The 68021-nt window shown below is 39.9% G+C and overlaps 2 protein-coding genes across 2 annotated transcripts in view; one reads left to right on the forward strand and one right to left on the reverse strand.

The window, feature by feature from the left end:
* Nucleotides 1-2279, reverse strand: part of LOC115226678 (anaphase-promoting complex subunit 7) — a 57308-nt gene extending 55029 nt beyond the window's left edge. The window contains exon 1 of the mRNA XM_029797694.2: nucleotides 1791-2279. The gene's annotated coding sequence lies outside the window, so the exon portion shown is untranslated. The remainder of the gene's footprint in view (nucleotides 1-1790) is intronic.
* Nucleotides 2280-12239: 9960 nt separating this feature from the next.
* LOC115226658 (peptidyl-tRNA hydrolase 2, mitochondrial) lies at nucleotides 12240-54792 on the forward strand. The gene is made up of 6 exons (XM_029797670.2): nucleotides 12240-12461; nucleotides 18633-18787; nucleotides 23168-23257; nucleotides 37694-37815; nucleotides 45066-45178; nucleotides 54603-54792. Exons 2-6 carry the CDS (start codon nucleotides 18659-18661, stop codon nucleotides 54650-54652), a joined length of 504 nt encoding a protein of 167 aa, XP_029653530.1. The 5' UTR covers nucleotides 12240-12461; nucleotides 18633-18658; the 3' UTR covers nucleotides 54653-54792.
* Nucleotides 54793-68021: the final 13229 nt, after the last annotated feature.

The following is a 68021-nucleotide window of genomic DNA, read 5'->3' on the forward strand; positions in this document are numbered from 1 at the left end:
GCCTAAAAGTTCAACTGCAACTAAAAGCAAAGATATTACAGCTGCATAATCAAGACTGGCTCCGAGCAGTTTATCAATTGAGTAGGTACAAGCATAAATAAGTAAAACAACTGGTTTCAGGTGAGGCTATGACATTTATATCTTTAACCCTTTGGCATTTAAAATGGTCATATCTGGTCCAATTTATGAAGAACTGGCACTCTGTGAAGGTGCAGCGCTTAGAGCATTGGACTCATAAATTACGAGCTAATGAGTTTGGGTTGTGTTATTGAACAAAACACTTTATTTCATGTTGCTCCGGTTTACTCAGCTGTGGAAATGAGTCAAGATGTGACTGAGCCAAGCTTTATAGGCCTAAGAGGGGGGGGGGCATAGGGGACTGCTGGTCTTCATTAAACAACCTCACCTGGACTTGTGCCTCGGAGGGAAATTTTCTAGGTGCAATCCCATGGTCATTCATGACTGAAGGGAGTCCTTTCTTTCTCTGTGTGTGTGTGTGTATATATATATATATATATACACACACACACACACATATATATAGTATTCTACCACAGTATAACTATGCTTATTTCCATGTTACAGAAGAGAATACATTGTGACTATCCTAGTCCCAGTGTACAAAACACAGGAAGTACTTTACAGAATTGTTGATTCTAAACCAAAATTGCAACAAGCTGAAAATAGCTGTGGAATTTCTCCAAGTACCGCTAGTGATATAAGTGTACACAATGTAAACTAGGGGTAGGCAAGAGATACGGTGGAATTAAGGACAGTATAACAGGAAGGAGGGTTTTGAATGCAGCAGATGCAGAGGAACGGTTATCAGGAAGAGCAGCCGTGAAAGAAGGCCCAGAAAGATCCATCGTGGTGGATAGCTTCCTTTACTGAGGTGAGCTAAGCAGCTGCAAAGATGGGTATCCTGGAAACGATAAGAACAGGGTATTATTATCACCTTTTCTGAGAAGTAAAGGATTCTCTCAGAGTAGAGGGAAGAGCATAACATGTTTATGTATGAAATGTGAAATTACACGGTAACGAAACCCGAGTAGTGAATATGCAGGATATAGAAAAGGGCTGGAAAGAAATGTGGTTAGTTCTGTGGAAAGCAAAACGAATGAACTGAGAGGAATCCAGACATGAAATGCATTTGGAGAACAACGATTGGGAAAAGATGTGCTAAACGATAACAAGCGGAGGAGAATGGCCAAGAAGAACGGGCCAAGAGACGGAAACTGGTCTCAAGAGGCTGAACCATTCAAAGGAGATCATTTTTTTGAAATCAAAAGTGGCTAGAGACGGTGTTGGAGAGGCCTCATGCAAAACCATGCAAAACCCGATGTAAAATGATGAAAGTTACAAAGGTGGTAGAAGTGGATGGAGAAAGGTTAGAATATTTGCGCTTTAAGCCCAAAACCCACCCAAGTGAATGACTTTGGCTTCTATCCAAGAAGAAACAGTGATTCGTAAAGCAGGTTCCATGCCAGCATCCGTTGAATCGATTCCACATGTGCACGTGTGGTTGTGGAGCAGTCATTATACTGTTGCCATACGTTTGTGACCGTTAGGCCATTCTATGTATATTTAGCATCGGTTACAGGCAATTACAATAGCTTCTGAGACCCGAGTGCGATCCTGGGTCCATGCAGGCCATAAAGATTTGTGACCCTCGGTTAATAAAGGAAACCGTTGTGACATCATTTAAGTGGAGTTGCCCGTCTAGGTGTTTGTGTGTGCGTATATAAATACAAATAGCTGTGTGTATAATCAAAAGTAGACAATTTTCTCACCTCAACAGCTTTCTTGGAACCTTCTTCCGTTCGTCTCCACTTGAAATCGATCCTTAAACCACACCACTATCAGATATATACACACACGTATTATGTGCGTGTGGAAATATGTATATACAAGTATAAAGAGGATTAATTACAACAATATATATATAATCTGTCTATATACAAGTCGGTATGTTTATATATGACTCACTAATATCTGTAGAAATCTAAATTTACAAGAATAATTACAACGGTCTTCAAAGTCGACGACGACGACCATAGACACATGTATATTTTATATATATATATATATATATATATACACACATATGAATGTATGTGCGTGTGTGTGTGTATATATATATATATGTGTGTGTGTGTATGTATATATATATATATATATGTATATATATAGATATAAACACACACACAATCCTAAATTCAAATCGGGTTCTTCTCACTGCGTTGTAATTTGCGCCACCGAATGAGAGCGGCGCTTTTCCCTCAATCACCGATGGGTGATGTTAAAACACGAAACGGAAACATGTCCAAGTAATTCGATCCGCCAAGGGACGAAACTTCAGGTATGGCGATTTCTCCATATATATATATATACAATAAAAGCAATTAAGATTCAAGTCAATTCTAATGAATTCACTTGAATGCGGTACTTAACTTAGATGCACCAGAAAACTATATGGTGTTAACCAATACAGTAGTGTGGGGTGATTATAAACGTATATATATATATATACTTTATTTAAAAGCAGCCGAAAATTCAACAAAACCTGTTACTCTGAGTTTCACGTACCCGTTCGTCGGACAGTTTTTGCTAGAATCTGTCCGACGAACGGGAACGTGAAACTCAGAGTAACAGGTTTTGTTGAATTTTCTGCTTAAATAAAGCATATTACTCTACCGCTGGTATTTTAGTACTCTTTTTCCCACCTTGTTTCACATTTATGTGTTTACTCCGGTATATATATATATATATATGAATAAAAAAATGGAGTTAACGCAGGTTTAATCAAATATTTTTACTTTCGACACATGTTTCGAAAATTCCACTGATACTATTCAAAAGAATAAATGGAAAAAAACGAAATTCGTCAATAAGACATTTTAGCAAAATATATATATATAACCGTTATAGGCAACATGTGGCTCGCAAGACTTCCTGATTTTTTGTTTAGCTTGTGATGATCCATGTATCATGTGGTCCATTTCTAGGGAAAAGATTACCCTTGCCTGGACATATAGGGTCGAGTGGTATTCCTGCAGATGTGTCCCCCGCCCGAATTTGTTGCCACATACCTTTCCAAAAATGGATATGTTTAGGTGAAATTTTCTACAAATATGCTTCAGATGGTACAGATTCTGATCAGATCGGAAGTTGTGGGGAAAAAAATTTCCGAGGGTGGGGTGAGGAGTTTCGGAAAATTCACATGAGTCGGCTTTCTTTACCCATAACTTTTAGAAAAACAGGTAATTTTTTAATGAAATTTTGTATAACTTTCAGAATGTGTAGATTATATCGGTATTTAATTTGGAAAAGAAAATTTGGTGGGCTCTTACACGTACATACTGACCTATGTCACATATCTAGAAAGTGAAATTTGACATTTCGAAAGAAATTGTGATGTGTGTCAGTATGTATGTGTGTGTGTGCTCACTGTGGTGGAAGGGTAATTGGCCGGAAGGCAGAGACAGAGATGATGCAAGATTGAAAGGGTCAAGATGACGTCATGTTGGCGAGCGACAAAGAAAGTCTCCCTCTCTTTTGGTTGTTAGTGGTAGAGTTCAGCCGAGGCAACACATGATAACATCTGAATGCTCTGCCCGCGCTACTTCATTGCAAGTCGAGATAAGACCAACTCTATTTTCGTGCCCTTAAACCACAAGCTATTTCGGCACGTTGTTACCAGCCGTAAGGATACGTCCAAGAAGTAGATTTAAAAAGTTTTTTCTGTTGTTCTTATTCTTCCTCAATTTTTTGCAATGACTACAAAAATCAGAATCGGTAGTGATGTGTTGAGACCATTCACTGGGGAAGGCGATGTGGTGACCAGATAAGACTCATGGCTAAGCTGCAGGGAACAGAAGACGTGGATAGCCTTATGCTGTTGTACCTAAAAGGCAGTGTGCTGAATCTCTCCTTGAAGACGAATGAAGCGGACCAAGAGAAAGTGGGAAAAATTGAAGAGTGGCTAAAGGATGCTGACACAGAGGGATCTTTTAAAGCCTACAGCATGGGTGCATCTTATGCAGCACCGACACAGTAGTGCTTTTTATGTGGCACCAACACAGACGTTTTTATGCAACACTGGTCCAGGTGCTCCCCATGTGACACTGGCATGAATGCTTTTTATGTGGCACTGAAATGGGGGCTTTTTACATGGCACTAGCATCTGCAAGCTCGCAAGACAAGGACCTTCTGGATGAGAGAGGGAATGGAAGAATAGGTGTAAAGGACATACATGGATGACCACAATTTTACTTAGCTTGACATGTCCAAATTGCCAGAAGTCTTGGTCCCTTGTAATCTCCTCAGCATGGCCCAACATCTGGAAATCTCTCTCACAACTTTGTTCCATGTTTTCCTGAGTCTACTCCTTCAACTAGTTCCTTCCACAATTAGACATTGGAACTTTTTTATGCAGCTGTCCTCATTCATTACACATTTGCGTGTATGCGTATGTATATATACATATGTATGTATATCTATTATATAAATCCCGTTCTGTCTCTGTGTGTAAAAGATTATAATGGCTGTATTTTTCAACTGATTTTCTCCAAACTGGGAACATACATTAATTATGTTCCAGGGATGGTTTTAGACTCTTAACATTTTTCACATAATGAGTAACGGGCCCCCTGGGGGCAGAAAACACCTGTTCCTGGGTTATGTGGAGAACGGAGGTAACTCTTTGTGAAATAACTTTCAGAAATTGATTGTCTCCCTTTTGGCCCATTGTATTAAGAAATATAATTTCTGTTACTCAGTTATTTTCATTGTTTATTATCTTCTACACCCGTGTATTTCTGTATACTTATGTAACCATGCCTAGAAGGAAAGAAATTTGTCTGCAATGTCAAGGTCAGCCAAAAGAATGTCTCTGTGCAGGGAAAGAGAGACAGCTGCAGAAAGGGAAGCATACCAAGAAACGAACAGACCGTGCACTACAAAAGCCAGAGCATCTCAAAGTGATGAACAGAGGTATGCATGGCTGACAAGGAATAGGATCTCCACTGCAGAACGAAGAGCAGTTGCAACAGCTCAGAGAAGCAACTTCTCTGAAGCAGCTTTCAATTATGATCCAGCAGTTCATTGTGCAGGTGACACTAGAGTTTGCATTGGTGCAATGACAGCTGAGTGCATCCACTGCAGAGCAAGGAAGTAGCCTGGAGAGACACCTGCACTGTGCTGCAGTGGTGGAAAGGTTCAACTCCCTGCAATCCCCCAACCTCCAGAGCCAATGAAGAAACTGTTGTCATCAACTGACCAAGATTCCAAGCAATTCCAAAACAAAATTAGACAATACAAAGCTGCATTACAGATGACATCATTTGGAACCACAAGAGATTTATCTGATCCGGGATTCAAGCAAACTTTCAAGATCCAAGCTCAGATTTATCGTCGGATTGGCTCTCTACAACCTCTGTCAAATAAATCACCAAAATCAGCCTTTCAGTGTTTATAATCTGTAACCTGTTTTTTGGTTACGAAATAAGCTACACAAAACGTGTTTTTGAATTACATGTATTTATATACATATATGGATTGAAAATTTTCTTTTCACATTTCACTTAACGTCTATGTTCCATGCTGGCATGGGTTAGAGAGTTGTTAATCTAGAAAGCTGGTATCTCAGATACTAGCAGCTGAAACCTGCTTAATCTAGACGGCATTTTAAAATTTCATTATTCTCTTTAACAATGCCAGGTATTTCTGCTAGTACACACACACACACACATACATACACACACACACATACATACATACACACATACATACATACATACATACATACATACACACATACATACATACATATGTACATACATACATACATATGTACATATATACATACATCATACATACATACATACATATGTACATATATACATACATCATACATACATACATACATACATACATATGTAAATACATACGTACGTACATACATACATATATACATACATACATACACACATAATACATACATACATACATACATACACACACATACATACATACATACATACATACACACACATACATACATACATACATACATACATACATACATACACACATAATAAAGACCCCCTTCGGTCATGAATGACCATGGGATTGCACCTAGAAAGTTACCCTCCTAGACACATAATACATACATACATACACACATAATACACACATACATACATACATACATACATACATACATACATACATACATAATACACACATACATACATATGTACATACATACATACATACATACATACATTTGTAAGTACGTATGTATAATGGAATGGAAGGTTAAAGATACCTGTGGAGTATCTCCTCCCATTATTATTATTTTTTTTTTCAGTTTTAAGGAGCTGGAACGGGTCACCAATCTGTAATGTACATGTGAAGTGAGGTGATGAGAATGGCTCCTTAGTACATCACACGGTCGATACAATGAATATAAATAGAATAATGCATATATGTGCCAGAGGGAAATAAGAGACACGACCGGGCAGAATGTTTAAGAGAAGGTTTATCGATATGTTAACATGTGCGCATCATATATACAGAATTGTAGGCAGGCCGTCCTAAAAATAAGATGTATGCATGTGTATGTGGGCATAGATGTATGTGTGCTAAGAACATATAAGGATGGCAATGAAGAAGAGACAGCAAAAGAGTCTGTAGCCATCGAAGTGAGAAGTTCATAGACACAAGAATGACGAATACCAGTTTGTAGTCAATTGTACACGATAGTTGAAATACTGTATCAAGATGTTGTGGCTGTGATGCAGAGCCAGTTGCAGCACATGTCAAATGTGAAGTTGTGGCTGTGATGCTGCTGCCTGGGTGACTTGGTACAGGAGTTCTTGAAGTTTGTATATTCTCTGTTGATCCATGGTGAAGGAATTCATGAACAGTGCAGTGTTGTAACCAGGGCGAGTTGCTTGTTGAGGTGTGTATGTAGAGAGATGTTGGCATTAGGACGATGGTAGCAACGGAGATGGAGGTCATCAAATGCTGTTGGACGAAGCTGGTGAATCTCCCTGTGGCTGCTGTTGTGTTGTCACTGGAACTGGCGGTGTCTTGTGTGGTCAGTGGCTAGACCTTAAGGGTCTGGAACCAAAAGACATTGAGACAAGGAGAAGCTAGAGTTTTATAAGAAATCGTAGGCTCAAAGCTGGTTAGAAAACAGGGTGTCACACATGACCTTATTAGAAGGCTGCGATTGGTTGGGTTGCATATTGACGCGTGCTAGAGTAAGAGACAAATTGCGCCAATACCAACCAATCAAAGTAGTGGATACAATGGGGTCCAAAATGCAGCCAAAGGCTAGATGTTATCTACTACATTCGTATGTATGTATATATAATAGAAAGGAAAGGAATTTCACTTGAGTCTATGTATCATATGTATCAGGCTGAGTAAAAAGTAAGCAACGTTTTGAAACATGGAATTCATCAGAATATATTTCAACAATGCAGAAATTTTATCCATCAAGGTAAGTACCATTACAATCAACAGATTTTTGCCAATGAGTTACAAGTTACAAGTTTGTTTACTCTGGTAACATAAAAATCTGGTGTCCTGGAGCTGATGAACTCTTTGAACACACATTCAGCATCACTTTGATTTTTGAACTCCTTCTCTCGCATGAAACCATCAAGGTACCTGAAAAATTGGTAGTCAGTAGGAGAAAGGTCTGAGAAATAAGTTGGGTGGGGAAGAACTTCGTAGCCAAGTTCCTTCAACTTTTGGAGTGTCATTAGTGAAACATGTGGCCGAGCATTGTCATGAAGAATTATTGGCCCCCTTCTGTTGACCAGTCTGGGATGGAGGAGTAGCAGTTTTTCATTCATTTTGGCAATTTCACGATAATGTGTTTCTGCAATAATGGTTTTTCTGGGTTTTAAGAAGTTCTAGTGGATGCGCCCGGGAAGGTTTTCAGTGCTTCATTTTGGTCCAACCACTGCAAAGAATGTTTTTCGATATTGTACAGATTCCACTTTTCATTGCAAGTTACAATACGGTCGAGAAATGGATCTTTTTTGATTTTCCAATCGCATGTAAATGGTTACAAGCAGTTTTCTGGTTAACTTGAAATTCTTTTGCCAGTTCTCAAGTGGTTTTATGCGGATTTTTCTCAATGATGGTCTTTAATTGACCGTCATCAATGACAGGTATGGTGTCCACTATGCTCGCAATCTTCAAGGTTCAGGTCTCCACTGAGAAATCATTTAAACCATTTTTGAGCTGACCATTCACTGGTCATTTCCTCACCAAATGTTTCGTTGATATCGTGAACAGCTTCAGCTGCTTCACATCCCTTCTTGAAGTTGAATAGCAAAACTGCTCGAATATTGCACTTTGACATTTCCATTTCAGATGATTGTAACAATGGTGTAAAAAACATCAATGTTAATTTATTGATACATTTGGGCAAGTCTATGTCTGTATTATCAGATAATTGCAAAAAAATGTTTAGAAAAAATTCAAAACTCAGCAAAAATCCAATACAAATTCTTTGTGGTTCAAAATGTTGCTTACTTTTTGCTTGACATGATATGGGTGTGTTAGTGTCTGTCCCCATTACACTGCTTCACAACCAGTGTTGGTTTGTTTACATCCTTTTAATTTAGTAGTTCAGCAAAAGAGATAGAATAATTACCAGATTTAAAGCTAAGTGCTGGGGTCAATTTGATCAAATGAATGCTTCAAGGCAGTTCCCCAGCATGGCCGCAATCCAATGACTGAAACAAGTAAAAAGATAAAAGTTATCAAGAAGAACTTTATCCTACCACAAAGCATTGCTCTGTGACCTCAGCCATGGATTGTAATAGATACTGATTATTATAAAGACAGACAATATGTTGAGTGTTGCTTTTGAACTTTGAACTACATTTGTCAGTTGTAGCACCAGGCCCTCACTCTCAGATTTTTGGCTATTAAAGGTCCTCCTCAAAAGCTATGGTCCTCAAACTGATGAGTATCAGTCCCCTAATCCCAGTATTTGTGAAATACCCCTGCCCACGGCTTATTAATATAAAAGCAAAATAGGCTTTCCACTGGTACAGCATATTTACTCATGTAGAATCTGTACCCTAATTTATATACACTTACAGCTTTTGTTAAGCTATATATAAAAATAACCACAAACAAGAAGTGTTGTTTATTCTGCGTTAATCATCTACAATGTGTGAGAGAGAGAGAGAGAGAGAGAGAGAGAGCTGAGAGAGAGAGGGGAGAGAGGAGAGAGAGAGCATGAGCTGCCCTTTAATCTTGAGTCTTGTTTGCCACCAAACCAGAAGTCCCTTTTTTGCTACTTATTCAATAACTAGTCTGCAGTAAGAGTCCTCGTCTTCAGTTTGTCTCTTACGAGTTCACCAGCAATGCCATCCTCCTCACAATTTACTTTAGCTGGACTGGGGGCCTCATCTTGATTGTTGCTTTCACTGCATTTCAGTTGGTCTATTCTCCAGCCTTCTTCAGGTGTCTTGTGTCAAACTCAGTTGTTGTATCAGAATTTCAAACTTAACTCTTTATTTGATCTACAGGGAGGGGGGGGGCACTATTTTCATTCACGGAGGTTTGTGGCTTAGTGGTTAGGGTGTCAGCATCATGATCATAAGATTGTGGTTTTGATTCCTGGACTGGGCGATACATTGTGTTCTTGAGCAAAACACTTCATTTCACATTGCTCCAGTCCACTCAGCTGGCAAAAATGAGTAATTCTGTGATGGACTGGCGTCCCTTCCAGGTGGGGAATTTATCTGCCATGGAAACCGAGAAACTGACCTTTATGAGTCAGCTTGACTCGAGAAGGTAACTTTACTGTTCTCATTCCATTGAATAAAAAAATGTCATGCCTCAAAATGCAGAGATCGAATGAATGTGGACCAAATAAAGGGTTAGGTTTGAAATTCCAATACAACAACCGATTTCAACACAAGACTCCTAAAGAAGATTGGAGAGTACAGCAGCCAAAACATGGTGAAAGCATCAGTCAAGATGAGGGCACAAGTCCAACTAATGTAAATAGTGTCCATCATATAAGTTGCTCATCTCAGAAATATAAAATTGTATTAGACTATAGTTTATATTTAAATCTTGGGACAGAATTCTTTGCCTTCAGATAAAGTTTTGCTCCTTCTATAAGTCACATTCCAGTTTTTCAGTTAAAAATCAAGTATAAATCTTTTTTTACTGCTTTTGCAGATTCCCATGACTCTTTCTTTCCCTCCAATTCCATTATTATGAATTGGAATTGGGAACTTGAGTCATATTGAATCTTTCATTAGTTGATTCCACAACCATGGATGCCACCCCTGTGGATGTATTGCACTTACTCTCTTGATAGAGCTTGGTGATCCTGTCCGTTGATGCTTCTAGGATTGCTTCACTCAGCATCAATGTAAGAAGCACCGTTGGCTCAGTTGAGCTCTTCTGCTACTTTTTCCCAATCTGCCTTGTCGCAGTCTCCTGACTTCACTGTATCCCTGGAAAGGTGGCTGAACAGGTGCTATGCCTTGCCAAAGAGCAGCCTGTAACTCTGCAAGACACAGTCATCACCCATACACAAGTAAATATGATAATCATCTTCATCATGGTGTTGAATACTTTAACTCTTTAGCTTACAGGTTACTCTGTCAAGTCTATTGCTTATTGTCCACATTATTTTGAATTAACCCTGTGTTATTTTGTAGCTTCAAGTTTTCTATGATGTGTTTGTTTAGTTTTGGAGGTGAGAGGCCAGATCTGACCAGTTTCAGCACATGACAGGTAGAATATTTGGGCTGGGCATGGCTGGCTTAAATGCTAAAGAGTTAAGGTTATCTAATATTATTCAACATGGTTGTGTTCTTAAGAAGTTCACTTCCTAACCACATAATTTCTGCTTCAATCCCACTGAATAGTACCCCTGTAACTTAGCAGTTCAAAAGAGACCAATAGAATAAGTACTAGACTTACAAAGAATAAGTCCTGGGGTCGATTTGTTTTACTAAGAGCAGTGCTCCAGTATGGCTGCAGTCAAATGATTGAAACAAGTAAAAGAATAAAAAAAATATATATTCACCATCATTTTTCCATGATGTCCAATTTTGTAATTAATAAATAATCATTGATTTAATTTTCTTATATATGCGTGTGTGTGTGTGTGTGTGTTTGTTTGTTCCTCACTACTGCTTGACAGCTGGTGTTGGTGTGTTTATGTTCCTTTAACTTAGCTGTTTGACAAAAGAGACTGATAGAATAAGTACCAGGTTTAAGAATAAAAAAAAAGTCATTCAACTAAAAATTCAAGGCAGTACTGTAGCATGGCCACAGTCTAATTATTGAAAAGAAAATGCACCATTCGAGTGCTGGGTCTAATGGAGGCAGTGATAGATGAACAAGACCTTTGGTGATTTCATTTGCTTGTATTGACCTTTCAAGCCCAGTGTCAGATCAATGCCACCCGTGATGGTGGCATGTAAAATGCACCCACTACACTCTTGGAGTAGTCGACATTAGGAAGGGTATCCAGCCATAGAAACCTTGCCAGATCAGATCGGAACCTGGTGCAGCCTCCTGGCTTACCAGTTTTTAGTCAAACTATCCAACCCATGCTAGCAAGGAAAGTGGACGTTCAATGATGAGGATAATATCTCTATATATAAACGGCAAAATGTCTGTCTGCGTGTGTGTCCTTTATACAAATTCACAATTTTTCAGTTAGAGAGCTTGCACTTTCTATGGTCATTCAAAACTGTCCAAGGGTGGTCGTGCACATCTTTACATTTCCCAGTCACCCCGCAAAGCCATAAAAAAATCAATAGAAGTGATTTTTTGTGAATTTTCTATCCAAAACCGAATCAAAAGGCCCGAAACTTGATACGCCAATTGAATGCCAGCTAGCTGTATGTGATTGGTCGGAAACTTGGACAGTACTCGCGTGTATGTGCGCACGCACGCAGCTGTATATGCATGCACTAGCACTATGAACCGGCAACGCCGGGTCATAGTGCTAATAAAAGATAAAGGACAAGCCCACATTGCTCAATATATTGTAACTGATATTGAAATAGTTGGGAAATCTCTGATAATATCGTCTGCTGAATTAGGACTGTTCAGAGAAGTTAAAATAGTATTTCTCTAAAGTTCTTGTTTCCGTGCAATTACAAAACGTCCCAGATTCAAAGTTCCAACATTGACACACTGAGTTCACTCCCTTTAACTTCCGGTGCTTTTTTTTTCTTCTTCTTTCATTGATGACAGAAAGTTGAGCATCAAAAGTTGTGTGACTGCATCTCTCCGTCTCCAGCATCACTTACTACATTGCACCGCACCGCACTGCATATTGCTGCACTGTCAGCCCATTGCCTGTTGCCTCTTTCTTTCATTTCACCCTTCACTCTTCTTCGATGATTTGAAGATCGCTAAAACATCATTCTGGCTCCAGTATTTTGTATTATGTATGTATGAAATTTAAATCTCCTGCTTTAGCCATTATGAACACATCGATATATATATATATATATCTATCTCCCTCTCTCTCTCTCTCTCTCTTTCTATATATATATATATATAATATATATATATATATATACACACATACACACACACACATATATATATATATAGGATGTTTCATAAGGATGCGGAAACACAGCAAGCAAAACGTGTCCCATCTTTATAAGATATCCCAAGTATGTTGTGTATGTATTTATGTATATCGGCGTGTTGTGTGTGTATCTTTTACTTGTTTCAGTACTTTGACTACGGCTTTGGTATTCAATGCATTAATATGGGCAATAAATGACGCTGGATGTCATTTATTGCACATTAATTATCGAATACCATTCTTCCTCCCTTTGAGCAAACTCGAAACTTTGCTAATCACTTTTTAATTGCTAATAATTACAGTTAAAAACAGAAGTGGAATTTAGCAAAATCCTTTGATCGTTAAAGCGTCGAACAAAATGCCTTTGGGTTCTGTGTTGAAATCCCGCCAAGATTGATAGAGTGTTTCGTCCTTCAGAGGCCAATAAAACAAGGTTCCAATTACAACGCCGAAATAACTACCAAATCCAGTTAATTTGTGGTCAAAGGTTCATCAGTCGCGACCATTGTGTCTTTGAATTGATGAAATTGCGCATAAATATAAGTAAAACAAGAGGTCTTAATTATTATACCCATCTACAGTGTCCAATATATCATTTCCTTGTTCCCAAGACGGTAGGGCTTGATTTGAGGGAAATCTGGCTGTTATTTCCAACAGCTCTTGTTACCACGTAGATGTCTTTCTTATTGGCTCATGCATACATAAGTCAGGAGGGTGTGATTCGAGAGAGCTTTCTGTGCTTTCTATGAAGTCTAGCTACCGTATAGAAGCCTCTCCCATTAGCTCAAAGGTGCATATATGCATATTACAGTATGTGTCATGTGAAAGAGATTTGGCTGTTGTTTCTAACAGCTCTTGCTACAGTCCAGACATCTCTCATCGGCGTATACATACATATATACATCCGTAAGTCAAGTAGGGCGTGCATTCAGTGAAATTTCGTTACTGTTTCCACCCGGTTTGGCTGTCATGTAAAAGTCTTTGTTGGTTCATACATAGCGAGTTTTGGCTGCTATTTCTCGCAGATTGAGTAAGAAGAGATTATTGTCGGCTTATTCATACATATTACATACTTTCGCAAAAGTGTTAGGCACCCATACTAATCTTCCAATTTCATTTAATTATGTGACCAGAAGGTTAATAAATTATGACAAATATCCTATTATATATTTTTAACGTGATTTTATACGTTGTCGCTCCACTTTTTTCCTCTAATTGCAGCGGTATATACCTTGGCATAAAATGTACCAAATTTTCTCAAATTTTTGGAGTTATTTTCTTCCATTTAGGTTGCAGGTTTTGAGACGTTCCTTGTTTAGTTTCTGTATTAGATCTCCATAAGGCTTTCTTTTGCACTTGCTACAGTTATTCCATAGCAGTCGTTCTCAACGGGGGTGCATATGACCCCTGCAGGTCCGTCTAAGCTTTTTGAGGGTCCACACAAGCAAAGTAGAAAATTTGAGATCATGTTGGTATTTTAAGGGTCCCTGAAAAGCTTCAGATGTATTTATTTTATGTTTAACATGTTTCTGGCCTTTGGGTGTGCTTTTGCAATCCTGCACAAGTGAATGTGTGAAAAACAAAATAGTGTATTATAAAAGAGGGAATAAAGTTCTAGTTAAAGCAATCATCTGTAGCAAATAGAAGAACTCATCTGATAAATATAATTTAAAAGGATTCTACTATAGAAAATAAATAAAGGATCCATAATTAATTCTAATGTGGAATAATGTCCATTGATTGCGTGACTGATTTAAAGCAAGATGCACATTTTCCTTATTAACTTTTGGTGTGCTTTCACTGTGAGGTGGACTTTTGGTGGTCAGTTGACCAGAAGGTGTGAAGTTAGGCAATGAAGAACTAAAGTCTGTGAAGTCATGACGAAGAACTACATTACACAAGACATCCAGCCACTAGTGTAGCTAGAGTGAGTACCGTCTGAGGCTTGCCACCCCCCAAACACATTGCTTACAGCAGACCCGAAGGTGCTGCCTGGGGTGGACTGTTTCTACCACTCCCCCCCCCCCATGACTACTTCTTCTCTGGGCTGGGCTGGTCTGTGCTTTCCCACCTGCTGACCTGGCTGTTGGAGCTCTGAGCTATCAACCACCTGCTTTAGAACTCCCATTCTGGCTGCTCATATTCTTGGTTGTGATCTGTCATTTGTTACTCAACATTCATGACCGTTGGTGAGGAAAGGCATAAAAACTAAGTTGAAGATAGTAATTTTAGCTCTTTTTTATCCTTTTCTCTTCTGAGGATCAGATGCTAGCACTGGTTCATTATGGTGACAGGACCTGCAATTCTAGACCCTGGCAGTGCTGGTGCCATGTAAAACGCATCCAGTCCACACTGTAAAGAGGTTGGCATTTGGAAGGGTATGCCAAAACTGACTTCACCTGTGCTGTTGCCATGTAATAAGCACTCAGTTCACTCTGTGGGGTGATTGGTGTTAGGAAGGGTATCCAGCTGTAAAAAACTATGCCAAAGTAGACACTGAGGTCTGGTGCAATCCCGTGCCTGGATGGCTCCTGTCAAACCATCCAAGCCATGCTAACATAGAAGGCAGACGTTAAATGATGATGATGATGATTTATCACAGTTGATCAGCCCATCAGGAGGAGGAAAAGACCTATTTCTTTTATTTTTCGTACTTGTTTCACTCATTTGACTGTGGCCATGCTGGGGAACCACTTTGAAAAATTTTATGCAAATGAATCAACCCCACTATTTGTTATTTTTTAAAGCCTGGTACTTATTCTATTGGTCTCTTTTGCCAAACTGCCTAATTTACGGGAATATAAACACACCAACACTGGTTGACAAGTGGTGATATATATATACACACACACACAATGAGCTTCTTTCAGTGTCTGTCTACCAAATCCACTCACAAGGCCTTTGTCAACCTGAGGCTATAGGAGAAAACACCCAAGGTGCCACACATTTGGTTGGGAAGCAAGCTACTCACTACCCAGCCAGGCCTGCGGATTCTTATTCTTTTACTTTACAGCTGTAACAATTACAATAGACTCTTCCATAGTCACTAAAATAAAATAGATGGAACAGTCTCAGTTATTACTGAATTGCTGCTGTATTCTCCCTCAACTCTTTTTCTCTTTGCTGTATCAGGCATGTGCATAATTGTGTGTTTGAGAAGTTTGTTTCCCACCTACATGGTTCCAGGTTTAGTCCTACCACATGGAACTTTGGGCAATTGTCTTCCACTAAAGTCCTTGGCAGACTTGTGAGTGGATTTGGTAGACGGAAATTGAATAAAGTTTGTCATATATTCTTTTACATGTTTCAGCACCACCAGTGCAATCACCTTTTCCATTGCCATTCTTATGCGATTGGCTTTTAGTGAAGGAGGGAGAGCGACACTGCTGCCCTCTGTTGAGTTTCTTGCCATATATTGGTTCATCTGGAACCTTGGACAGAAAGAGGTGAAGTTGTTTCTCGAAACATCTACCCTTACTCCATGAAGATCTCTCAGATGTTTTGGCAAGGCTTTGAATAGCTGTGGGCCCCTGAATCCCAAGCTACTGTAGTATATGGTCCTCATTTTAGACGGGATAGCTGGGGTCTTTGGAATAATGCAGTGATGTCCATTTCAGGAGCTGGTATAGCCCTTTATGCCAAAACTTGGTGCCAACCTCCACCTCCAAATGTCGTGGTACCACCATGATATTGTAACAGATGGTTTAGATACACGGTACCTGTGTAGTAACAGTAAACAAGATAACAATGCAGCCATAATAACAACGTAACGATTCAAAGGAACACTAACCAACCGACACCTTCCAACTTCACCCTGAACTCAACTCGAACTAACACACAAAATTCACTCTGACTATTTATAATCCCTGATCCAGTCTGTTTCTCGCAAGGGGGCATTGCGACTCTCATCACAACACAACCCCTCCAAAATCCTTCATAAGTATACCACTGCATATATATATGTAAATATATCTATTTCTTTACTACCCACAAGGGGCTAAACACAGAGAGGACAAACAAGGACAGACAAACGGATTAAGTTGATTACATCGACCCCAATGCGTAACTGGTACTTATTTAATCGACCCTGAAAGGATGAAAGGCAAAGTCGACCTCAGCAGATTTGGAACTCAGAACGTAATGGCAGATGAAATACCACTGAGCATTTCGCCCGGCGTGCTCACGTTTCTATCTATATATCTACCGACCGACTGACCGATAAGTGTGTGTATGTTTGTTTCTCCTTGTCTTGACATTGCACAATAGTTGTAAATCAGTGTCACCATTATAAAAGCAGTTTCATTCATTTTCCATCCGTCCCTGTATGTGTGTATGTGGTGGTGCACCAGAAGACTGGACCAGGTTCCATAGTCTGTTTTGGCCTGGCTTCTACAGCAGGATGCTCTTCCTAATGCCAACCACTTTACAGAGCAAACTGGGTTGGCTGCTTTTTACACGTACCATTACCAGTGCTTTTTAAGTGACACCTTGGTTTTAAGATCACACACACACACAGTATTTTGTTTTCTTGCATTGCAGAACATACAAGAGTATGTTGAAGCAGACTTTTCGGGGTCTTCATCTCCTTCCTGTCACCAACTCCAGCGTGTTTCCAAGTAATTATCTCTTAGTCTGATGAACAGCGAAAAGCATGAAAATGTTTAATGCAGGGAACTGGAAAGAAAGGAGCCCTTTTTGTGTGCAAAGATTGCATTCCAAGATTTGTCAGGAAGCTATTGTTTACAAGGCAATGAATGCCACGTTGATACACAAACACATGGACACGTACATACATACATACATACACATACACATAAATACATACATACATACACATACATACATACATACATACATACATACATACATACATACATACATACATACATACATACATACATACATACATACATACATACATACATACATACATACATACATACATACATACATACATACATACATACATACATACATACATACATACATACATACATACATACACATACATACATACACACATATACAGTCAGTCAGTAAACAAGATAACAAATACATGCATATATATATTCTTTTACTCTTTTACTTGTTTCAGTCATTTGACCCTGGCCATGCTGGAGCACTGCCTTTAGTCAAACAAATCAACCCCAGGACTTATTCTTTGCAAGCCTAGTACTTATTCTATTGGCCTCTTTTGCTGAACTGTTAAGTTACAGGGATGTAAACACACCAACATCAGTATCAAGCAATGGTAGGGGTACAAACACAGGTACACAAAGACATACACACACACACACACACACACACACACACACACACAGAGTTTCTGTCTAGCAAATCCACTCACAAGGCTTTGGTCAACCCAAAGCTATAGTAGAAGAGACTTGCCCAAGGTGCCACCTGTGGGACTGAACCCGGAACCATGTGGTTGGGAAGCAAGCTTCTTACCACACAACCACTCATACTTTTTAAACTAGAAACAGCTGTAAGCCAACGAAGGTCAGAGGATAATCATCCTTTGTCATCTCGGTTTCTTATTACTCTTTGTTCTGAAGCAGATGTGACCAGGTTATTCGTCTGGCAATGCCTAAGTGAAATATGTATGTATGTGTGTGTGTATATATATATATATATACTGTTGTGTCTGGGGAGAGTCATTTTCTTTTTGTGCCTTATAATTTAACACACCCACCCTTAAAATTTCCACTTATTTTTATTTTCCTAAAATTTTCACTGCATCTTGCAACCTTTTCAATAGTCTTGGATGAAATATATATATAGTCTCATTCTATGTCATGCTGAATACCCCTAAGAACTGCATTAAGGGTATGCATGTCTGTGGAGTGCTCAGCTACTTGCATGTTAATTTCACGTTCAGGCTGTTCCATTGATTGGATCAACTGGAACCCTGTTCATTGTAACTGACAGAATGTTGGTGTGGCCTCTTTTCTGAGGTCAAGCAACAAAGTTTAGGTTCATGTCTAACCTTATCTTTTCCTTTTTTTCTTTTCCTTCCCATCAGTCTTAGCATTAACCTGATGCAACAACATGAAGTTGAATGACAATGAAATGAATTTGGCATTAGCCTTGTCAGCAGGATTAGGAATAGGGATAACGTTGACTTTGTTATTCCAGAGGAAACTCTTTGCACGTACTCCAAAGTTCATGACAGATGAGGTAAGTTTATGAAGAATCCCATATAATTTTTGTCTCCTCCTCATTGTCAGTTTATGCCAGATCCAACGTGAGATTATCACAAGTTACTCTTTCATAATCATCATCGTCATCACCATTGTTTCACGTCTGTCTTTCCATGCTGGCATGGGTTGGATGGCTTGATAGGAGCTGGGAAGATCTGCACCAGGCTTCAGTCATCTGTTTGGGTATTGCTTCTACAGCTGATGCCCTTCCTAACGCCAACCATTTTACAGAGTGAACTGCCTGCTTTTTTACGTGGCTCTGACATGGGTACTTTCTTACCTGGCGTTGGCACATGTACTTTTTTATGTGACACCAGTACGGATGTTGTCCCATGTGGTGCTGGCACCAGCATGGGTGCATTTTTACAGAACACCAGCACCTGTGGGATGACCAGAGGGGATACTTGGCTTCTCCATTAGGACAAAGAAGTGGTGGGAAGATGTGATTGCTGCTGCAAAGGACATTCCTGTCTGTGTGGGTGACCCTGATTTTGCTTAGCCTGATGTGTCTTCTCAAGCAGAGCAAACTACCAGAGGTCATCTCACAGAGGTGATGCTCAACCTCATAAAGTTTTATTAAACTTATTGTGTATGACTCTTATATAGGTGCAAGCATGGCTGCGGGGTTAAAAAGGTCGCTTCCAAGCCGTATGGTTTCTGGTTCAATCCCACTCTGTGGTGCCTTGGACAAGTATCTTCTGCTACAGCCATAGGCTGACTAAAGCCTTCTGAGTAAATTTGGTGAATGGAAACTGAAAGAAACTCATTGTGCATATATGTATAGTTCTTTCTCTCTCACTCTCTTTTTCTATCTTTCTATGATGGATTCAAGTGACTGTTCAATAAAATAAAGCAGTAGTCATGTTCAATGGACACAAACGTGTCTCTTGAGGTCTGCTGGTGTCTTGCAAACCATTTGGCAAAGGGAACAAGTTGAGGACTCAGTTTGCTCACGTGCTTGTGAATCATTTACTATGTATTTTGTTGAGTGGACAGCAAGACCTGCTTTGCTTCATGCCACAAAACCAAAGTCACAGGTAAGGTTTCCATTTAGAGCAGCGGCATTTTGCCAGAATGTGTTCATGCTTGCATGACGTTGGTCCCAACATTGGAGTTGACTTTGCTTAAATTTCTCCCCCCCCCACTCTATCTATCCATGTATATGTATATATATACATACAGATATGTTTTTTGTTATTGTGCATATACGTGTATGTGTGTGTTTGTGTCTTCTTATCTTGATATTGTGTGATGATAGGAGTGGCTGTGTGGTAAGTAGCTTGTTTACCAACCACATAATTCCGGGTTCAGTCTCACTGCGTGGCACCTTGGGCAAGTGTCTTCTACTATAACCTCGGGCTGACCAAAGCCTTGTCTGTGGATTTAGTAGACGGAAACTGCAAGAGGCCTGTTGTATATATGTATGTGTGTTTGTGTGTCTGTGTTTGTCTCCCCAACATCGCTTGAGAACCGATGCTGGTGTGTTTATGACCCCGTAACTTAGTGGTTCGGCAAAAGAGACTGCTAGAATAAGTACCAGGCTTACAAAGAATAAGTCCTGGGGTCGATTTGCTCAACTAAAGGTGGTGCTCCAGCATGGCTGCAGTCAAATGACTGAAACAAGTAAAAGAGAGTGTCACTGTCATCCAATTTTCTATGAAAAAAACGTGTTCTGCCATTGGCAAATAATACTCCCTCTTTTGATAACCACTTTCTTCACCTAGACCTCCTTCCACCAAGTAGAAGGGGATATAGCTTCACATGGGGTAGAAGACAACTGGAGGACTATGATAAATAGGAATTTATCATAGTCCTCCAGGCAATAACGGAAGAATTCAAGACAGAATGCCCCTGGGAGCTCCTCTATGCTGATGACCTTGCTCTAATTGCTGAGTCACTATCAGAACTGGAGGAGAAGTTCCAGGTGTGGAAGGAGGGTTTAGAATCGAGGGGCCTAGCTCGAGGGGCCTAGTCAACCTAGCTAAAACCAAAGTACTAATAAGTAGGAAGGAAGACAATCCACAAATGTCTTCAGGAAGATGGCCCTGCTCGATCTGTAGAAAAGGTGTAGGTAGAAACTCTATAAGATGCACCAAGTGTAAGCTATGGACACATAAGAGGTGCAGCAATATCAAAGGAAGGCTAACTGGGAGGATAGTTTTCGTATGTGGCAGATGCTTGGACGCTATAAATAACACTGAAAATGTCCAGAGAACAACTTCCGCCACATTCCAGGGAGAAAAACTAGAAGTAGTTGATAGCTTCCGTTACCTAGGTGACCAAGTTAGTAGCGGAGGAGGGTGCACTGAAAGTGTAGCTGCTAGAATAAGAATAGCCTGGGCTAAGTTCAGAGAGCTCTTACCTCTGCTGGTGACAAAGGGCCTCTCGCTCAGAGTAAAAGGCAGATTGTATGACGCATGTGTACGAACAGCTATGCTAAATGGCAGTGAAACATGGGCTGTGACTGCTGAGGATATGCGTAAGCTCGCAAGGAATGAAGCCAGTATGCTCTGATGGATGTGTAATGTCAGTGTGCATACTCAACAGAGTGTAAGTATCTTGAGAGAAAAGTTGGACCTAAGAAGCATCAGATGTGGTGTGCAAGAGAGACAACTGCGCTGGTATGGTCATGTGGTGAGAATGGATGAAGATAGTTGTGTGAAAAAGTGCCACACCCGAGCAGTTGAGGGAACCTGTGGCAGAGGTAGACCCAGGAAGACCTGGGATGAGGTGGTGAAGCATGACCTTCAAATATTGGGCCTCACCGAGGCAATGACTAGTGACCGGGACCTCTGGAAATATGCTGTGCTTGAGAAGACTCGGCAAGCGCAAGTGTGACCATAACCTTGTGGCCTATGCTAGGGGTGTAACCAGTCCACTTATGTGTGCCTTTTCTTCATTGGACACTAAACTCTGCTTGCGAAGACCAGTTGAGGCAAGTGAAATCGAAGTCGAAATCAATTTCAGTGACTGGCATCCATTGCTAGTGGAGCGCTAAGAGTACCATATGAGTGAGATCGTTGCCAGAGCAACAAGCTCGCCTCTGTGCCAATGGCACGTTAAGCACACCATTCAAGTGTGATTGTTACCGCGTCGCCTTACTAGCACTTGAGCTGGTGGCATGTGAAATATTCGAGCGAGGTCGGCGCCAGTGCCGCTGGACTGGCTCTTGTGCAGGTGGCACGTAAAAAGCACCATTTGGGTGTGGCCATTGCCAGTATCACCAAACTGGCCCTCGTACCAGTGGTACGTAAAAGCACCCACTACACTCTTGGAGTGGTTGGCGTTAGGAAGGGCATCCAGCTGTAGAAACTCTGCCAGATCAGACTGGAGTCTGGTTCGCCAGACCTCAGTCAAATCGTCCAACCCATGCTAGCATGGAAAGCGTATGTTAAATGACAATGATATATATATATATGTATGTATTTGTGTGTCTGTGTTTATCCCCCTCTACACCATCACTTGACAACCGATGTTGGTGTCTTTACATACTTGTAACTTAGTGGTCTGGCAAAAGAGACTGATAGAATAAGTACTAGGCTTACAAAGAATAAGTCCTGGGGTTGATTTGTTCGACTAAAGGCAATGCTCCAGCATGGCTGCAGTCAAGTGACTGAAACAAGTGAAAGAATAAAAGAACAGTCAAGATTTACGGTCCCTTTTTCGATACTGGCATGGGTTGGACAAATTGGTGAGAAGAGATGATCCAGCGGGCCCTGCCAGATTCTATGTCTGTCTTGGCATGGTTTTCCCTGGCTGGGATCCCCTTCTTAATGTCAACCACTCAACAGAGTGCACTAGTTGTATTGTATGTGGCACCTGCACCAGTGAGGTTGCCAAGTAGCTGCACGATAAGACCCCATCAACTGAGTGGGGTATAGATTGGAGGAATAAGAAACTATGATGGAAGGAGAGAGGCAAGTGTCTTGCTGAAGAGGTAATACATGGCTTGCCCAGCTGGAAAGTGAGAGAAACAAAGAGATGTGGGGTCGAGGTACTCCGTGAATTTGAGACAATAGGAAGTGCCCTGAGTGAAAGAGGATTAGAGATAATGGTGACAGCAATTAGGATTGGCAATGATCATGATGAAGATGGTAATAATTATGACGAATGTTGATGATGGTAATTAAGATTGAGATGATGATGGTGATGTTGATGATATTGATGATGATGGTAATGATGATGTCAATTATGATGGCAGTGGTAATAATGAGGATGGTGACGATTTTGATGATTATGATGATGATGTTGATGATGATAATTACAAAGGAGATGATGATGTTGATGATTTCGCTGATGATGATGTTTGTGTTGGTGATGATGGTAATATTGATGTGTTTTCCTTTGTATGTTTCAGATTGGTGGATTGGCCAATAATGGAGAAATGAAGTTTGTTGTTGTCGTTCGATCGGATCTGAAGATGGGGAAGGGTAAAATCGCAGCCCAGGTCAGTGCCATCATCTGCCCTCCTCTTCTCAGGAATATTTGTCTTTCACTTACATTCAGTTCTGTGTGTGTATAAGTATGTTTGTGTGAAAGTATGTGTAGGTGCGTGTGTCTTTGTGCAAAAGTATGTATAGGTGCAAGCATGGCCTTGTGGTAAGAAACTTGCTTCCCAACCATATGGTTCCAAGTTCAGTCCTACTACATGGCACCTTGGGTAGGTGTTTTCTACTATGGTGTTGGGCTGACCAAAGCCTTGAGAGTAGATTTGGGAGACAGAAACTGAAGGAAGCTTGTTCTATATATATATATATATCTATATCTTTATAGATATAAAACTGAGAATGTGTGTCTCTGTCTTACTTAGGGTCCATGTAGTTTCATGGGCAAAAAAAATGTTCAACTTCTTGCCTAGAGCGAGCCCATAGCCATATCATATCTTCTCCACTATTTCAGTATTACGTGTTAAAAGTGAAACAAAAACATTTCTCTATTTTATGTCAGATACTTTCACTTTAACAATAAAAATAATAATAACAATTGAATTATTTGTAGTAAGTAATAATTAAAATCAAACTAAAGTATAATATAATTGTAACATAACAAAAGTAAAAATAGCAATTGGTATAAAATTGCATCAATGACTTGAACTTGAATAAGTGGTTTCACAGGAATGGGAATAAAATAAAATTAATGCGCAGAAATGGAATAGTCCATTAAATTAAAGAAAAGACTATTGTCTATAAAGTATACAATGTAGAGAAAAAAAAAGATTTGAACACCTGGAGGAAAGCACCATCAAAAAGTGTCTTGGTGCGACTATGAAAGATATCTAACTAGAGGCGGTAAATTCGCCACAATAGAAGCAAGGTTCGAGTCAACGGAGCGTGCAAGGGAGTACTCGACTCGAACCTTGCAAAGTGGAAATATTTTATTTTTACCTTTATATCTGGGACGTAGGACATCCCGGAAAAAAAATTTTAAATGTCCCCCCCCCCCCCAGAAGTAGAGGTAGGCTGAATTATAGCCACACTTCTATACAAGAGGGAGGACAAGATACAATTGATCGAAATTACAAGAGACGGGCTAACAATTCCAGTCTGTTATATATTTTGAGTATTGTTATCACTAGCGATATCAAGATATAACTTTGTATTTTGTATTTTATGTGTAGATGTATATATATATAATAGAAATATTAAAATTACTAAGTCTCTATAAAAGAGATTGCGGCAGCGTTTACTGGAAATTAATTGTTATCGCCATATTAATATGGCATTCTTATAGATATAAGAATAATCGCTGCCATCAAGATAGCTATTTATAGAGACTTAGTAATTTTAATATTTCTATTATTGAAAACAAGTGGATGTATTCCACTGAAACTAGGTAAATAGAAACCTTCGAACAGAGACGTCAGTGACGACACCTGCGGTCTGACTGCGCTACATTGACAAGGGGCAATACCCCGAAACGCATCTGTAGCTGTTGGACTGGCATTGTGAAGCGGCTGACCTCCCTTGTTCGAAGGTTATAATGGATACAGATCGTGTATCAATAGCTATCTTGATGGCAGTGGCCTCATGGAGCTGACCAGCGGCAGCGATTATTCTTATATCTATAAGAATGCCATATTAATATGGCGATAACAATTAATTAATGTATATATATAGATGTACATGTAATATGTACACATATATATACACATATACACATGCACTAGCACTATGACCCGGCAACGACGGGTCTTTAATGCTAGTATATATATATATACACACATATATATGTATATATATATAGATGCATGTGTATGAACAGCCATGCTACATGGCAGTGAAACATGGGCCGTGACTGCTGAGGACATGCGTAAGCTCGTGAGTAATGAAGCCAGTATGCTCCGATGGATGTGTAATGTCAGTGTACATACTCGACAGAGCATTAGTACCTTGAGAGAAATGTTGTACCTAAGAAGCATCAGTTGTGGTGTGCAAGAGAGACGATTGCGCTGGTATGGTCATGTGGCGAGAATGGATGAAGATAGGTGTGTGAGAAAGTGCCAATCCCTAACAGTTGAGGGAGCCCGTGGAAGAGGTAGACCCAGGAAAACCTGGGACGAGGTGGTGAAGCACGACCTTCGAACTTTAGGCCTCACTGAGGAAATGACCAGCGACCGAGACCTCTGGAAATATGCTGTACGTGAGAAGACCAGGCAGGACAAGTGAGCCCAGCCCACTTATGAATGCCTTTCCTCCCTTGGACACAAAGACCTGTTGAGGCAAGTGAAGTCGATATAGAACCTCATCCGACGACAGGCACCCATGCCAACCCCCTTTGCTTGCGAAGACATGTTGGGGCAAGTGAAAGCGAAATCGAAATCGAATTGAACCAGCCAGGATCCCTGGTCTGGTGGTACGTAAAAAGCACTATCCGACTCGTGGCCGATGCCAGCGCCGCCTCGACTGGCTTCCGTGCCGGTGGCACATAAAATACACCAATCCGACCGTGGCCGTTGCCAGCCTCGCCTGGCACCTGTGCAGGTGGCACGTAAAAAGCACCCACTACACTCACGGAGTGGTTGGCGTTAGGAAGGGCATCCAGCTGTAGAAACATTGCCAGATAAGACGAAGGCGGGTGGAGTACAAACAAACAATTGTATTAGTATGGCGCTCAGGAATATAAATAAAACAATGTATATATATATCATCATCAGAACGGACGTTAAACGATGATGATGATGATATATATATACATTGTTTTATTTCTATTCCTGAGCGCCATACTAATACAATTGTTTGTTTGTACTCCACCCGCCTTCGTCTTTTGTTTATTTTCATAAAGCTTCTTGTTATATATATATATATATATATATATATATATATATATATATATATATATACATTGTTTTATTTCTATTCCTGAGCGCCATACTAATACAATTGTTTGTTTGTACTCCACCCGCCTTCGTCTTTTGTTTATTTTCATAAAGCTTCTTGTTATATATATATATATATATATATATATATATATATATATATAATATATATATATATATATATATATATATATATTATACATATATATATATCAATAATATTAATACACTAACCTTTTGTTTTGCATGTACCTGTGGTGTGTGTCACATTTCAAAGTAGCAAAGCGGTAGAGAAGAGGGACAGAAAGGAAGTGAAAGAGAGAGAGTGAGAGAGACAGTAGATACTTACACACAGCAAATATTGGATGTCAATTTCAGTTTTGAAGACAACTAAAACAATTCCAGTCAGTGACAAAGCAACAGGCAGAGAGAGAGAGAGAGAGAGAGAGAGAGAGAGAGAGAGAGAGAGAGAGAGAGAGAGAGCTGAAAACTTCATTGTGGACTATCTGACACTTACTGTCTGTCTGTCTGTCTCTCTCTCTCTAGGTATGTGTATGTATGTATGTGTCTGTATGTATATGATTGTGCAGTGGATCTCTCTCGACAGACCAGCAAACCACAAAATCGCCCCAGCCAGCATCACTACCACTTTGAAGCCCATCATGTGTGTCCCCACACCACCACCATTACTTCACACCGATGTTGGTGCATTCTGCCTCTCTGTAACTTAGCTGTTCAGCAGAAGAGACTGATAGAATAAGCACCAGGCTTACAGGGAATAAGTCCAGAGATTAATTTCTTTCACTAAATGATTGAAAGAAGTAAAAGACTACAAGAATACTTGCAAAACGTTCCGTACAACTCAACCAAGAAGGTTCTTTGAGTTCGTACGACATATTCTAAGGTTGAATAGTAATTCCGTTTATGTTTGTGCAACTGAGATATTTTGGTTGGATTAGATAGTCATTGGTGTTACATTACTTTCTATATTCTATAATTGTGACTATACACTTTTCTAGGCCTGAAATGTTTGTTGGGAGGGGGAGCAGTTGATTAGATCGACCCCAGTACACAACTGGTATTTAATTTATCGAGCCCCAAAGGATGAAAGGCAAAGTCGACCTTGGCAGAATTTGAACTCAGAACGGTCATAATATACAAACATTTCTCATGGCACCAGTACAACGTTTACAGATGCTTACATTTTTAATGTTTTTCGTGAATTTTTCATGGGTCCAATTAGTATATATGAGTGTGTGTCTTTGTGTCTGCATTTGTCTCCCACCACTATTTGATAACTAGTGTTGGTTTATTTACATTCCTGTTACTTAGCAGTTCGGCAAAATAGACCAGTCTAATGACCGAAAGAAGTAAAAAACAAAAGGTAAAAGATGGGCAAAAGGAAGGAAGATCTCTTGGAAGTCCAAAGAGAGGATCCTTCAAGGTGCAGGGGTGGGTGTGTGGGGTAAGAAGCTTGCTTCCCAGCCACATGGTTCCAGGTTCAGTCCCACTGTGTGGCACCTTGGGCAATTGTCTTCTGCTGTAATCTTGGGCTGACCAAAGCCTTGTGAATGGATTTGGTAGACAGAAACTGTGTATATATATATATATATGTATATACACACACACACACAAAGTATGGGGGTTTAGTTCACAGGTGATCTAAACGATTAGGTACGCCAGGTAAGTGCTGTTATGGATTACTCCAAGGTTATAACTGAGACGATAGTTATGGGAGCCATTGCAGATTTCCGATGCGGCAGATATATAATTGTTAAAGAGGACAACAAGCGTTAAGGCAAGGCAAACATCTCTTTAACAATTATATATATGTATGTGTGTGTGTGTCTTTGTGTTTGCCCCCCCCCCCCTGATAACTGGTGTTGGTGTGTTTACTTCCCCATAGCTTAGCATTTTGCAAAAAAGAGGCCGATAGAGTAAGTACTAGACTTAAAAAAATAAGTGTTGCAGTTGATTTGTTTGACTAAAAAGCTTCAAGGCAGTGCTCCAGCATGGCCACAGTCAAATGACTGAAGCAAGTAAAATAAATGAAGGAAATAGTTGTTCAGGGTACTTCTCTATGACTCTTCATCATGGATACTGACTGAACAAGAGACTTGAGAAAATGCTTGAAGGGTCATCCACAAAAAGGCTTTGGCCAGTTGCCAGTCTTTCCTTCAAAGCAGTCGCTGTCTGCCAGTTTTCCGACCATCACTTTCCCAAATCTGGATAACAAAATAAAAAATTTTTTTTTCGTTTTTGGTCAGTAAGTGTTATTTTCTATTTGCTTCTGTCCAGAAATCAAAAGAAATGTCTGCTGTGACTTTGTTTTTGTCACCTGGACATCAATGTTTTCCAATGCAAGCATGGAAAAGTGTACATGATGATGATGGTGATTATTATTATTATTATTATTGTTATTATTATTATTATTATTATTATTATTATTATTGTTATTGTTATTGTTGTTGTTGTTGTTGTTGTTGGAACATAAATTAATTGCAATTTTCGAGAAGGACTTGGATCCTTTTAACTTCTTAGTATTCCGATTATTCTGTTAAATGTAATCTTTGTTTTTATTCTTTTACTTGTGTCAGGCATTTGACTGTGGCCATACTGGAGCATTACCTTCAAGTGTTTTAGTTGGAGAAATCGACCCGAGGACTTAGTTTTTTAAAGCCTAGAACTTATTCTATTAGTCTCTTTTGTCAAACCGCTAAGTTACGGGGACATAAAGACACCAATGTAGGTTGTCAAGCAGTAATGTGGTGGAGGAAAATCACAGACACAAGGATACACACATAGGTGTGTGTATATATATATATATATATATATACACAATTTAAAAATAGGATAATATCTTTATTAGAATTTATCAATTAGCGTGAAAAACCTCGTAAGGGAAAAATTAATTATTCCTTTTAAATATATTTATTTATATTAAGGGCTTTACTATACATAAATGCCACACGCTACGAGGGACTCTTAAAGTAAAAACTACCATACTAAACACATTTTGCCGAACGCAAGGGAATGCAACTCTCAAAGCAAGCTCCTTAAAAACCGATTCAGCTGCAGATCATATGATTTCATAATTAGTGCACAAAATGCACTTTTTAACCATCAGTGCAAGCATAATCAAGACACATAAAAAACGAACCAAAAAGTCAACATAGCAGACAAGCACCAAACGTATCCCGCATAGAACACAGAGTTGTTCTCTCATTCTGTATCTATGGAAGAGGCAGGCTTTTTTGAATTGCATCTCGGCACACATGTTTATCAGAATAAATTCATCACTGAATATATTCCGGTTAAATTTACAATTTAAAAATAGGATAAAATTTTTATAAGAATTTATAAGTAGTTAGCATGAAAAACCTCATAAGGGAAAAATTATTAATTATTCCCTTTAAATATATTTATTTATATTAAGGGCTTTGCTATACATAAATGCCTCACGCTAAGAGGGGCTTTTAACGATGGGCTTCTTTCAGTTTTTGTCTACCAAATCCACTCACAAGGCTTTGGTCATCCTGAGGCTAAAGTAGAAGAGACTTGCCCAAGATGCTTTCTTTGTCAGCAAACAACCTCACTTATATGACTGATGCTTGTTTGCAACCATCATATGATGTCTAGACAAGGGAGACGGGGACACACAAACTCTCTCTGTCTGGATGAGCAAGCCATGTATTCACCTCTACAGCAAGACACTTGTTCCTTTCCCACTATTTTCTTGTTGAGGGTCCTTGCTTTGGCCCTGTCTGCAGGATGAGCCCTGGAATGTGACCACACCGACTTTTGTGGCGGCAATGGCCCATGCACTGGAGAATCCAGTGTACCAAAGAGGACATGAGCAAAACAAGCTTGACAACCAGTGTTGGTGTGATTATGTCCCCGTAACTTAGCAGGTTGGCAAAAGGTAAACAATAAAATGTGAAAGATCTGAATTTGTATAGTAAGAAAATGTAAGTCACTTGTTAGGCTTGTCTCAACAGGTTTTCCATAGAAAGAATGGCCAGCACTGATTTTGTATCCAAGACATCAGATGTAGACAAACAATGAGGTTGAAGATGGAAAATGGGTAATGGGCTTACATGACAAATTTCAAGGGTTTCCGCTCCTTCATCAGCACCCATCCAACCCATTAAACATTAATCAATGGCCCTACAAGCCATTGATATGAAAATGTAATTTGATAGAATGTGTGTGTATGAGAGAGAGAGAGAGAGAGAGAGAGAGAGAGAGAGAGAGAGAGAGAGAGAGAGAGAAAGGAAGTGAAACATATGAGCTGACTTGAGCTTTCTGACATATACCTGTCTTGCAGGTGAGGTTGTGAAACTCTAAATGTAAGAGCTGTAAACTCTTCATTAACCCTTTTGATGCCACCCTGCCTAATACCACCCTTGGTTCTATCATACAAATTCCCTGTTTTACAATCATCTTAACTGGAACCTTCCATCAAAATTTCAGAGTCATTCATGTTCTTAACACCAGCAAAATAACGACAAGCTTATTTTTAAAAATTCTGTATTATTTTCAAAATTAAATGAAACAAAAACTATATTTCAACAGAAATATGGTAACAGGCGTGGCTGTGTGGTAAGAAGCTTGCTTCCCAGCCACATGGTTCCAGGTTCAGTCCCACTGTATGGCACCTTGGGCAAGTGTCTTCTACTGTAGTCTCGGGTCAACCAAAGCCTTGTGAGAGGATTTAGTAGATGGAAACTGAAAGAAGCCTGTTATATACATATATATATGTATATGTATATATGTGTGTGTATCTTTGTGTCCTTGTTTGTCCCCCCACCATCGTTTGACAACCGATGTTGGTGTGTTTATATCCCAGTAATTTAGCGGTTTGGTAAAAGAGACTGATAGAATAAAACCCTTTTAGGTAGTGCTCCAGCATGGCTGCAGTCAAATGACTGAAACAAGTAAAAGAGCAAAAGAATTAAAGTAGGTTGTGGTGTGTTTACATTTTTAGCATAATTGATTGACCAGTATAAGCTATCAATTTCAACCGATTCGCTTTCCTGTTCGTATCATATAACCATTTGAGTCTTGTCTCCACCTTCCAGAGGCATTCAGCCATATTTACTAAAGACATAAAAATCTAGTAAATATTCTTCACCTATTTTAATGCCTCAAGTTCTACCCCTGAGCTTTCATTGTCAAGCAATACGATGCATGTGTAGCTGGTTAAAGCAATGACTCATGGGTACGAAAGCCCACTACAATTATAGCGATGAAACCACTGACATGGTTTCTACAGCTTGGATGTCCTTCCTAACATGAACCACTTTACAGTGTGTATTGGGTGTTTTTTTTTCTGTGGCACCAGCACTGGTGAGGTTGCCAAGTACTCACACGACACAACTTGCTTGACTGAATGGGGTGTAAGATTGAGGGATATAAAAATAGGTTTGAATAAATTGAGTGGAAGACTGTTTTGTGTGTGCGCATGCACATATGTATGTATGTGTATGTGTGTGTACGTGCACGCATATGAGTGTGTGTGTGAGTATTTCAGGGAACACAAAATCTTTTATGTATCTCTAGATATCTTTTATCTTTTACTTGTTTCAGTCATTAGACTGCGGCCATGCTGGGGCACCACCTTGAAGAATTGTTAGTTGAATGAATCGACCCCAGTACTTTCTTTTAAGCTTGGCTCTTATTCTATCAATCACTTTTGCCAAACTGCTAAGTTATAGAGGCATAAACACACCAACACCAGGTATCAAGCAGTGGTGGAAGACAAACATAGACACAAAGATACACACACACACACATATATATATACACACACACACAATGAGCTCTTTCAGTTTCCATCTACCAAACTCACTCACAAGGTTTTGGTTGGCCCAACGCTATCGTAGAAGACACTTGTCCAAGGCACACTTGCATTCACATGTACACATGCGCACACACACACATACACAAAACAGCTTTCCACACAAGTGTCTGCCAGCCAAATCCACTCGCACACCTTTGGTTGCTTAGGGTTATAGTAAAAGACAGATATTTGCCCAAGTGCCATGCAGTGGAACTGAACCCAAAACCTTATGGTTGCAAAACAAGCTTTTTAACTACACAACCATGCCTGTTGATATAAAAAAGAAAGGTGTATATTTCCTTAGTTAAAGGTGCTTTTTTTTAATAACTCCTTAAAATTCTAATAAAAAATACCCTTCCCAACAAGTCAAGGCCCAGCAAATAATTAAAAGGATTGACCCATTAGACACTCATTTCCCAGCAGTTTTCTGATGACACTGTGTTGTGATGACACTGTGTTGTGATGACACTGTGTTGTGATGACACTGTGTTGTGATGACACTGTGTTGTGATGACACTGTGTTACACGATTTTTGTCCTTTGGGAGCAGCAATTGTTATTCCCTGTTTGCTGATCCCTACAAAGTATGAACATTTTCTCCAAACTTTGCTTTTGTTATGATATTTATTCAAACCCCAAAGAATCCCTCTCAACACGTGGCTGTGATGCTCCCCAATGACACCTGCTCATCATCAAAGATACACACATTGTCAGCCATTAAGGGACATGCTCAAGGGGTTAGGGTTTTAGCAGTTGACAAGCAAATGGGTTGCATTGAGCAGAATATTTGCTTAATGATATTTCTGCTTCAGCAACTCAGTGCTGAACTTGTCTGAGATGAAATGCAAAATAGGTCAATTTTGAAACATAGATGTCCAGGTGGCAAACGCTACGTTTGAAGGGAACAGTCATTTCCTTTAATTTCTAGAGAGAAACGAATAAGAAATAGCACTTACTGACCAACCACATAAAAAATAAAAATAAAACTTTTGTTACCTAGTGTTATCGGTCAGAAATACTGTTGACTTAATCAGATAGTTGCTTGCTACTAACAACCGCTTTATTTCTCTTTTTCTTTTAGAGCAGTGCATTCAATGACTGAGGTGGCAGACGACACATTAAAAGTTACCAATTTATTTATTATATTTTTTATATGATCATTCTAGGCTGTGGCTGTGTGGTAAGAAGCTTGCTTCCACCCATAGGGGTCCTGGTTCAGTCCCACTGTGTGGCACCTTGGGCAAGTGTCTTCAACTATTGTCTTGGGCCGACCAAAGCCTTGTGAGTGGATTTGGTAGACGGGAACTGGATGAATCTTGTACACACACATATATATATACACATTTATACATATATATATGTGTGTATATATATATATATATATATATACATATATACATATATATATATGTGTGTATACATACATATATATATGTGTGTGTATATATATCATCATCATCATCATCATCATTTAGCGTCCGCTTTCCATGCTAGCATGGGTTGGACGGTTCAACTGGGGTCTGGGGAGCCCGAAGGCTGCACCAGGCCAGTCAGATCTGGCAGTGTTTCTACAGCTGGATGCCCTTCCTAACGCCAACCACTCCGAGAGTGTAGTGGGTGATTTTATGTGCCACCGACACAGGTGCCAGACGAGGCTGGCGAACGGCCACGCTCGGATGGTGTTTTTATGTGCCACCGACACAGGTGCCAGACGAGGCTGGCAGACGGCCACGCTCGGATGGTGTTTTTATGTGCCACCGACACAGGTGCCAGATGAGGCTGGCGGACGGCCACGATCGGATGGTGTTTGTTACGTCCCCAAAGCACGGAGGCCAGTCTATGCGGTACTGGCTACGGCCACGTTCGGATGATTTTCTTGTGTGCCACCGGCACTGGTACCACAAAGATACAAATTCCATTTATGTTCATCTATTTTGATTTGTTTTGATTTGATTTGATTTGATTTGATTTTCACTTGCCTCAACAGGTCTTCACAAGTGTCACAAGAAGGAAGGTATGCATAGGTGGACTGTCTACGTCGCCGGGTCTTCGGATGGTGTCTTTATGTGCCACCGACACAGGTGCCAGATGTGGCTGGCGAACGGCCACGATCGGATGGTTTTCTTGTGTGCCACCGGTACTGGAACCACAAAGATACAAATTCCATTGATGTTCATCTATTTTGATTTGGTTTGATTTCACTTGCCTCAACAGGTCTTCACAAGTGTCACGCGTGTCACACACTTGCCTCAACAGGTCTCCACAAGTGTCACACACTTGCCTCTGCCTCAACAGGTCTTATATATATATATAATATAATATAAATAATATATGCATATGTACATACATATATGTACATACCTACATATATATGTATATATACATGCATATATGGGTACAAGACATTAAAAAAACGTTGAACACAATGAGAAATGAAAACATAAAAGCAAAAACAGAAATTAACTTTTTCTTTTTTTCAAACAATGAAAGAACAGAGAACAAGACATACAACACAAGGAATATTCACCTTCTTCAGTTGTCCTGTTTTGTCTACTCTGGGTTTCGAAGGTAAGGACAAGATGTGTCTTCATTGAAACATCCTTCCCGCAAAGCAAATTAAATAAAATTTGGGATTTTTTGCAGAGGGTAAAAATGGTAACAAGAACAGGACAAAAAGAACAAAACAACACAGTAAAAACAATAAAAAAGTAAAAACAGTAAAAGACAGAACAAAGAGAACAAAACAGTAAAAACAAACGATGAGCCAAGACGATGGAAAAATGATTCTGAATGCTTAAGGAGACAACTTATGAAAGAGACAGGATAAGCTGGTCTGGTCTTGGTGAAGATAGCAGTTGGAAAGATGGCTTCCCTCTGATCACGTGGCAGTGATGAGAGTCGAGGAGGAGGAGGAGGAGGAGTAAGAGAGAGGGAACGGTGAAGGGGAGAGGAGAAGAATAGGGAAGGGAGGGAGAGAAAGGATGAAGAACAAGAGGGGGAGAGAGACAGACAGAGGAGAAATAGTAAAGGAGAAGAGTGCGCATCATAATTATTAGGATAAAACTTACTTGGAAAAGGATGCGTGGCGTTTGATCATATAATAATATATAAATATATGCATATATACATACATATATATATGTATATATACATGCATATATGGGTACAGGACATAAAAAAACGTGGAACACAATGAGAAATAGGCACAGGCACGGCTGTGTAGTAAGAAGCTTGCTTCTGAACTACAGGTTCTGGGTTCAGTTCCACTGTGTGGTACCTTGGGCAAATGTCTACTACTATAGCCCCAGACCAACCAAAGCCTTGTGAGTGGATTTGGTAAATGGAAACTGAAAGAATCCTCTTAGGTGTGTGTGTTTGTCCCTCACCATTGTTTGACAACTGATGTTGGTGTATTTACATCTCTGTAACTTAGCAGTTCAGTAAAAGAGACCAATAAAATGAGTTCTAGGCTTGAAATAAAAAATATAAAAATTGTACTGGGGCTGATTTGTTTGACTAAAAAATTCTTCAAGGTGGTACTCCAGCATGGCCACAATCTAATTGACTGAAACAAGTAAAAGAAATTAAATGATAAAGATTATCATCTGGTCAGGTGACTTGCCTGGCCAATAGGAAGTCACATTGGGCTCTTTTGCTTGCTGGATGTCTCATCTGCTCACAGCATGGCTCCAGATGTTTGCAGGAAATCACTAATTGAACTGGTTGATCCTGGTTGTTGGCAGTTTGCTATTTGTTCATTCTGTCAGAAATATTCATCATTGATTCAACAAGTTTGTCTGCTGAAATAGTTCAGATCCACCAGATGTGGTTGTTTGGTAAGAAGCTTGTCTTCCAACCACATAGTTCCAGGTTCAGTTCTACTGTGTGATACCTTGGGCAGGTGACTTCTACTGTAGCCACAGGCCAACCAAAGTCTTTTGAGTGAATATGTTTGACGGAAACTGAAAGAATCCTGTTGTAGATATCAGGTTGAGTAAAGAGTAACCATTGTTTTGAACTATGAAGAATTTGTACCGGATTTTTGCAAAGTTTTGAATTGTTTTCAAACATTGTTTGATAATACAGACATAGACTTACCCAAATGCATCAATAAATTAACATTGATGTTTTTTACACCATTGTTACAATCATCTGAAATGGAAATGTCAAAGTGCAATATTCGAGCAGTTTTGCTATTCAACTTCAAGAAGGGATGTGAAGCAGCTGAAGCTGTTCACGATATCAACGAAACATTTGGTGAGGAAATGACCAGTGAATGGTCAGCTCGAAAATGGTTTTAAATGATTTCTCAGTGGAGACCTGAACCTTGAAGATTGCGAGCATAGTGGACACCATACCTGTCATTGATGATGGTCAATTAAAGACCATCATTGAGAAAAATCCACATAAAACCACTCGAGAACTGGCAAAAGAATTTCAAGTTAACCAGAAAACTGCTTGTAACCATTTACATGCGATCGGAAAATCAAAAAAGCTCGACAAATGGGTACCACACAATTTGAATGAAAATCAGAAAATGCACAGATATGAAATTTGTTTGTCACTTCCATTTCTCGACCGTATTGTAACTTGCAATGAAAAGTGGAATCTGTACAATATCGAAAAACATTCTTTGCAGTGGTTGGACCCAAATGAAGCACTGAAAACCTTCCCGGGCGCATCCACTAGAACTTCTTAAAACCCAGAAAAACCATTATTGCAGAAACACATTATCGTGAAATTGCCAAAATGAATGAAAAACTGCTACTCCTCCATCCCAGACTGGTCAACAGAAGGGGGCCAATAATTCTTCATGACAATGCTCAACCACACGTTTCACTAATGACGCTCCAGAAGTTGAAGGAACTTGGCAACAAAGTTCTTCCCCACCAAACTTATTCCTCAGACCTTTCTCCTACTGACTACCAATTTTTCAAGTACCTTGATGGTTTCATGCGAGAGAAGGAGTTCAAAAATCAAAGTGATGCTGAATGTGTGTTCAAAGAGTTCATCAGCTCCAGGACACCAGATTTTTATGTTACCAGAATAAACAAACTTGTAACTCATTGGCAAAAATCTGTTGATTGTAATGGTACTTACCTTGATGGATAAAATTTTCTCATTGTTGAAATATATTCTGATGAATTCCATGTTTCAAAACGTTGCTTACTTTTTACTCAGCCTGATATATTGGGTCATCCCATAAATAATACGGTTTTTTCAATTGCATGAAGTAAAAGTTAGAGGGGACAGGTTAAGCTACCGGCATTAAGTTGCTATAAAAGCAGGTTATAATTTTACCTTGTGCTTATTCTTAGTGCAAGTTCTGAAGAGTCCATTTCGATTTTAAAAGTTATTTTTTCAGAGCTATAATCATAATCATTGTCATCATTGTCATTTAATGTCCATTTTCCATGCTGGCATGGGTTGGATGGTTTGACTGAGGCCTGGCAGGCCGGGAGGCTGCACCAGGCTCCAATCTGATCTGGCAAGGTTTCTACAGCTGGATGCCCTTCTTAATGCCAACCACTCTGAGAGTGTAGTGGGTGCTTTTTACGTGCCACTGGCACGAGAGTCAGTCAGGTGGCACTGGCACCAGTCACACTCAGATGGTGCTTAAGCACCAAAGACAGTGGATAGGGGTCAGTTTCTTTGATTATAAACACATGTACACACTCCTTGCTAATTCTCCATCTTAATATTCAATTCTTCTCTTTTCCTCGCTAGTGTTGTCATGCAGCCGTACAGGCCTTTGAGCGACTGCAACGGAAAAACCCCAAACTGCTTGCTGCCTGGAAGGACTTCGGTCAACCAAAGATTATTGTGAAAGTAGACGACGAAGAGACATTGTAAGTTTTTCAGGATGATGATGATGATGATGATGATGATGATGCCAGTGGTGGTGGTGGTGGTGGCAGCTTTGATATTAGTGGTGGTGTTGATGGAGTGGTGGTGGTGGTGGTGTGAATGGAGTGCTGATGGTGGTGGTGTGAATGGAGTGCTGATGGTGGTGGTGTTGATGGAGTGGTGGTCTGCTACCATTGATTAGTGTTGATGATGCTGACTGTGGTGATGCTGGTGCTGATGACCACTTGTGGTGGCCAGCTGGCAGAAACGTTAGCAAGCCAAGCGAAATGCCTAGCCGTATTTCGTCAGCCGCTATGTTCTGAGTTCAAATTCCACCGAGGTCGACTTTGCCTTTCATCCTTTCGAGGTCGATTAAATAAGTACCAGTTATGTACTTAATCCGTTTGTCTGTCCTTGTTTGTCCCCTCTGTGTTTAGCCCTTTGTGGGTAGTAAAAAAAAAAAAGATAGGTAATACTGATGACGATTGTGATGATGGTGGTGGTGGTGGTGGTGGTGGTGGTGGTGGTGATGATCCTGCTGATGGTTGTGTTGTCTGCCAATTTCATTATCATCTCTTTAACAGTTTCTCCTCTGCAAGTGTTTGGTCCTTCATTTAGTTTTTCCTATGAGCAGCAGCAGCAGTTGCCAGGCTGTGCTTTGGAAAGCTTTTATGTCACATCCCGTACACAGCACAAAATGGACAGCTTTGTGAGGCAGCGAGTCAGCAAATGCGCTGGCACACAGGGACCCCTCCTTGTGCAGGTAAATAGATGGAGGCTTGTTTGTATGGTCATGTATCCCACCACAACTCCCTGTCCAAAACTGTTCTTCTTCAGAGCACAGTGGAGGTAGGGTGAAAGGGAGGCAGACAGAAAATGCTGGTTTGACAACATCAAGGACTGGACAGGTCACAACACGGCAAAACTGCTATGCATGACAGAGAACAGGGCCCAGTGGCAAAGGCTAATTATGAAAGCATCTAGAGTGACACCCCAATGACTGGCTGCATCGGTTAAGGGATCTTGATGTGTGCATACTGATACAGTTATACACATCAAAGCAGTAGAAATTATTATCAATGCATAACCATAAAACATTAATATATTCAAGTTGAAGGCAATGAAGTGTTGAATTTCCTCATCAGGTGTGGAAAAATGCAATTCTTATAGCAACAAACTGGTATTTAAGAGCATAGAAATGATGCTGAAAAGACTAAGGAAGAGGCGGCTTAGTGATAGTAATGAATTTAGCTTGACCCTTTAATTTTGACCTCGTTAGCATTCAGATTACTCTGTCAAATGTAATGCTTATTTATTCACATTGTCTTGTAGCTTCGAGGTTTTGATGTTGTGGTTGTTTACTTTTAGAAGGACATTGTAGGGTAGATGTGACAAGCCAGATCTAGCTGGTTTCAACTCAATGCAGGTAGAATATTCAGGTTGGATATCTGGTTTAAATGTTAAAGAGTTAAACCGGCCATACCCAGCTATCTGTTTTTTGTTCTTACCAACCAGATCCAGCCTATCACACCTACCCTTCAATACCATTTTAAAATATACAATCACATCATTAGGATTCCAAAGCTACAAAATAATGCCTGATTAATTCAAAATTACTTGAACGAAAAAGCGGAACATTTGACAGAAGAATCTGAATGTTACAGGGATAAGGTTCTGTTTGGGATATAAATTTATTCTTTTATTTTTTTACTTGTTTCAGTCATTAGACAGCAGCCATGCTGGAGCACACACCTTGAAGAATTTTTAATTGAACAAATTAAATTTATTTTTCTAAGCCTGGTACTTATTCTGTAACAAACCAACACATGAGTACGAGTTGCATATGTAGATATTGATATGTATAAATACCTGTATAAATATATACATACATGTCTAATATATACATATGTATACATCTTCACATATATTTTCTTCTACTGCTAAGCATTGACCTGTCCAACCACCTAATCTATATTCTCAAATTCTTCATTCCATACTACTACCCCCCCTCTCTCTCGCTACATAACTGACACTCCTTTACTGTTTATACCTCTCTCTCGTTCTATCACCCCCTATTCCTTCTAATATCTTTCTCTATCTATCACCCTCCTCTCCCCATTCCTACTTTCAAATTATCTCCACTGACCCCTAACTGCTACACTTTCCCTTATTATTTCTCTCCTTGTTTTTCTTTTTTCTTTTCTTTTTTCCTCTCTTCCTGTTTTTTTCATTTTCTTTTTTCTTCTTTTTTTTCTTCTCTTTTCTTTATTCCCCTCTTCCTGCTTTCAATTTGACCCTACCAATACATTCCCTACTTTTAGGCCACCTTAAATAAGACCCCTGATTCAATAGCACTGGGTACAAACTCTATACTTGGAATGACCAATTTTAAATACTGTTGGATTTCATTCACAAGTTATTGGAATCTTATATGTATACCATTCGGCCTTAGTAATGGATCTACAAATGCAATATCCCTGCATATCTCTCATCTATTTTCATTCCTCCACATCACTCTCTATTTCGTATCTTATCTAAATTAACCATTGCTTAACCATTTTCTCACACTGTCTCCGATGAAGAGGGATATAATAAATATCCTGGAAACAGCTGTAAGACCTTCTATTTATAAATGTTCTAAAATCTTTGCAGCCTTGGTTTTTTTATCTCAATCGGAAAAAATATTTTTTCTATATACACATGCTGATATATGACCTACGTTGGACTCCTTATTTGCATAATCACCGAACCTGAGCTTAACTATAGTCTGTCCATATATACACACACACATATATTTATATATATATGTATGTATATATGTATACATATATATATATATATATATATATATATATATATATATGTGTGTATGTATATATATGGTTGCATATATATATATATATATATATATATATATATATATATATATACGCATACACACACACATATATATACATATATACATATATATATATATCTAAATATCTATATGTACACATACACATATATACATATATACATATATATACATATATGTGGTTGGCGTTAGGAAGGGCATCCAGCCGTAGAAACACTGCCAGATCTGACTGGGCCTGATGAAGCCTTCCAGCTTCACAGACCCCAGTTGAACCGTCCAACCCATGCTAGCATGGAGAACGGACGCTAAATGATGATGATGATGATGATGATGATATATATGTATGTATGTATATATATATATATATATATATATATATATGCAGCCATGCTGGGGCACCACCATGAAGAACATTTAGTTGAACAAATCAAATTTTTTTTTTTTAAGCCTTGTACTTATTCTATCAGTCTTTTTTGCCAAACCACTAAGTTATGGGGGATGTAACAAAGACACAGTGCACACACACACACAAGGCTTTGGTTGGTCTGAGGCTATAGTAGAAGACACTTGTCCAAGGTGCCACGCAGTAGGACTGAACCTGGAACCGTGAGGTTGGGAAGCAAGCTTCTTACCACACAGCCATGCCTGTGCCTATGTGAAATCTTGTTGTAAAGTTTTAATTTAGAATGAGATGATGATATCATCATCATCATTTATATATATGTGTATATATATATATATATATATATATATATATATATATATATATATATATAATGTTTACACACTAGGCTTCCTCACAGTTTCCATCTACGAAATTCTTCACTCATGAGGCTTCGGTCCACCTGGGACCCTAATAGAAGACATCTGCAAAGGTACCACACAGTGGAACTGAACCTGAAACCATGTAATAGCAAAGCAAGCTTCCTAACCTCATAGCCCCTGCCTTTGTTAATTTTTCTCCCTCCCATCTCAGATCCCTCCTTTTCCATTACCCTAGGGATTGCTCTTTCCAGTTTTTTTTTTTTTTAAATTTTGTTTTGTGTTTTTGTTTTATGTCTCATTTTCGTGTAATACGTTTTCTTTTATTTTGTTAGGTTTGGCTGAGGATGGTCTGACTCCCCTCCTTTCCACCACTGACTACATTAGTTATTCAGTCTGTTGATATTCGGGTAGTTTGTTTCTCTGGATAGTATTTCTCTTGCATGGCTCTTTTCATCTCTAGCTTTCGTCTGAATTTCCTTTGGTTTCTAATTGTTCAATGTTCAATGATTTTCTTACCTTCTCTTCTACTTTTGTTTTCTTTCCTTTTTTTCCTCACCTTCCACATCAGGGGTTCTCAACCATTCTTTTTTTTATCTCTGGACTCCTTTGATTACTTTTCTGTTCTAGTGAACCCCGCAGCCATTTCATGTTTTAAAAACTAGTTTTACAGAGACTTCTGATTGGAAGCTGGAAGGAGCCTTGTGATAGGCATCGCATCAGATGGCTGGGCATGATTAAAGAGGATTTGATGTCACCTTGGAGGATGCAGAGGGGCTGGCAAGGGACTGCCAGCAGTGGAGAGCAATGGTGGACCTGGTCAGCTCTACACGTGATGACATCTCTGGGACCTCTAACCTGGGACGACCCCATCCTCATCAAGTAAGAGCATGAAGCAAACAAGCAAGTCTATAGAGACCCCTTTTGAAATTCCTTTTTGCTTTTGAACTCTGTAACACCCACTTGTGTCCTGTAATAAATACACCTGAAACAAAACTTTTTCAAGGGCCTTTAATATACTACAGTGAGCCCCCAATTTGGTATTTTGCGTGCATGGACCCTCCCCCCCCCAATCTTATATGGACTCCCAGGAATTGTATGGACCCAGGTTGAGAACCACTGTTCTGCGTAATGTTAACCCTGGCTCATCTGTTTTGTTCTTCAGTGGGGGGGGGGGTTATGGCTATGTTTGTTTTTGTGGTTTATTTGGTTCAAAGTTTCCATGGAAACCTAATTAATTTTCTTTTATTTTTAGTATTTCTATAAGTTGTACTATTTTTATTTCTGATGTCTTTTTATTGTTTATTGTGAATCTTTGTACATTTGTTTTTCTTACTTTGTTTTTTCTTTTTACCTTCACAACTTCAATCTTTTCTTTTTTATTAAGACTTGTGTTTTGGATCTAAAATTGATTTTTAAGTAGAAAACTTTAATGCATTCTTTATTAGTCTTAACAATTCTGCTTGTATTAAATTCATACTGAAATTCATCAAAATCCTGTTATATCCTATCCTAGCCTGGCCTGGCCCTTACCTGGCCCTTACCTGGTAATGATTTTGTTGTTTCTTGATTTATTAGGGGACGTGAGTTGATTGTTGTTTTTTTTTAAAACAGCTTTGGTTTTATTTTCAGTTGTTTTTGTTATCATTTGCTAACATCAAGAGAGAGATGTAGAGTGATGAGGATGCAGGTCAGAGATATGTGGGGATGGATACAGTGAGGGGCAAAGGGCAAAGGGCAGCCAATGGCAGATATGAGAAGGGGTTGAGAATGGGATATGACAGTCATGTGATGTAGCTCAGGGGAAAGGGAGAAATATAACTGGGGGCAGAGAAAGGGTGATCAGTGGAAAATAATGTAAGAAAGGATGATATTGAAAATGAGGTGTGGATATGAAAAGGATGAGGTTCCAAAGAGAGAAATAATTAGGAGCACAAAAGGGCATGTGTGTGTGTGTGTGTTGTGTGTGTGTGTGTGTGTGTGTGTGTTGAGGTTCTCTGAAAATTCGCTGGAATTGCTTCCTGTTTTTATCTTCTGTCTTTTACTTGTTTCAGTCATTAGACTGCGGCCATGCTGGAGCACTGCCTTGGAAGGTTTTGTTGAACAAATCAACTTCAGTATTTATCTTTTATTAAACATGGTACTTATTCTATCGATCTCTTTTTGCTGAACCTATACATTATGGGGACATAAACAAACCAACACGGGTTGTCGTAGTGGTGGGAGACAGACACAAGCACAAACACAGGTGCGCATGAATGCACACACACACACACATGCTTGTCCAAGGTGTCACACGGTGGGACTGAACCTGGAACCATGTGGTTGGGAAAGCAAGCTTATCACACAGCCACACCACCTGTATGTTGACAAAATCTCTTTTATTCCTTTGGTATTCAGATTACTCTGTCAGATGTTCTGCTTTTTTATTCACATTGTTTTTTAATTAATCAGGCAATATCTCACAGCTGATCTCAACAATGTGATTGTTAATTTTTAGAATGACATTGTGGAGAAGGTGTAAAAGGCCAGATCTGGCTGGTTTGAATATTAAGCAAGTAGAACATTTGAGCTGGAGATGGCCTGTTTAACCCTTTAGCATTCAGATTATTTATTCACATTGTTTTCAATTAATCCTGCTTTATCCCAAAGCTTTGAAGTTTCAGTGATGTGCTTTGTTTATTCTTAGAATGACATTGTAGGGTAAGTGTAAGAGCCTGGATCTGGCCAGTTTGAACCTGAAACCTGTTACGGCTGGTTTCAATGCTAAAAAATAATTGTTATAAATTAGAGGTCGACTTCACCATGGAGCAATAAATTCATTTTTTAACCTTACAATTATGTCAATTAAGGGAAAAGTAGATCCTATCTGATTATATTAATTACAGTTAGGGGTCACCTGGTTGGGAGATTTTAGGTTTTAGATTTTACCAGATAAGAATTTTGCTCATATTTAGTAGGCTGTGTTGAAAGTGCTGTGACAAGCAGTATCTCCTCCTTCAGTCTGGAATGAGAAAAGTTGGCAGGTCAGCTTGTTGGATATGTAGTAACGATAGACTAGAATTACAATAATCTAGGATACTTATAACTGCCATTCCTAAAAAGGCTTCAAAACTTCTGGAATGTACCTTGTATGTGTGTGTTTGTGTATGTATGTATATATATATATATATTATATATATCATTGTGTACACACACATATACATACATACACACGCACACATACACGTATTTATCTCCACTTAAACATCAACATTTTGTTAGAACAAGCTATACTGCAGTAGTTACCATGAAAAACTCATTTTGGCTTTTAGTGCCTCTATTGCTGATATATATACATATATATATATATATATATATATATATATATATATAATATATATATATATATATATATTTATGTATGTGCTGTTGCCAAGTTAAAAGCACTGGTGCTGGTGCGACATAAAAAAGCCCCCAGTACACTCTGTGGAGTGGTTGAAGGGCATCCAGCCATTAGAAACCATACCAGAACAGACAATGGACCATGGTGTGACCCCTGGCCTTACCAGCCCGGGCATTTAATGATGATGTATGTATAGGTATACTCAACCACACACACATAATGTCTGTGTTCATCTCTTTGTTTTCCAGACTGGATCTCACTCGTAAAGCGATCGATGCAGGTTTAAATGCCAGCTTGATATCTGATGCTGGCCACACACAAATAGCTCCTGGATCCAAAACTGTGTTAGGTGTTGGTCCTGGTAAGTATTTTTTCACTCTTGTCACTTTGCTTGGGCTCAGCCTTCAACACTGTGTGTGTGTGTGTGTGTGTGTTGTACTAGTCTTTTGCTATTCGTCATTTACTCACTCTTGCCATCATTCTGCTATCTCTCTCTCTCTCTCTCTCTCTCTCTTTCTCTCCTCCTTCTCCCATCATACTCCTCAAACAAAACAGTTTCCAATTACGGCTGGATGCCCTTCCATCTGGAAAATCCAATGACAGTTGCTTCTGATTGGACCCTACAGAGAAGGTATCTAAGGACTCCACTCCCACAACCCCACATCAGAGGCTACCTGTGGGATTTGAACCTACATCTCCTGCATACATCACAGGCATTCTTCTTTGAGATCCACTGTTTCAAAAAAATAAAGAATTATTTCACATTTTTGCAAAGTTTATAAATTCTTATGAAGTTAACAATATGCTGTTCTTGCTAGAAAGACTAAGACTAAAGTTTCTCAAATAGCAAAAGAAATTCGAAGGACTGTTTTGGTCCAATGTAAAACAGACGTAGTAGCCATTGGGTGGTCTTCTACCTAGTCGTCTCCTCTCAACCATCTTACCCTTGCATGCATGCAAGATGGATGTTAAATGATGATGTTACACACACACACACACACACACACACACACACACATTCTTTTATTCTGTTACTTGTTTCAGTCATTTCACTGCAGCCATGCTGGAGCACCGACTTTAGTCAAACAAATCAACCCCAGGACTTATTCTTTGTAAACCTAGTACTTATCCTATCGGTTTCTTTTGCTGGACTGCTAAGTTACAGCAATGTAAACACATCAGCATTGGTTGCCAAGCGATAGTGGGGGGGACAAACCCAGACACACAAATACATACATACATATATGTATATAATGGGCTTCTTTCAGTTTTCAGTCTGCCAAATCCACTCTCAAGGCTTTGGTCGGCCCAAGGCTGTAGTAGAAGACACTTGCCCAAGGTGCCACGCAGTGCGCCTGAACCCGGAACCATATGGTTGGTAAGCAAGCTACTTCCCACACAGCCACTCTTATGCCTATATATATATTTTTTTTATAATTGATTGGGAAGACTGACTGTATTGTAAGCTTTATTAAGCATGATGATCATTTCAGCTTACATCTGCACTGTTCCCTGGTTAGTGGGGAACAATATAGTGGAATCACAGGCACTCCACTGTGCAGAGGAAACCCATACACGGGTTTGTGAACTACTGTAAATGCATGCATCATACGAACACCGTCCTGCTACACACAGTACTGGAATGTACATATAATGTAACCTGATGAAGCTCCCATTATATTGTTCATCACCCACAAGGGAGCAGTGCAGATGTAGGCCGAAACAATCGTTGTGCTAAATAAAGCTTACAGAACACTCTGTCTTCCCTATCAAACATATATTAAACGTGCACTGAGGAATTCCTTATGTAGATCCTGTGACACAAGTACAGTACCGTGGATGACACCTGGTGGCCATATGTGGAAAATGGTCTCTCAAGGCACACAACTAGGGACATATCCAAAACAAGGTTTGGATACTACATTTTAAAGTCTCCTTTAATTTTAAACATAACCTTCATATATATATATAAGGTTAATATAAAATGAGGATGGATTATATCAGGCTTTAATAAGTAGATCACAACATTTGTGTCTGGACACCAGCTGCTTTAATTTGCTGAGTTTATATTCAAAGACCTCTTTAGAAGAACAGTCTTTATCATTATTATACATTTGAATGCTGCTCAACAACAATCATGTGTAAGTGCTTCATCAGGGTGTAATACTGCTAATTCCTGTTGGATTCTTATTGTATTAATCTTATGCAAAGAGGACTTCCACATGTGTATCAAGTCCTTGAATATGTCCTACTGTCGGATAACATGTGGTACCACATAACAACGTAAGAGCTCTTAAAAGCACATTATGAGGTTTTCAGCCAAATTATACTGAATAAGTATATATGTGTTATCATCATCATCGTTTAACATCCATCTTACATGCTGGCATGGGTGGGATGGTTTCACAAGAGCCGGCCAGGCTGGAGCCTGCACCACACTTCTGTGATTGTTTTTGGCAGGATTTTTAATTCTGGATGCCCTTCCTAACACCAGCAACTCAGCAGAGTGGACTTAATGCTTTTTACATGGCACAAACATAGGCGAGGTTAGTTTTGGCAAGGTTTTTACAGCTGGATGCTCTTCTGAACACCAACCACTTTACAATGTGGGCTGGGTGCTTTTAAGTGGCCCCTGCACTGACAGGGTCACCAAGTACTTGCAAGACAAAAACTTTTAAGAGGGGAAGAGGCATTGGAGGAGGTGATGACGAAAAGGTTATAGTGAGACAGATGCAGGTGTCTTGCTGTAGAGGAAGTACAAGGCAACCTGGCCAGAGAGAGGTAAAGATCAGGTATGAAGACAGAAACAGGTGTGCTACCACAAAGAAAATACACAGTTGCTCAACCTGAGGGAAGTGCAGGAGAAGGAGAGAGAGAGAGAGAGAGTGTGGGAGATCGCTGGATGGATATGGTGGCAAAATGCCGGGCATACTCACCAGGAATGGGGATTGCCAGGGCATACCCTTGAGGTTCATTTGTATACTTTTGTCTTGATGTCATAGGATGGTGTTAAACAAGCATCCTTGTTATACAAGTGATGTTCATTTCCAGTCATCTGTGAAGAACTTGTCTGGCCATGGGAAACAGGTGAGGATTGATGACATTCTGTCCAACCCATACAAGCATGGAAAAGTGGATGAGGATGTTCTTTTCTTCACCCTTTTAGCATTCACACTTTTCTATCAAATGTAATGCTTATTTATTCACATTATTTTGAATTAATTATGGGATTATCTTGTAGCTTTTAGATTTCAAATGATGTGGTTGTTTTTTTTTCACAAAGACATTGTAAGGTAAGTGTGAGAGGTCAGATCAAGTCAGTTTCAACATAAAACAGAATATTCAGGCTGGATAAGGCCAGCTTAAATGCTAAAGAGTTTAATTCAACCACAAACTTTTCTTAATGCTTTTAAATTACCTCCCCTTCTCATTCAGAATTCCTAACGACAAAGGAAACTGGGGAAGAATTTCCTCCTTCGTCTCTCGTTCGATTTGTATTCATGTCATCGGCCTCTTTCAGATATTTCCTTCAAGCTCCTTTGTGTTTATTTTATGTATATTCATGTAATTGTCTGTGTACTTCCTATACACACACATGTGTGCATACATACATATATATATATATACATACATACATACACACACACACACACACATATATGTTGGAAATTTAACATTATTCCTTTATATTGAGTGCTTACTTGAATATCTGCCAGAACTTTTTAATCCCATTTTTCCTTATATATATATATATATATATATCACCGTGACCGACCAGGCTATCAGATGTTGCTACACATCGCTGGTCACAATGCGCTTCACACTGTTTTAGCCTTCAAATGACGCCACCCCACTGGCTAAATGAGCAGGCCAACAGTAGAAAGAGTGAGAGAAAGTTGTGGCGAAAGAGTACAGCAGGGATCGCCACCACCCCCTGCCGGAGCCACGTGGAGCTTTTTAGCTGTTTTCGCTCAATAAACACTCACAACACCCGGTCTCGGAATCGAAACTGCGATCCTACAACCGCGAGTCCGCTGCCCTAACCACCGGGCCATTGCACCTCCACATATATATATACACTTTATTTAAAACTGTCCGATGAATGGGAACGTGAAACTCTGAGTAACAGCTTTTGTTATATTTCTGCTGCTTTTAAATAAAGCATATTACTCTACCTCTGGTATTTGAGTACTCTTTTTTCCACCTTCATGTGCTTACTCTGGTATATATATATATATTATATATATATATATATATATATATATAAACGGCGGTGCATCAGCATGGCCGCAGCTCTGAGCTGAAACAAGGAAAAAAATGAATATATATATAATAACAATTTAATAAATAAAATATATGCATACATACATACGTATATGTACATACCTACATCTACATGTATATATACATGCATATATGAGTACAGGACACCACAAATAAACGTAGAACACAACGAGAAACATGAACATAAAAACAAACAAGGAAACGGACTTTTTGTTAACAACGAAAAAACAGAGTACAAGACAAACAACAGAGGGAACATTCCCCTTCTTCAGCTGCCTGTTTCGACTCAATGCATGTTTCGAAGGTAAAGGCAGAACACGACCACGCCGAAGCAGTCTTTCCTGCAAAATGAATTGAATAAAATTTTTTTGTGGAGGGGTAAAAAAAGTGACAAAAACAGGACGTAAAAGCAAAACAAATGAAGATAAAAACAGTAAAAGACAGGACAAGGAAACCAACAATAAGGGCTTTTTTTTAAGCCCAGACGGTGGAAAAATTCGTTAGAATGCATTCTGAAGATCGGCTGCGGAAGACAGAAAAAAGCTGATGTTGACTTGTTGAAAGCAGTGGGCAGAAAGAAAGTTAATAGCCCTCTGGTCAGCGACGAGAGAGAGGAGGAGGAGTGAGAGAGAGAGAGGAGGAGGAGGGCTAAATAAATAAAGTCCTGTACCCATAAAAACCACTATGTGGACAGCCATATGCTACAAGTAGATCACATACGATCAAACTACAAAGAAAGAATGTTCTCCAGAGAAAATTCAGCGGACACCAGAACATAGGTGGGCAAGACAGATGAAAATTAGATAAAAATCAAATACTGGTTTTAAATTGATATTAATTAAATTAATATTCAATTTATCTCCCTCATTATTTAAATGTTAAAATAATTATGTTCTCTCATAGGCAGCATTAACTGCAGTACATTATTTGCTGCAGAAGTTGTTTCCGGAATTTAGCGCGCCAGAACTCAGACATTTGAAATTAACCCCAATGTAATTGGTGGAACTAAGCACGTGTCTGGTTTTATACAGAAAACTGGTGGTTAGTTTTACAAATTATATTGCTTTTGGAACGATCGTACTGATGAATCTACGGACGAAGGATTACGTAAGTGATTTATTCGTTAATAGTCGAAACCGGTATGCGATTAATTCTTGATTTTTATATAATTTTCATCTGTCTTGCCCGCCTATGTTCTGGTGTCCGCTGAATTTTCTCTGGAGAACATTCTTTCTTTGTAGTTTGATTGTATGTGATCTACTCTTAGCATATGGATGTCCACATAGTGGTTTTTAGCCCTAAATATACACATGTATTGGAATTTTCTCTGATTTTTCAGATTTTTATATGCTAGGCTACTGGTTTTAAATTGATATTAATTAAATTAATATTCAATTTATCTCCCTCATTATTTACATATATATATATATATATATATATATATCATCATCATCATCGTATAACGTCCGCTTTCCATGCTAGCATGGGTTGGACGGTTCAACTGGGGTCTGGGAAGCCCGAAGGCTGCACCAGGCCAGTCAGATCTGGCAGTGTTTCTACAGCTGGATGCCCTTCCTAACGCCAACCACATATATATATATATATATATATGTGCATATATATATATAATATATATATATATATATATATATATATATATACGCACGGAAACAGTAGCTGTGATACTTGTGCCGGTGACACATAAAAAGCACCATCCGAACGTGACCGATGCCAGACCCCTCTGGCACCTGTGCAGGTGGCACGTAAAAAGCACCCACTACACTCGCGGAGTGGTTGGCGTTAGGAAGGGCATCCAGCTGTAGAAACACTGCCAGATCAGACTGGAGCCTGGGGCAGCCCCTGGCTCCCCAGACCCCAGTCGAACCGTCCAACCCGTGCTAGCGCGGAAAACGGACGTTAAACGATGATGATGATGATGATGATGACATGCATATATGGGTACAGGACGTCACCAACAGTAAACAACATGAAATATGAAAACAAATGAGTCCAATATGCAAACAACGAGAGAAACAAATGGAAAACAGAACAAGTAACATAAAGGACGACCCTTCATCAGTTGTCGGCTGTCTATCTACTCCTCATTTCAAGTATTGACCAACAATATGAGTCTTCAAAGACAGTTGCTCCCATAATGCGCCAAAATAAAATTTGGGACACTGATGAAGGGTCATTCTTTATGTTACCTGCCCTGTTTTCCATTTATTTCTCTTGTTGTTTATCTATTCAACTCATTTGTTTCCGTATTTCATGTTGTTTACTGTTGGTGACGTCCTGTACCCATATTTGCATGTGTAAATTTATGGAGGGTCAAAGTTGGGAACAAAAACAGGACAAGGAAACCGAAGGAAAACCAACATGGAGAGGGTAAAATAGCGAATGCTGGAGAAATATTTTCTTTGACAAGAGAAAGGATGAAGAGAGAGAGAGGATATGTCCAGTCCTTAGAACAGCCCTGAAAGAAAAGAAAGATGATCACATGAGGAAAAGAAAAATGGATGATGGTCACGTGTGAGCAGTGAGAGAGTAAAGGAGAAAGAGGGGAGAGAGAGAGACAGATAGAAAACGGTGAAGGGGAGAAAGAAGGGAATTAGAGAAAGGATGAGAGAGAAAACGATAGGGCGAGAGTATAGGGTAGATTCACATCAAAAAGTCAAGATAAACTTACTTGGAAATGGATGTGTGGCGTTCAATCAAATAATAATATAAATAATATATATATGCACGCATATATATATATAAAAACTGTACTGGGAGAAGAAGAAGAAACAGAACGAATCGACGCGAAGGCGCTCAGTCATACAATAGTGTAATAAATAAAATATATGCATACATACATACATATATGTACGTACCTACATCTACATGTATATATACATGCATATATAAATATATATACGTGAGTACAGGACACCACAAACAGACGTAGAACTCAACGAGAACGAAAACGTAAAAACAAGCATGGAACGAACCTTTTTTTTACAAAGAAAAAACAGAGTACTAGACAAACTACACAAGGAAAAATCTCCTTCATCAGCTGTCCCTAGTTCAACTCCAGCGTGTTTCAAAGGTGAGGACAGAACACGACTCGTCGAACTAGCCCTTCCTGCGAAGAAATTAAAGGAAATTACTTCGCAGAGGGGTAAAAACAAGGAAAGAACAAAATGTGACACAAACAGGACGTAAAAAGGATATAAATAAAATTACAAAATAAAATACAAAATAAAAATACAATTACGAAAAAATACAATACAAGAAATAAAAACACACAAGAAAACAACCAAAGAGGGCCTTTTTTGCCCAGACGAGGAGAGATTCAAGGAGCGCAAGAGTACCGTGTGTTTACAATTAGAAGGCCACATGCAAAAGGAAGTATTTGGCCGGCTGTGAGAGAGATGAGGAGGAGAGAGAGAGAGAGAGAGATAGATAGAGGAAGACAAACGGCTGTGAGAGAGAGAGAGAAAGGGAGAGAAGGGAAGGTTAAGCAAAGAGGTATAGGGTTTCGCGTCATAATTATATATAAAAACTGTACTGGGAGAAGAAGAGGAAATGAATCGAATCGAATCGATGCGAAGGTGCTCAGTCATACAATAGTGTAATACAAATGTATATATGGGTACAGGACGTCACCAACAGTAAACAACATGAAATACGAAAACAAATGTTTTCGTATTTCATGTTGAAATTATAAGATTGTGGTTGCAATTTCTGTACCAGGCAACACATTGTGTTCTTGAGCAAGACACTTCACTTCATGTTGCTCCAATCCACTCAGCTGGCAAAAAGGAGTAATCCTGCAACAGACCGGTGTCCTGTCCATGTAGGGAATTTTTATTCCATGGAAACTGGGAAACCACCTCTTATTTGTTGGCATAACTTGGGAAGGTAACTTTTCTTCTACAACTTCCCATGCGTGTGTGTGTGTGTGTGTGCATGTATCTATGTATGTATATGCATGCATGTGTAAAGCAATGCTTGGGTGCATATCTCATAAGCTGGTGGATAACAACGAGAGCCTCACCTGGATCTACAACAGATACATTACCTCCCTGGCTACGCCTTCTCTAACTAGGAACAAGAGATACCTACTAAATATCTGGTAAACAAGAGGGACAAAGATACTACCAAACCTCCACATTGTGATAAAAGATGTTGGCTCTGCTATACCAATGTGGAAGATATCACCCACATTATCATCAGCTGCCCCAAAATGTCTGCAAAATATGTCTGCAACCCAAAGGGAAGTGAGCTGAAAATATTGGTCAGTTTCGTGTCTTATAAGATTTTCTTCAACATTGTATCCAAGAGACTCTAGCTTTCAGCTGAACAATAGCTATGTTGACATGTCTGTAGAGAAGGGAGGCATTTCAGGAGTCTCTGGTTGCCTTGGACAACAGACTTGGTGACCCAGTTTATTAGGGAGGCATGTCAAGAAAAGAGGGGCCTTGGTTGCACTATGGCTAGGTCTGGCTAATGCCTGTTGCTTGATGTCACACAAGTTGGTTGAAGTTGCAATACAGCAAGTTCAGGTTGAGGGTTTCCTCTGGTCAGCCGACATCTGACTGCTACCAACAATTAGTAATGAATATGCTAGTCAGGTGAGCAGAGAAGGAGTACTGTGGTCTGCAGCAAGACAAGAGTGCAACCACCCATCAACACCTTCATGGAGGAATTCCTCGTACAACAGAGCAGGTAGTTAAGAAGAATCTCTGGAAACTAGAGAAGCCTGTGGCATTTGCACAAATGAGTTTCAGATATGCAAAGTCCTGGTGCATGGTTTTGAGGAAAGGAAAATCACCAATGGGTTTTGCTTTGAGACAAGGGAAGATTCTGTCTGTCACAGAAAAACCAGCGTTAAGGCTTTGGCAGAATATTTAGTAGGAGACACTTGGCCAAGGTACTATGTAATTGACTGAACCCAGAAGTAGTTGGGAAGCAAAAGCTTCTACACCACACTGCTATGTCCCTGCTCTAAGCCACAACTGAACACATCCTCTCAAAATTGTTTGCCAGTCCTGTTTACCAGGCAAATGAAAACGGGTCAACAGATATTGCATAGAATGGGGTTTAACCTGAGCTCTCAAGATTGTAAGGTGAACTTTTTCAACATTCAGGTATAGGTGTATCCAACATTTCGTTTACATAGCATGGCCATCTATTTACAAGTTAATAATTACAGTATGGTTTAAAGCATTAATTATGGATGATAATGATAGGGCTTATCTGAGGTGGCAAGCTGGCAGAATTGTTAGCATGCTGGGCAAAATGCTTGGCATCATTTCATCCATTTTCATGTTTTGAGTTCAAATTCTGCTGAGGTTGACTTTGCCTTTTTTCCGTTTGGGATTGCTAAAACATGTACCAGTTGATCTCTGTGGTTGATCTAATCAATCTATCCTTCCCATGAAATTGCTGGCCTTGTGCCAAAAATTGAAATCAATATTAGGGTTTATCTAACATTATCCTGTTGCTCTTTCCAGGCCCTTCCAGCCTTGTTGACGAAGTGACGGGTCATCTAAAGCTGCTTTGACAGTCTTTCATGTGTTGTGCAAGAATCAATAACTTTGGCAAATAACGTCAACTTGTTTGTTTATTTGTTTTAGTATGTTGTTGTTCTTTTTTAAATGTTTTTCTTTTTTATAAATATCATTAAAGCTATTACATTTGAAATAGTGTTGTGTTTTGTTTTTGTTTTTTGTTTTGTTAGGCTGCAAGCATGGTTTCGCAGGTAAGAAGTTTGTTTTACAACCATGGGAGTGACAAGGACCATCTGGTTGTTCTCAAGGATAACTGATGACTTGCTTGGTGACTTTGTTTTAGGCCTTTGGCAGCATTCAAATTAGACCATTACATGTAGAAAGGGGCCCTGAAGGGTTCCTGGCTTCGGGTAAAAGAGAGAATAGAGGAGGATCAGTTAATTATGATGTTATCCAACATATTCTTCCCCTCTCAAGTTCACACACTTGTTGCAGCAGTCCTTCAGTATTCTCTGAGCTCAGAGGGTTGGGATTTCAACCAGGCCTTTTCTGAGACCCTTAAAGCCAGGGACTTTTCAACCTCGTCTCATAATGATTATTTATTCACATTGTTTTGAATTAAGCAAGCATTATCTTGTAGCTTTGAGGTTTTGATGATGTGATTGTTTAGTTTTGGAATGACATTGCAGGCTAGGTGTGAGAGGTCAGATCTAGCCAGTTTGAGCATAAAATAGAGGCAGAATATTTGGGCTGGGCATGGCTGGCTTAAATGCTAAAGGGTTAAGTGAATTGTTGTGCACAAGCGACCCTTACTCTCCTTTCTGTGATCATCTTTGTTCCAGAAGCAAAACCAGGGCATGATGTCTAGAGATGGAGACGGATGCAGTGGGTGACCAAGATGTCTTGCTTGCCTCATCTTGCTCTCTGCCTCATCAGTTGCCATCCTCTCCATCCAACCATTAAGGTTTTCTCCACAGAAACTGAAACACGTAAAAGATAAAAGAGATACACACACACACACACAGACACAGAAGTCTGGTGCAGTCTCCTGCCTGGCCAGCTCCTGCCAAACTGTCCAATCCATGCCAGCATGGAAGGCAGACATTAAACAGTGATGATTATGATGATGATATATACATACATATACACACACACGTGTGTGTGTGTGTGTGTGTGTGTGCATATATCAATGTATGTATATATTGTCGCATTGGCATTAACTCATATTTGAGTAGCAAATCTGTAGCAAATGATTGAACTTCTTTCTCCTGATGACTGCGAAGGGTGCCGGTGGCTGAGGTGGCTATTCCAGCCAAGAATGGGAATAGAAGAACTGGGGGAATTTATCATGGCAGGGGATGAGGGAGTACGAGTTGCTTTTTGCGTCTTTTTGCCTCTTGATGTCTGTTATTTTCCATCTCGTCCATTCCCTCAGTGATGCTGTCTCTTTGGGCCGTCCTTGATGATTGTCTCCCAGGGATTTGGGTCAGTGGAGCAGTGAAGAGTGGCCTTCAACTTGTGTGTGTGTATATATATATATATATATATATATGTGTACAAATATATGTGTATACATAAGTGTATGCCTATGTATATATATATATGTGTATATATGTGTGCGTGTCAGTTGCTCCGTGTCAAACGTATGTTATCCCTTCATTGAATTTTGCATCACAATGTGCATGCAGGTGGTTCTTAGGCCCAGCTTCCATTCTTCAAGTGTATTCACAGATGCAACATTTGAACCGTCTGTTGCCTGGCTTCACCAACTGAAATGTGACCCTCTATTTTACCATGTCTGGTCAGGCTGCCAACCAACTTGCAGATTAAGCCCTCCCATGCATACTTACATAACTGTTTCTCTGGACAAGCTTAGATTTTCACAAAAAGAAATCAACTGATTTGCATATTACAAATACCATCTGTAAACGGAAGAGAAAGGCCAGGCTAGACTTTTCTCAAGTTTCAAATGTGACTTTGTTTTTTGTAATCTGCATTCCAGCAATAGAATGAATTTAAATAATTAAAAACAGAAGAGAACAAACAAACGAACATACATACATATATACATACAAAATGTGACCGTGTGTGTACCGTTGGCGATTTTTTTTCCTCCGTCTTCCCTTCCTTGGACCTTTCCTATTCCTATGTTTCTGACGAAGAGCTCCGCTCGAAACGTTAAATCCTCCTTTCTTTCCATTCCTGAGCATCCAATAATACTATACTTGTTCCACGTCCTCACGTTGTGTTTTCTCTTTCTGTTTTCATATTTGGATTAACTACATTTATACATACATACATTTATACATGCATGCACACACACACACACATACAAAGGGATCTTTACCCTTTTTTTATACATACGTACGTATGTATGTATAAACAAAGAGTAAAGATCCCTTTCAGTTACAAATGATGATGGGATTCTCCTTAGAAAGTTCCCCTCTGAGGCACAAGTCTGGGCAAGGTTGTTTGTGGAAGACCAGCCATCGTCCATGCATACCAGCCTCTCCTCTCCAGGCCACCAATGTTATCCAACGGAAAGACAAAGATCAATACAGCTTGGCACCAGGGACATCGCAAATGATTTCTTCATCTGAGTGAACTGGAGCAACATGAAATAGTGTTTTGCTTTGGAACACAACACACAACCTGGTCCAGGAATTGAACTCACAACCACACGATTATAAGCTCAATGCCCTAACCACTTGAGCCATGCACCTTTACTATACATATGTATATATGTGTGTGTGTGTGTGTGTGTATTTTACTGTCTCCTTGATAGCTGTAAGCAAGTTGGCAAGTGTTCTTCATTTTCAGTCTTTTGAGATATATCTGGTCATCTCTGGCCATGGGGCAAATGTTATGTTGCTTGGAAACAGGTGAGGGTTGGTGACAGGAAGGGCATCTCACTTAAATTCTGTCTGACCCACAAAAGCAGGAAAATAAGGATGTGAAACGATGATGATGATGATGATGTAGATATTCTTTTATTCTTGTTTCTGTCATTTGACTGCGGCCATGCTGGAGCAGCACCTTCATGTGATTTTGTTGAACAATTTGACCCCAGGAATTATTTTTAAGCCTAGTACTTAGTCTATTGGTCTCTTTGCTGAACTGCTAAGTTACAGGGACATAAACACACCAACACCAGTTGTCAAGTAGAATTGGAGGGACACACACACACACATACACGCATGCACACACCCACACAAAACAGGCTTCTTTCAGTTTCCATCTACCAAATCTACTCACAAGGCTTTGGATGGCCTGAGACTACAGTAGATGGCACTTGCCCAAAGTTCCACACAGTGGGATTGAACCCAGAACCATGTTGCTTGGAAGCAAGCTTCTTACTGCACAGCCATACTTGCACCTATCATCATCATCATCATCATCATCCCATCCATGGGTGGGATGGTCTCAGAGGAGCTGGCCAGGCAGAAGCCTGCACCAGATTTCTGTGACTGTTTTGGCAAGGATTTTACAGCTGGATGCCCTTCCTGACACCAACCTCATTTTGAACCTGAGGAAGAGGATCTCTTGAAATCTTGTTCATTTCAATAAAGATTCAATCTCTTTTCATTACAAATCGTATCAGGCTCTTCTTATTGCTTTGGGAAAAGATTCAACGATTTTTCATAAATTATTAATTATGATGATGATGATGATGATCCTTTCTACTATTGGCACAAAGCCTGAAATTTTGGGGAGGGGTTAAGTCGATTACATTGAACTCAATACTCAACGGGTACTTAATGTATCAACCCCAAAGGGATGAAAGGCAAAATTGACCTTGGTGGAATTTGAACTCAGACCATGGCCATAGGCAAAATGGTGTTAGGCATTTTGCCCAGTGTGCTAATGATTCACCCAGCTTGCCACCTTAATAATAATAATAATAATAACGGCGAGAAACAGAAGAAAATTTGAAGAAAAAAAGGAAAAAACAACAACAATAATAATAATAATAATAATACTCCTTTGTGTTATAGGCACAAGGCCTTAATAATAATAATAATGGTTTCAAATGTTGGCACAAGGCTAGCAATTTCGGGGAAATTGGTAAGATGATGAGTAAATGAGTATTTTTCCGAAATGTCATCTGTTGTTGTGTGACCTCTGACGACTGTGAAGTCCAGTTCTGGAGAGACAGATACATCCGCAAGTGGAGCACGTAAAGCTTTGCTGCTGTTGACTTCCAAGGCTGTTTGTTCGGTCACGTATCTCAGTACGAGGGATCCTGTTCCACCAGTGTAAGCCAGGGAGTTGTTGAAGGCGAGAGATATTAGGCTGTTTGAGCATCTTGATTTGATGCAGGTAGGGCAGCCAAGACTCGCAGCCATTCAGCAGGATTGAGACACAAACAGCATTGTAGACAGCCACTCTTGTTCTGATGTTTTTGAGTACTTAGCCGACCAAACGCGGCAGAGGCAAGACGAATGCGGCAATGAATATCGTCTGTCAGATCGAGGGTGTTGTTGAGGACTGAACCAATATGGGAGGAGTATGGGTTGGTGTCAGGAGCGCAACGCTGTTGGAGTATTTCCATCTTCTTAGTATTGATGACTAGGTCAGCATGGCTGTATGCATCTGACACGGGGTCCGATAGCCTTCGAAGGCCAGCAGAGCTATGGCTGACAAGTGCTGTATCATCTGCATATTGCAACTTAAAAATGTGTAGAGATGACGTCTTTGTTACAGATCTCAGGCACCTCAGATTGAAAATACTGCCATCTGGCCGGTACCGGACACTCATTGCATCTTTCAGCTTGAATGGATGTCTGGCATGGAGAGCTACGGCTGCCATGTAAAAGTTGAAGACGACTGGAACAAATACACATCCTTGCTTGATACTGACTTTGACCAGGAAAAAGTCAGACTGGGTGTTATTATAGACAACCCAGGCCATCATTTCATTGTGGAAGTCCTTCAGAATGGCAAGAAAAAGTGGTCTGGAGGGGTTGCACCTGTTAGGACTAGAAGGACAACTCTGAACAAAACCATTCAGGACAGGGAAGTCCTTTAGCTACAAAGTGGCATCTTCCCTTGGTGATGATAACGCCAATCTAAAATCCATGTGACATCAACACGTCGGCACTTCTCAAGGCTCTGAGTCTGTGGCATGATGTTGCAGCACTGTACGGAGCCAGTTGTCTTGGATAACTGCATGCAGTGCCAAGTCAGTGGGTCACAGATTGTGCAACCAATTCTCCACGATAAGTTTCCCAGTGCAATCGTTTCTTACATCTATGATTGTGTTTCAAAGCCCTGTGGCGATGGGTGCCGAACGGAAGGGGTAGGCTTAGGCTGGCTGGAAACTCTTAGTTCTGCGTTTGCACGCAGGTGGCCTCAGCAAGATGGTTGTTTGTTTCCCAGACAAGCAGCTGAGACTCTCAGTCCTACTGAGATGACTGAGAAGCCTTGTTTAGGGATCTGCTGCTCACCCCAAGATGGGGAGCAGCCTAGAAAATATGGCCTACAAAACGCCTGCTCACACAGCTAATCAGGATGGGTAACCACATCCATTGGATTGTCTTTCAAATGCAGTGAAAACATTAAAAGTAGAATTCAGCCTCTGAATGTTGCAACCTGGAATGTCTGCACTTTACTGGACGACACCAACACCTCCCATCCCAATCATCACACTGCTTTTGTTGTGGTAGAACTCCAATGCTACAACATCGACGTTGCCACCCTCAGGTCACTTACGGATGTACACAACAGATACACTTTTTTCTGGAAAGGTCACGCTACTGGCCCCCCCCCCCCTTACATGCATGGTATTGCTTTTGGTATCAGATCAGCTTTGTTCCCATCATTATCTGAGCCACCAGGTGGCATCAGTGAACAGCTCATGACGATGTGCATCCCACTAACTCATGGCCGTTTGGCCACACTGTTTAGTGCTTATGCACCGACTCTCACATCAACTGAAGAGGACGAAGATGCCTTCTACGCTTCCCTGCAGCACATTCCACATGAAGATAACTCTTGCTTTTAGGTGACTTTAATGTGAGAGTGGGATCAAAATACTGCATTTGGAATGGTATTCTCGGTAGGCACAGCATTGGAGACACCAACTCAAACAGCCTCCGCCTCCTTCAACTTTATTCTGAATTTTCACTTTGCATCACAAACTCGATATTCCAACTGGCTGAGAAACAGAAAACAACATGGATGTACCCCAGATCCAAGCACTGGCATCTGATTGACAATGCCATCACACGCCGCTTGGACCTGCACGATGTGGAAATCACCAGAGTGCCCACTGCTGCACTGACCATCACTTGATCTGATGCTGGCTACACTTGTGAATTCATCCTCTTATCCATTAGTAAAAGCTGAAGCAGAAGCTAAATGATGGAACCCTGCAATCCCCTGAAACTAGACAGAAACTGGCAGTAACATTGGAACAAAAGTTTGCCAAACTCCCTGATGCCGAGACAAAACTGGGCCAACTGATGGACAAACTCTGATGTCAGAGTGCGACACTTTTGCAACCTCTGTCACTGCCAAAGATATACTTGGTGTTCTGAATAGACGTCATCAGGACTGGATTGATGACAACTCGGCAGAGATCCACTCACTCCTACATGAGAAGAATGCAGCACACAACAGATGTCTCCGTCAACCAACGGCAGCCAACCACAGACAATGAGCAAGTCTCCACTCTGATGTCCAGTGAAAACTCAGAACCACACAGAACAAATGGTGGAAGACTAAAGCACAAGAAAAACAAGGCTATGCTGGCACAAACAACATCCAAGCTTTCTACGAATCCATAAAGACTGCATCTGGCCCAATTAGAAGCTCCATGATTCAACATCCCTCATCAAGGACCGAGATGGCATTCTGTCACAATGGGCTGAACCCTTCAACACCCTCCTCTACTGTAGAAACCCCTTTAACCTTTCTTTTCTTGACAATATCCCTTCACTACCACCCATCAATTGCCTAGATGATACACCAACCTTTGGAGAATCGAATCTGCAATAAATGACCTGAATTTGAACAAGGCATCCAGTATTGACCATCTCGCAGCCAAGATTAAAGACATAAAGCAACCCAGAACATAAAGACAGATGAAATGCCACAAAGCATTTTGCCCAACAAGCTAATGATTCTTGCAGCTCAAAAGAAATCTGATGTTATAAATAGTCTATTGTTTCGATGGCCTCCTTGTGGTTAAGTTTTGTACACAGAACTCCATAAATGATTTGATGAATGCACAGATGTCACCGTGACCCACAAAGAATTTTGTGTGACCTACATCTGAACCATAGACATATGGCTCTCTTTGTGGATCAATGAGTTAATGGAAAATGTCAAGAGAAAAAAAAAAGAAAAAATCCAGTAAAATACCAACCTGGTATTGTTGTTATTGTTGTCACCACCATCTTCATTATCTCAGTTTTTAAATGTTTTTTTTTCTTGGTGGCTGTGTGGTAAGAACCTTTCTTTCCAACCACATGGTTCTGGGTTCAGTCCCACTGCATGACAGCTTGGGCAGGTGTCTTTTACTATAGCCCCAGGCTCGCCAAAGCCTTGTGTGTGGATTTTGTAGACAGAAACTGAAAGAAGCCCATCATATATATACATGTGTGCATGTGTGTGTGTGTGTGTCTGTCTGTCTTTGTGCCTGTGTTTGTTCCCCACCACTGCTTGACAACTGGTGTTGGTGTGTTTATGTCCTTGTAACAAAGTAGTTTATGTTAATGGCCTGATCCTAACGCATAAAGCCAACGCCATTGCTCATTGGACATGATTTTAAGGCATTTGAATGTTGGTTTTACTGTTGGCAATAAAGACATGGAATCTCTTTTATGGTTCTAAAAGGTAAGCTTTGTAGTTCACATTTTTCCCTTCAGAGAATACAAACTAAACATTTTATGCAGCTGAATCTGGTGTTGATGGAGCCCATCATCAATTTTGTGCAGCTTCCCTTGAAACTGTATCAGCCACAAGACATCTACAATGTTGATGAAACTAGGATCTACTTTTGTGCATTACCAAGGAATACATATGTCAATGAGGGTTGCAAGAAAACTGTGAGGGGCTTTAAGATGGCAAAGGGCCGTGTGACCTTGATGGTGGCCTGCAAGATGAATGGAGACAAAGAAGATTTGCTCTTAATTGTAAAGGCTGGATTGCCAAGATGCTTTAAAAATATCAAAACACTTCCAATTCAATATGACTTTTCAACCAATGCTTAGATGATGGAAAAAAATCTATGGAAGATGTCTCAGATCTTGGGATTGTTGTTTGCAGGAATCTGGAAGACAAGTGGTAGTCCTACTTGACAATTGCTCTTCTCATGTAGTCATCAATGATTGCAAGAATATCCCTTAACAGTTTCTTCCTCCCAGCACAATGTCAGTGCTGCAGCCCTGTGACACAGGGATATAATCAGTCATGAACTGTGCAAGAAGATCATTGATGTTATGGAAGACACAGAATGGGATATTTTTGTTCAAGACGTTGCAAAGTAGATCCCCATTTTGGATGTACATGTTGAATGTCGCTTGGAAGAAGGTCTTTAACAAGACAATCAAATGTTGTTGGACCAAAGCTGGTTTTGTTTTGGCCGAAGAATCAAATGTAGCCATAGATGTTAACGGAGATTCGATCCTGCTGGATTGACCCAAAAGCAATCGTAGAAATGTTCTGCAGATGAGGTGCTGTTGTTGCTCCAGAGATCATCACTGAAGAAGAACGACAAGATGAGATCATTCATGACTTTTGGCAATCTGAAAAGGAAACTGAAGGAGATGAAGATTCTAACGTTGGTGTTGATGAAAGAGTTCCGGAGTCTTCAACACCAGCTGAAATGAAACACTATCTAAGAACTCAATTAGAAACAGGCCTTGAAAGTTTTTGAATCTTTTTAGAACTCTTAAGGAAAAAAAATTCAAAACATCCAGCAAAGCAAACAATACTCAACAAATTTTTTATTCTCTTTTACTCTTTTACTTGTTTCAGTCATTTGACTGTGGCCATGCTGGAGCACCGCGTTTAGTTGAGCAAATCGACCCCAGGACTAATTCTTTGTAAGCCTAGTACTTATTCTATCGGTTCATAGTATTCGCGTAAGCGTGCCTGTTCATACCTACACATGTGCGCCCGTACACCCATATGCATGCGCCTAAAGCTATATATTTATCCACCCTCACTTGAAAACATACACATCCTTCGCCAAATGTATATGCATATACATACAAACTTACACACATATATTGAAGGTCACCTCGGGTGAGTAGTGGGGTGGGAACCAGATGGTTTTCCTATTCCTATGTCTCCTCTTCTTTATTGTTGGGCTGGTGGTAGGTGTATAGGTTATTTCCTCGCTAAAACCACTATCTTTTAGAGTCTTATTATATACAACGCTATTAAAAATGTCCTTATCTTAGGAGAGGCTAGAAATTCTCTTGCTAATGTTTTTAACTAAATTTTCTAAACACTATGGGGGGATGGCATGAACCTACATTAATATAACTAAGTCTATCATTGGGCTTCCGATAAGGCTTATAACTGTTCTTATTTAGATCTAAGGATACGTCTAAGAAATTGACAACCGTCAGGTTGGTGTCTGTAGTTATACTAAGTCCGGTGGATGAAAATATAGCTTTAGGCGCACGCACTTGGGTGTGCGGGGGCACATGTGTAGGTATGAAGAGGCGCGCTTACGCGAATACTATGAACTTTTTACCCCATTACTTAGCTGTCATTCGAATAGCTCTTTTGTCTTAATAACGGTCAATCACACAGTAATTTCCTTTTGTATAATGGTCATTTTTCATAGCATTTTTCCAATGGCCGGATAACTGAAGAGATGGCAGTGTGGATTTCCACCCCAGCATCTGAAACTCGGAGTTTTATCATGGCTACTGAATAATTGTCACATATTACATTTACAGATATATATATATATATATATATATATATATACAGAGTGAGTCCACCATTGACTTGTATATTAACTCTATAAATACAAATACCTCTTTTGATGTTTTATCAAATTGCAATAACACTGAATTAAAATATTTACACAGATTTTTCCCCTCCTGAAGCGGACCCCGTATATATGAATGAGTGGAGAAACGAAGAAAGAGATTTATTGAGAGTTCCACGTATTATTCAAAATAGTTTGACTTGAATAATACATGTAACTGCCAATAGCTATTCCAGGTGATGGTGGTGGTCATGGCAGTCAAGCATGTTTGAGTGTGTGTGTGTAAGTTAGACTGTACTTCCTTATAAATTGTTTCCACACCTCACTTTTCAGGTACCCCACCCATACAGTCCCCATCCACACTCAGCTTCCCTAACCTTCCACTTCTTTCTCCTTCTCGACTTTTTTCCCTTCCCAGCCTGAAAATAGTTTATTTACGTAAGAAGAGGATATATTTAGATTGATAGTGATGGTGGGGTGGAGGTAGTGTGGTATTGTTGTTGGTGGTGATGGTGGTGGTGGTGATGGTGCTGCTGATGGTGGTGCTGCTGCTGATGATGATGATGGTAATGGTGATGGTGGTGGTAGTGGTGGTGACGATGATGGTGGTGGTGGTGGTGGTGATGATGGTGGTGATGGTGGTGGTGGTGACGATGATGGCGGTGGTGATGGTGCTGATGATGGTAATGGTGATGGTGGTGGTGGTGACGATGATGATGATGTGGTGGTGGTGGTGATGATGATGATGATGATGATGGTGGTGATGGTGGCGGTGGTGGTGGTGGCAGTCATGATTTTGAGTGTGTGCATGTGCGTGTGTATGTGTGTATGCATGGCTGTCTGCTGATGGTGTGTGTGTGTGTGTGTGTGTGTGTGTGTGTGCAAGTGATGGTTGTTGTTGATCATGTTTTCAGTTGACCCCTCACCAAAGTCATTTCAACTGTGATGACTGTGTTGTTTCCGGGCCCTGTGCACCTTGGACTACATCAGCCTATGTGTTCTTCCTTTATAAAAAGAAGTCCATTTGCAACTAGAGGGAGATTTAGCGGCAATTTACAGCAGTTTTAAACCAGCAATGAATCAAGGTTCCCTTGCTGGTCCTTGATGGGTTGTTGTGGTCCTACGTGGTGGTCGTGGCAATAATGATGATGATGATGATGATGATGATGGTGATGATAGTCTCCATGCACCCCCCAATACCACCACCACCACCATCACCAATCTAAGTTTATCTTCTTCCCTCATGTGTAATGATTAATTTTGTTTAACTCCTGCCCCATCTTGATCTAGCAGCCCTATAATTAAAGATGTTCCATTTGTGACCATCCTGCCCTCTTCATATGTATAGTGAACCCAGATTTACCCAATGTATTCTTTCTTAAGATGGAGGAGTATGTTTGGAAGGGGAATTTGTTGCTATTTTTAGTAGGTCAGTAAACCATGTGTGTATGGTGTGTATGTGTGATGATGATGATGATGGTGGTGCTGGAGGTCTTGAAGATAATAGAAATGTAACAATCGACTCACTGATTGAACAGCCCAAGGCATCCCAGCCATGGCCTTCCTGTCCTTTTTCCTATGTGCACCAAAACGAAACCCATATTAACTAACGTGATCTTTCCAAAGATGGTAGAATGTGATTTGAAGGAGATTTGGCTGCTGTTTCTAAAATGTCTTCCTCATTGGCACAGATATGGCTGTGAGGTTAAGAACCTCTCTTTGCAACTACATGGTTTCAGGTTCATTCCTACTGTATGGTACCTTGGGCAAGTATTTTTTTTATTATAGCTTCAGGCCAATTAATACCTTGTGAATGGAAACTGTGTGGAAGCCTGCCATATGACTGTGTCAGTTTTTTTCTGACAGAGAAAGACTGAGAGAACTTTTATCTTTTATCTGCCCCCACCTTATAATAGAATTTTTAGTCAAATGAATCAACCCCAGTACTTATTTATCGTTTTAAAGCCTGCTACTTATTCTATTCGTCTCTTTTTGCTGAACTGCAAAGTCACGGGGACATAAATATACCAACACCGGTTGTCAAGTGGTGATGAGGACAAACACAGGCACAAAGACACACACTCATCCCCCTCATATATATATATATAAACAAATTGTGGAAGTGTTGAATGTGGTTGGTATTTTGCTGCAAAGTTGTAAGAACAACAGAGAAAGATTGGGTATTTACCCTTATAAGATAGAAAAAGTAGGCAGCTATGAGAGTTGAACGACGGGCTTCTTTCAGTTTCCACCTACCAAATCCACTCACAAAGCTTTGGTTGGCCCATGGCTATAGTAGAAGACACTTGCCCAAGGTGCCATGCAGTAGGATTGAACTGGGAACTGTGTGGTTTTGGAAGCAAGCTTCTTACCACACAGCCACGTCTAAGCACCAAACTTAAAAATTATGTTCCGGGTTCGATTTATTTCACTAAATCCTTCAAAGCAGTGCTCCAGCATGGCAACGTTCCAATGACTGAATCAAATAATAGAAATGGTAGTGAGAGTGTTGTGGGGGCGTATATAGGTGTCTTGAAGATATTGGTTGAGAAGGTATGATTAGGGTGAGAGGTGTGTGGCATGAGTGGAATGAACAAGTAGGTAAGATAAAAAATGCAAATTTGAGCTGCTTCTATTTTGGTTACAAGTATATATATGTGTGTGTGTATATGTTGTGTGCCTCTGTGTGTGTGTGTGTTTGTGTATATATGTGTGTGTATATGTTGTGTGCCTCTGTGTGTGTGTGTGTGTGTTTGTGTATTTGTCTGTGTGCGCTTGTATGCAGCTGCACATCTGTGTTCCTTTAAGAGTGAATCAATGTGTATCTTAATGAAAGTGCACGTGTGTGTGTGTGTGTGTGTGTGCGTGTGTGTGTGTGTGGTGTGTGTGTGCGTGCGTGTGTGTGTGTGTGTGTGTGTATGTGTGTGTGTGTGTGTGTGTGTGTGTGTGTATTGTGTGTGTGTGTGTGTGTGTGTATTGTGTGTGTGTGTGTGTGTGTGTGTGCGTGCGTGTGTGTGTGTGTATTGTGTGTGTGTGTGTGTGTGTGTGTATTGTGTGTGTGTGTGTGTGTGTGCGTGCGTGTGTGTGCGTGCGTGTGTGTGTGTGTGTGTGTGTGTGTATTGTGTGTGTGTGTGTGTGTGTGTGTGTGTGTGTGTGTGTGCGTGTGTGTGTGTGTGAGTACAATTGTCTGTGCATTTGTGAGTGTGTGTATATTAAGTACAAATAGATGAGGTCATGGCTGTGCGGTAAGAAGCTTGCATCCCAACCACATGGTTCCAGGTTCAGTCCCACTGTATGGCATCTTGGGTAAGTGTCTTTTAATATAGCCTTTGGCCGACCAAAGCCTTGTGAGTGGATTTGGCAGACAGAAACTGAAAGAAGCCTGTATGTATATATATATGTATATATAAGTTCAGCAAAAATTTAGATTCAAATGAATATGGAACTTAATTTAGATGCACCAGAATTTT

This window comes from Octopus sinensis, linkage group LG30 (assembly GCF_006345805.1).
Source record: "Octopus sinensis linkage group LG30, ASM634580v1, whole genome shotgun sequence".
NCBI lineage: Eukaryota > Metazoa > Mollusca > Cephalopoda > Octopoda > Octopodidae > Octopus > Octopus sinensis.

Excerpts from the sequence above, each read along its gene's own strand:
- LOC115226658 (XM_029797670.2), top strand. The coding sequence starts at position 18,659 with ATGAAGTTGAATGACAATGAAATGAATTTGGCATTAGCCTTGTCAGCA. Across the intron at positions 18,788-23,167 it reads CAAAGTTCATGACAGATGAG|ATTGGTGGATTGGCCAATAA; the intron begins GTAAGTTTATGA and ends TGTATGTTTCAG. Across the intron at positions 37,816-45,065 it reads GTAGACGACGAAGAGACATT|ACTGGATCTCACTCGTAAAG; the intron begins GTAAGTTTTTCA and ends TTTGTTTTCCAG.